The following is a 69,286-nucleotide window of genomic DNA, read 5'->3' as shown; positions in this document are numbered from 1 at the left end:
GCTTCGTGCGCTTGATGTAATAGGCCAGGGCCCGTCTCACGTCCAGCAAGTGCCATCTCCGCTCCTCCTCCGAATCATGTGGTTTAGGAAAAAACATGGGGAGGAAGATGTCCTGGTTATAGTGGAACTGAGACACCACCTTAGGCAGGAAGGCTGGGTGGGGGCTCAGTCGGACCTTATCTTTGTAAAAGACCGTGTAAGGGGGCTCTGAGGTCAAAGCTCTTATCTCGGAGACCCTCCCTAGCCGATGTAATGGCCACCAGGAAGGCTACCTTGCACAAGAGGATGAGCAGCGGGCATGTAGCCATGGGCTTGGAGGGGGGTCCTGTTAGCATGGCGAGGACCAGGTTGAGATCCCAGAGAGGCACCGGGTCACGGACCTGTGGATATAGCCCCTCCACCCCCTTGAGGAACTTAAGGGACATGGGGTACAAAAAGAGTGACCTCCCTTCCATCGGCTGGTGGAAGGCCAAGATGGCCACCAGGTGTACCCTCAGGGAGGCCAGTGCCAGGCCCTGCATCTTTAGGTGGAGCAGGTACTCCAGTATCACCTGTATGGGCGAACAGCTTGGCGGGATACCCCGGGACTCTGCCCAACAAGTGAAGCGCTTCCATTTAGCCCTGTACACCACCTGGGTGGACGGCTTCCTGCTTCCCAGCAGGACCTGCTGGACCTGCACCAAACAGGCTCTCTCCCCCTCCGTCAACCACAAAGCCTCCATGCTGTCAGGTGGAGGGAGTCCAGGTCCGGGTGCAGCAGGCGACCCTGGTCCTGGGAGAGCAGGTCGTAGTGCTTCAGAAGCGGTATTGGTGTGGCTATGGACAGGTCCAGCAGCATACTGAACCAATGCTGTTTCGGCCATGCCGGTGCGATCAGGATGACATCCGCTTTGTCCCTCTTGATTTTCAAGAGTACTTTGGGCAGCAGTGAAACAGGGGGAAACGCATACATTAGGGACCCCGTCCATTCTATGAGGAACGCGTCGGAGAGGGAGCCCGGCTCGCGACCCCGGAGTGAGCAAAACCTTGGGTACTTCTTGTTCCAGGCCGACGCGAAGAGGTCCAGTTGGGGAGAGCCCCACTTGCGGAAATGAAAAGTTACTATCTCCCAGTGTAGTGACCAGTTGTGGCGGGGTAAGAACGACTTGCTCAGGCGATCCGCCTCATCGTTCCTGACCCCGGGGAGGTGAGAGGCAGATAAGTGGAAGTCGTGCCTCACTGCAAGGTCCCAAAGTTGTATCGCCTCCTGGCAAAGCACCGAGGAGCATGCTCCCCCCTGCCTGTTTATATAAAACATGGCTGCCGTATTGTCCATCAGGACCTGAACCACCTTGCCCCTCAGGAACCTGAGGAACACCTTGTTTGCCAGACAGACTGCCCGGAGCTCCCTCACATTGATATGGAGGCGTTGCTCCTGTGTCGACCACAGCCCCCGTGTGCTGAGGTCGCTGCTTATGTGGGCCCCCCAACGCACATCCGAAGTGTCCGTGATCAGGGTTATGGAGGGTGTCAAGTCTGCAAAAGGGACACCTTGCAATACCTCCCTCGGATCTGTCCACCAGTTTAGGTACGCTAGTACCTGGGCTGGGACCCTGACCACCCTGCTCAACGAGTGTCTGGCCGGGGTGTAAACCAAAGCCAACCAACCTTGGAGGGGCCTGAGTTTGAGGTGAGCCAGCCTCACCACGTATGAACATGCCACCATGTGTCCCAACAGCTAAAGGCAGTGCCTGGCTGTTGTCATGGGGGACTTGTGCAAGTCGGCGATAATGGCAGCCACGGTTTGGAATCGAGGCTGCGGGAGGAAGGCTCTGGCCTGCACAGCATCCAGGGTGGCCCCAATGAAGTCTATACACTGCACTGGTGTGACAGTAGACTTCTGCTCATTGAGGAGCAGACCCAGCCTGGTGCATGTTGCACAAGTTAGTGCCAGGCTGTTCCAGACGTGCTCCGTGGATCTGCCCTGGATTAGCCAGTCGTCCAGATAGGGGAAGATCTGAACCCCTCTGCGGCGCAGGTGGACCGCCACCACCGCCATACATTTTGTGAAAACCCTTGGCGCTGAGGAAAGGCCAAAGGGTAGGGCCGAAAACTGGTAGTGGCCACCAGCTACCATGAAGCGTAGGAACCTTCTGTGGCCCGGGAGGATAGAAATATGGAAATACGCGTCCTTGAGGTTGAGGGTGGCGTACCAATCCCCTGGATCCAGAACGGGAATGATGGAGGCTAGGGAGACCATACGGAACTTGAGGCGCCTGATAAACCTGTTCAGACAACAAAGTTCCAGAATAGGCCTCAGGCCTCCCTTTGCCTTGGGGATAAGGAAGTACCGGGAGTAGAACCTCTGCCCCTTTCCGGAGGAGGAACCTCTTCCACTGCCCCGAGGAGGAGGAGTGTTTGTACCTCCTGAATGAGGAGCAGCTCGTGAGAGGGGTCCCTGAAGAGGGATGGGATAGGGGGAGAGTCCGGTGGGAAGGCCGAGAGTTGCAGGGCATAACTTCTTCGTACTACACTCAGCACCCATCAATCTGAGGTTATGCTCTGCCACTGCGGGAGGAATGGCCGCAGTCTGTGAGAGAAAGGTAAGGTGAGATCCAGGGGGATGGGGGAGGTGCCATCCTCGAGTGCACCATCAAAACGGCCACTTGTTTTTCTGCAGCCCTTGCTGGGAGCCCCTGGCAGGGCCTTGGTGGTCCCGACGGTTAGGCTGTCGGAACCTGTCGCGACCCCTCCTGGGTTGAGCGGGTCGGGCGGGTGGTCTGGGCAGATGTTGCTGTTGCCTCTGGGGGCACTGCCTGCCCTGTCGTCTTGTGGCCTGAGGGACATATAGGCCTAAGGACCTCAGGTGGCCCTGGAGTCCTTTAGTGCATGTAATTTGTTGTCCGTTTTATCGGAGAAGAGGGCAGCTCCATTGAAGGGCAGATCTTGAATGGCCTGCTGAACCTCAGTTGACAGGCCGGATGATTGCAGCCAAGCCAACCATTTCATTACGATGCCGGATGCCATGGCCCTTCCTGCTGCATCCGTCGCATCATTGACCGATTGGAGAGCCGCCCTAGCCATCGTAGCGCCCTCCTGGACTATGGCGTTCAAGTCTATTGCAAGGTCCTGGGGCAATGCCTGGGCAAATCTCTGGAGGGAGGACCACAGGTTCAGATTATAGCGACCAAGGAGTGCCTGGTGGTTGGCGATGCGGAGCTGTAAAGTCGCCGTCGAACAGACTTTCCTCCCAAAAAGGTTGAGTCTTTTATGCTCCTTGGATTTGAGAGTATTGGCCTGGCCCCCCTGCCTATCCCTCTGGTTGGCCGCGTCCACGACCAATGTACCCAGGGCAGGATGATTGTACAAGTATTCAAATCCTTGTGGAGGGACGTAATATTTGCGCTCCACCGTTTTAGAGGTGGGGGCCACCGAAGCTGGGGTTTCCCAGAGGGGCCTAACCAATATGAGGACCCTATCGTGTACCGAGAGAGCAACCCTGGATGCCTGGTGGATCCCAAAATTCCGAAGAGGGGGTCCTCCTCTTCCGAGAGCTCCTTAAGATCTAGCTTGAGATTGTCCGCTAGTCTCTTTAGGAGTTCTTGATGGGCCTTGAAATCTGGGAGGGGGGTTCTCTGGTCCCTGGCTGTCGTCTCAGCAGGGGACGAAGAGGACAACTGTGGGAGGGGACCCATAGAGGGGCCTCCAGGGGGTCAGACTCTTCCTCGGAAGTGTGCACTTTGTTTAGCTGGCTCGGTGGGGGTAGCGGTGGATGGGCCCCCACAGAGGGCGCTGACCCCATGCCCTGGGTGGTTTGCTGAGGCCAAGGTCCCCAATATGGCCATTATCATGGCCCTTGTGGCCATGTCGGTACCGGCCCCGGGGCCGGGTACTGCACATCTCCCTGGGGGGCAGTGCTGTCTGACCAGTGACGTCTGGCCTTACGATCCTTTCTCCTCTCTGTCGGAGATCTGCTCCTAACAGAAGTGGAGCAATCTTGGGGGTGTCTCCGGTGCCGGGGAGGGGGCGAGCGGCTAGAGGAGGTGGACGGCTGCCTCCTGGGTGCTGCGGACTTGTGGTGGCGTTTCCCCGCCGGAGATCTGGAGTAGCGCCGCTCGCAACTGCGCCCCCTGCTGACATTGCTGGAGCAGTCACAGTGGCGCGGTGCTGAAGGCTCGCTCGGTGCTGAGCGCTTCGGTGCCGGAGCCCACGCTGGGCTGTGCATCGGGGACCTGGAGCTGTAACTGTCCCGGCTATGTCCTCTAGGTGAGGAGTGAGACTGATGCTGCGGTGCCGTGGTCTCGACCGATGTCGGGGCCTTCGGTGCCGTGGCTCACACCGGGGTGGGTGACCACAAGCAGGACCAGTGTCTGCGGCTCTCAGCACCGTAGGATGTATAATGGTGCCAGCGGTCCTCTGGTGCCATAGCGGTCTCCCAGCCCGGGTGTTCGGGTCTCAGGTTCCTGGGGCTACAGGATCAGGAGCGGTGCCGGGTCCACGGTGAGATGTGCCGGGCTCGCGCCGGGCTACAGGCTGAGGATCTGGACCGGTGCCAAGGGGGCTGAGACTTCTCAGCCACCGGGATCCATGCCGGGCTATGCACCAGGGACCGAGAGTGGCATTCACGTCTCAGTGCCTGTTGCCGCGGCACCGGGGTTGATGGTTGTGACTGGTGCCGTGTGTTGCCTTCCCCGGACAAGTGGGAACGGTGCCCGGAGTGGTGGACTCGCGACTGTACCAGACTGCGCACCGGCAATCGGGAGCGACGCCGAGCCTCTCCCGTCTGCGTGGGCGCCGGGGTCCATGAATGGCGGGAAGGCGAGTGGTGCCGGGATCCTGACGACCTGGGTTCTCAAGACCGCCCTCAGTGCCGTGGTGCTCAACGACTCTTGGTCAGAGCTAGGAGGGGAGCTCTCGCTGTCCACCCTCCTCGACTGTCTGGGGGGAGCTATTGACTCCTGTCTCCTCCACCCACCAGGGCAACCCAGCACGGGCTTGCCCCGAGACACCGGTCCCGGGACCCTCGGCCGAGGGGGGGACGGAGGCAATGGCATGCCCATCAGGGCGCGTGCCGCTGCAAATGCCTTGGGTGTCGACAGCCCCTGCAGAGGCACTCCTACACCCCGCAGGGTCGGAAGAGGCTCCCTGCGTGGAGATGCCGGTGCCGGGATGGGGTCAATGGCATGTGGCTGGGGCATCTCCTGTGTCACCCCCTGCTGTACCGATCGCAGGGGGAGTCCATAGTCACGGTCTCAGACCACTTTTTCTTCGCCTTCGGCACCGTTGTCTTCAGTGACGATGGGGCGCTCCTCACTGAGGAGATGCTCGGTGCCATTGGGGATTTTGAAGGCTCGGAGACTGGCCGGAGTGCGGACTCCATTGCCATAGCCTTCAGCCGGGCGTCCCGGTCCTTTCTCGTCCGTGGCTTGAAGGCCTTGCAAATCTTACATCGGTCCTTCCGATGTTCTTCTCCCAGGCACCGGAGGCAACGGTCATGCGGGTCGCTGACCGGGAAAGCCTTGGAGCAGGCGGCACAGGATTTGAATCCTGTGGAGCCAGACATGGCTCCAAGTGAGCCCCTAAGGGCTAACTATCTACTAATGTACTATTCTAACTAACTACTACTTAACTATTAACTTGCAAAAACAACAAAGAACTATAGAAATGGAGATTGCTACTTGCTCAAGCGAAGCAAGGGGCTAACGTTCCAGTACCGTCACAGGCGGAAAGAAGGAACTGGGGGCCCGCAGGGTCGGCAGCGCCCTATGTACCGCGGCATGAGCGCGGCACTCCAGGGGGCGCTGAGGCCAGCCCTACAGGGGTTACTAGGGGCACAAAAGGTTCTGGGGACTCGTGCACGAGGCGCGCACTCACCTATACTGGAATGGATATGAGCAATCACTCGAAGAGAGAACTTACAGCCTTATGAGAATTAACAAATCCATCCAGCTTTTATTTGATTTGCCACACTGTTTATTGAAGCTGCATGTTCAAAGGAGGGTCAATGATCCAAACCACAAGGAGCAAACCCTAAGCTATTCCAAAGGAACACTTACCAGTGTCTGGGTCGCGCAGGGCTCCTGGATCGGAGAGCGAGCTTTTTCCTTTAGCATTTTGTGGCTGGAGGTGGGTGTGACAGACACCAAGAGAACCCCCAGATCCTGCCTTTCATGTCTTTAGAACCTTCCTATCCCAATCTTTCCATTGAGGCCAGGAAAGGTGGCAGTGGGGGTGTGGTGGATGGGTTGGTACGGGAAAGTGAAGTACAGCAAAGGTGCAGATTTGGACTGGACAACCCCCACTAGTGCCACTGCTTTTAGAAAGTCAGAGCATGCCTGATGCAAATCAAGCATGTGCTGTAAGCTCTGCTTTGATAGAAGCAAGTACCAATTAAATACCTGAAGAGATTTAAAACGCTTTGTGTCTCTCTAGCTATGGCATCTTATATGAGAAAATTGGTGCAGGAGATGGATTCCTGAAACACCTAAGCTTCAGGGCAAATAGAGAGATCAGATGGGGAAAAGGGTGTAGTAGGGAGGGCTTTACAAAGGGGTGGGTCCAGCTCTCTTACTGCTCTTGCAACTGGAAGTTGATGTTGTCAATAAACATTCCTGGATTTGGGGACGCTGGTAGCCTGGGAGAAAGGCAAGAATTCCATTTCCCTTCCCAGTTTTGTAGCTAGGATGCACCAGTTGGGTTGGTAAGATGGGGCAGAGCCAAGGTTCCCATTAAAAGATTCCTAGCGCTGTCTCCTCCTAAGACAGAATAGGCACTAAGCTTCCTTAACCTTCTCAAGCTTGTGTCTAATTTCTCGGAAGGAGAGGAAAAAATAGAGCAACTGAGCCCAAAGTTTCTTCTTCCCTTCAAATTCCCTCCCCCGGAGATGCCAAACTTAGTCAAAAGTCTAGGACAGATATAGCTAAGTTCAGGGAGCATTTCTACAAGTGTCAAATGCATGTTTTAAAAATGCATTCTTTACCTATGATTAGTAGTCTTGGCAGTCCTGCTTTGGAGAAGAGATGTAAATACAGGTATTTGGAAGGGGGGTTATTCCCTTGAAAATGTAACTCCTAATGCGCAGAGCTATGTAATACTGTCTGCATCACAGCTTTGTCCTGCCTTCTCTGCTTGTGCGTAAGGCCAGTCTTCTGACAAGGTCTTCTAAAGATAATGGTCAAAATTCACTCTCCACACATAAGGGAGGATGCAAGTGGGAGTCACATCTGTTTTCCTCAGGCCTATTGGGCTATAATGCTGAAATGAATGAAATTTCCCCAAAATAGGGTGACTTCACTCCAGAACCCAGCACAAGGTGTACTGCCAGAGAAAACATTCTTAGTCACTCATTTCACTCCCAATATTTGGGCCTGGACAAAACAATTACTCAGTGTACATTTTTTAATGGTGGCTATGGAGTAATGTCAAAGACAATTTGAAAAAATGTAATACAAATGTCATGTTTGCCAGAACACTGACAAATGGGCGTAATTTAGGACATGAATAGTAATTTAAAAGGTGGATTCTTTGTAGTGTTTAAACTGCTTGGCAAATGTTGCCACAACAGTGCAGTATGGAAAGGGCAAGGGAGTCATGGTATTGTTTCAATCTAGCGACATGGAAAACATGGCCACATTAAAGAAAAGAAGCCTTGAAAAATAGTTACTGAGCAGAGGTAAAGCATTATGCAGGGTAATGGGATATTAGAATTTTTTTTTCCTTCCTCCACTAAGGTCCTAACTACAAGCATTTGCACACAGAATGACACTCATTTGACCCAACTACAAAGACAGTTGTTTTCACAGCAGCATTTTTCACAACACTACCATGTCTACATCCACCATAGTACCTATTGGTGTTTTAGTTCATTCTAGGAAAACCCCAAAGTTCCTCAGCAGGGGGACAGAGTGCCTGGAGGACATACAGACGTAGCAGCACATAGGATAGTGCCCTCGGAGAAAGGCCAAACTTGCTTCATTCAGGGGCACTATTCTACATGCCACAAGGAGTCCAAGAAGAGAACTGTGCACCACTCAATGCTGGTGGCCAGCGTGAAATAATTAGCTGGCACCGTTTTATCAAGTATTAGTGTTAGCGTGTTTGTGTGGACTCAAGCCATGGTTAAAGCCAGCCATGTCATCAAAGCCATTTAAATCTGGGGGGTAAACAGGGCCCACCACTAAAAGGACATGCACTTATTTGAAACAGCTTCATATAGCAGTGTTCATATTTTAAAACATATCTACCCATACCTTACAAGTAGCACAATTCTTCACTTTATCAATTAAGACTGGAAGAGTATTTAGCACCCCGCCACTGAATGTCAAGTGTTATTTTTTTCCAAATTAAAATATTACTTTTGAAGGCTTTTGCTCGATGTCACTGACCAGTACTGTCCAGTGCACTCTAAAGTCAATGGGAGTTGAGAGCTCTTAGCACTTCACAGGTTTGGAGACCCAGTCACAGCACCTAGCGTTGCAAGCCTGCATTTTGAACTGAGATTAGGAGTCTTGACAAGATTCCCTTTCATTGACATGTTTCTTTTCTGCATAGGTATTTAAATCCTAGATCCAAGTATGGGGTGCTGGTGAATTTCTAAATGTGCCAGTGATCAATAGGGAGCTTGTTGTTTTGGGGGTCTCAAATTCTCTACAGTTAACAGTCCATAACATTTCCAATTTAAGAGGCTGATTACAGGAGAAAATATGACAGAACTGTGACTTCCCAAAGGAGATAAAGCAAACATGAGCTACTTTGAAAAATCTGATTTTATTTTTTAAATTGAAAAGACCTGTCAATTTGTTTAAGTGGATGTCTCTAACTTTGCTGTGTTTTAACATTGCTCAGAACAGTATAAAAAAGCCATTCATGTTAATAGCTACATAGATTAACACCCTAAAACACACTGTGTTTTCAAAGTAGGTATGTTTAAAAATAGGATGTTCACAGGAACTCTTACAATTGATCGTTGTAATTGAGGCATCCTGTATTTAACTTTAACAGGAGTCTAAACATAATTGTAAATTTATCTTGGTATTTGGTCTTAGAAAAGTTAAAACCAGATCACTTTCACAGCAACACGGAAGTTCTGAAGTGGGAGATCACACGCACACATTAGAGGGACCTGCACTGAGCACAAGAAGTACACCCATTCAACACACAAACATGCCATTGGGATTATGTCTAAATGCACAGACTCAAACCCAGGATAACAATAATTTAAAATGCTAGGGTTTAATATAAATACAGAGTCTTCATAGAAACTCCAGTTACTGCAAAACTGAGGGACACCTATTGATCATGGTGCTGTGAAGTATTCAAGCGTACGGGTCAGATCTTGCAACCCCTATTCACACAGGCACACCTAACTGAGGCCAGTATGAAAATAAACTTGAGTAAAGGGTTGTGCAGGATCAGTCTCTAAATCTGAATGTTCAAATGACAAGATTGTTATTTTAAAAATGTCATTCTTTGGTTTACTTCCATGGCTTTTGGAGACACAGAACGAAGAGACACACACCATGTGAGAAGCCAGTTATTCTAAAAGCAAGTTTTCTACTGCTGACTGTCTGTAGAGCATTTCTAAAGCATATCAGGTATTAAACTTACCGAAAACTACAGGAATTCAGAGTACCCCTTACAACCATATCCCCATAATCTAGTAACCATTGTAAGTGCATGCATTGAGGCATGACCGGCATGCCTATAAATTCATATTGTTCAAGTTAAGGGTAATCACAGCTGCAAAAAACTCTCCTGTAATTAAATGGTCACCATTAACAGTACTTCAGTAACTGTTTTGGTATTAAAGAAATGTAGACATTGTTATGCTTTCAGCCAAAAAGAAGGTCTCTCTGCATCAATTTAGGAATGAAAAAAGAAAGTTTCTGGAATCAAAGCAAGGTTTACATATTGCAATGTTCTATGAGGGCCCAATGTTCAAAGACAGATGTGTGTAATTGTCAGGTCTTAGCATATACATATCAACGAATGCAATGTCATGCACATCAAACTTGGAAAGTCTGTCCCTACTCCCAACCACAGATCCTGGCTATGCTGTTGTTAAATGTAGTAGTAAAGTTTTAGAAAAAATCAGGTCAGAAATGATCCAATTTAGTATTTTCAAATAATATAATAGTTTGACGGAAATGCATACGTGAGCAATTTTTGCTACTTTGCAGCAAGGCAGCAGATTTTATTCTGAGGATGGTACCTGTTTTTTCTGTTCATAAGAAAATCAGACTGATAACTATATTAAAAAATATAAGATGTCTGATAATTACCAGTAACTTCTATTCTTCAATGCAACTCAGCTTTTAATGCGTTTTTTTGGAAACAATATTCCCAACACTGGTTTTATTTCCTTCCCCATAAGTATCAAAATTGGACTGAGTGAATTGTGGATATTTACCAACTAGCAACAAGTCTCATATGTCAATGTTATTTTTAACTGCAACAAATATAGGTCATTCTTCATAACCTACTGCCAATGGTTGTTATAAATATCTACTTGCTTTATTTAAACAAACATTGGTCAGTTAAGATGAAAGATTCATTTGCAATAATTACTTGGCACTGGGTTAATGTACTTGCAAATTTTAATAGAAGCGCTTCTGATATACACAAAAGCACTTACAACAATAAGCTTTTACAACTCAATTTGTTGGATTTTTTTATTGTATCCAAATAGAATTATCACAAGCATTTCTGAAAATGTTTTTTCCCCAAGAGATTAAGATTTAGACTCCAGTCCCAGCTGCTCTAAAACTTCTTAGCCAAAGCCTCCAACCCAATGAAAGGGAATCGACAGGGTAACAGCTTTTGCTCTCTATTACATAGACACATCATGATACCAAAATTTAACTATAAAAAGAAGAGTATTTCTAAATAAAGTTGACCCCTCGTGTCCCCTAGCAGCAATGCTATACAATGCCAAGAAACTATAAGGCCAAGAATTTAAATCTGTCAGAACTCTGGAGGTTTCTGATAGTTGATTGGTTCGTGGCAATAACTGCTTAGACAGCCATGCAGAAGAAATGTACCATGAAAAGCCCATTTACTAAGACTTAAGTCATTCTGTTTAGGAATTCTGTCAAACAGTTCCAGAGATAAACTGTGTTAGAAGCCAGTTTAGGTGGCCAGTGCATATGGAGTCAAACTATGCTGGAACCACGTTAAAAGCCATTTGGGCTGGTTAAACCAGTTCCTAATTGTATTTAATCAGAATTCCTAATTGTAGTAAAAAAATGCCAATGAAAATGGAGGCCAAAGATGCAAAGGTAAACACCACAATAACATGATGGTAAAAGCTGCTGTTGAAAGGTTTTCTTATGCTAAGAAAGGCACAACACCCCTGGTGAGCTAGAGACAAAAGCTGGCAGCAATACAGCAATAAACCCAGAAGAAAAAGCCTACCAGAACTGCCTTACTGGGAAGGAACAATGCAGTAGACAGGCTGCTCTTGCTTTGTTTTGTTTGCAGGGAAGTGGTCAAATTAAGTAGTCAAATTTAGCCACATTAACAAACATTTAACAAAAGCTATCCCAAGATACCAGGACAAAACCTGACCTTTGGGTCAAAGGGCACAGACAGGCCTTTCCATGTCATGTAGCTGAATGAGTTCAAAGATTGGCAATGAAGGAATAAAAGCTTTAGACATGTGACAGGAACAAGGTCAGGAGTTTATCGAACAGTCACACCAAGCTTCTCCAGCACACGCACTCCCTTTTCTTGGTATTCTTGTCGGGTCATCCAGAAGTTGTCTTTGTCTTTCATGATGTCTGCTAGAACTGCACCACCCAGAAACACCATGTGCTTTCGACGTGGTGGATCTTCAATACGGATTTTAAATTTCTAAGGAGGAAAAGAGAGAGAATGTTGTTTGGATTCCTGGGACAAAAATCACCCTTTCTACCATAACAGTGAAATTGGAATTGTGTTTAATGGGAAGAAAGTGAATGAAATACTAGGAGAGGGCAAAATGGATGTGAGCTTTCTGCTTGTGCAATCAAAAATACAATAATTAAATAAATTACTTTGCATTGGAAATTAGAAACTGCATCGTGAGTGTACCTATAAAAAAGCCCAGATGTAGGAATCACTTTCAAATTATTTGTTCAGCTTTGATGGCTAAGATTATCAGGGAAGTTACCAGTTAATCAATTCACAAAACATTACACAGTTTATATAACCAGAATGATACTAAATCTTGGTTTCGAGTGGGAGGAGATTGAGAGGGGAGGAATGGAAAGGATTCCCCATCCTTCTTTAATTATTCTGTATTCCCCTACAGAGTAGACGATTGAACCCTACCATAGTGCACTATTTTGCATTTTAAATGTGTAACTATGAAATATATTAGCCACCGAACTAGGAATATTTTAAAATTATAAAAGAATGTTAAGTGTTTCGGTGAGTAACTACTACAGTTCAAATATTCTGGCTACCTATACAATTAGCTCAGTCCAATTATGATCCTGAAAACCTTTAAATAAGTCCTATTTGGGGATAATCTTTTAGAGAGCAAATGTTTTATTAAAATGTGTTTTGAAAAAAATCTGGATGTAATGCGAGACTGAAAAACACTTCATTCCAAAAAGCATTTCCTCTCTAAAGAGAGACATTCCTTCTACAAGGCATACAACAATACAATGCAATCTTAGTTCTGCAGTTCTCATGAGTGGTACTGTTGTCTGCCCACTACAATTATCAATGAATCAAAGGAAAGGAAAAAAAACAGATCCACACAGAATAATTGCAGAATGTGGTATTAAAAATAAAAAATTCAAGGATAGAGAGGCAGGTAAACCTCCAATCTCTAAAGCTAAAAATCAAAACTGACACATGGCAGTCACTGCTGCTGTTTAGAAAAGCCAAATACTTTTCTTGCAAATAGTAGCTGGTTTCCTAAAGTACAAAGTCAGGTCAGAGTGCAGGATTGGGCACCAAAGTTTAACAGTACATATTTACACAAACACTCTGCTTAACCTTCTGAAGTAACTTAGTACTGTGGCCTTGTTTCAAGTGTATTTAAACATGTCGCTAGCATGGCTATACAAAGTGTGTATTAGTCATTCTGAAACCTTGATGTTCCAGTTAGAGAGGATGGGATGTTAATACTTCACATATTTGGCAACTAGCTTGATCTATCCTATTGCTGACTATCTTGCTCCCTCTAGTGGTAGTTCAGGATATCTGATCTACTAACAAATGAAGCAATTAATTAACCAGTACTTACAGAAAGTTTTTCCACATCTCCTTTCAGAACCCGTTCCAGGTACAGCTGTTTAAGTTCACGTTCCAGTCGTGAAGGCAGCCCAGGGTACATAGTGGAACCTCCAGACAATACAATGTGCTTATAGAATTCAGATCTAATAGAGGAGAAAAAAAACATTCCTTCTAGTGGCAACAGTTTCTCCTCTGCACAACTAATATAGAAACCCCTATGTAGATAAGCAGGTAAGTAAACGTCCAAGAAATGCAGATAGCTGTCATTGAACAGACACAAAGCCTTTACAATGAACTCAAATAGCTATATATTCTCTTGCTCAATATAAACTCTCCATGCAATATGCGCAAAGATGTTAGGAAAGGAAGAACGCTGCATGTCCTCAACGTATATTAGTTATTGTTTAGTTCTAAGCACTACAAATTCCATTTCAAAAAGAGATTGTGTTAACTCTGCTCGTGAATACTAATTACACAAAGAAATACCTCGCTCACACTCATCACTACACCTGTATTTAGAAAATGTTTTTCACCTATTATCATGAAAGATCCATTTTTGCGATGAACTGCTTTTTCCTTGTCCACACTTGTGCCCTGACAGAAGTTTTAGAGAAGAAGATCTATAGCATTTTAGATGTTCTGCTCTTACCTGGTGTCAATGTCAGCAGCCTGGATGGTATTAAACAGCAGTTCAGCAACACCAACCCCCTCCACATTGATTAAGTGAGGCTGAAACAGAGCTTCTGGGGCCTCAAACCGCTCTCCACCAACTTTGATAATCCTGCCATCAGGGAGCTATAGAATATAAAGCACAAATTAAAGCTTATTCTAATATGACTTAGATATGAATACATAGTAGACCAAAAAAGCAAGATGTTTCACTATCAACAGTACATAATAGGGGGAAAAAATCTTTTTCCAAATTTATTAGTTTCAAGCCATTACAAAAAACATTGTTTAGTATTGTTGAAAGAAAATTCCAAGTCTTGCAGTCAATTTATAACTTAATCTGCAGCTATCTACAAAGACTAGGTATCTGTTACCTGAAATGGTGTTAACATATACTGGAAGATATTCCTCATCCTACGGGTTTAAAGTATCATTTGTTGTACAGTGTGATATTGTAAAAACAGAGGAGCATTTCCTGCAAATTTACATAACTAACTGCAGTAGGTCTCATAGAAACCACCTTCTATGCAGGATGATCACCACACTTTTCAACAGACAGAACCATACATCAATCTTACAGACTTCTCACATCTTGGCATATGAAACTAGAATATGTGGTGATAATCTGCTGTTCTAGTAATGTCTCTCAAGTCTACTTTCTCCCTTGGGTCATGTTTTTGGTAGCGTGGTTTTCTGGTTTAAATATTTGAGCTACTGATGAGGAAAAATAAAGATTAAAAAGTCTTATTGAAAAAATTAGAGTGTTTGTCAGAATTTTGCAGAATACCTCTCCTTTACAAATATTCTGAGGGCCAATTCTGTTGTGTATGATAGATATTTGGTACATAATTGAAAGAATCTATAAGCAACTCCTCTCATAAGCCACCCTGTCGAGATAAGATATAAAAAGATTATTCATCAGAAGGAAAACTGGTTTAAAAAATGAATGGGAGTAGTATACGTGCATTTGAGGGTAGAATTTTGACCCAAGTAGTGTTATTTCTATTGTCCCTGTCATCTAGGAAATTTATGTAAAATTTTAAGTGTGAACTCATAACAAAACCATACTTGAACCTAGATCTATAAGTTTTCAACTTCTAAATTAGTGTACATCTCGCATATACACTCACCGTGTAGGATTCAACTAGTACTGTGGTCTCTAAGGCCAGTTTCTGCTCCTGTTCAATGTTGTATCCCACATAACATAATTTTTCCTTGATCATACGAACAGTCTCAAAATCAGCAGAATGGTTGAAAGCATATCCTCGCAGCAACAGCAGCTGATGTGAAAAGAAATATTGAAGAGTGGCTCAGTTCTCGCTATTAGTGATTAAGTGTACATCATGTACATTTAATTGATTACTCTCCTTTTGTATTTCTCAGAAGAAAAGGAAATTTCTCTAAAGACAAATTAAATGAAAAATGTGACTGATGTGAAATGAATCAAGTTTATAGTTTAAGAAAATAAGGAAAGAGGGTCAAATTGCATTTCTTTCCATCAGTGTGAACATGATAGTAGAACTCTGAAAACTGGAAGATATGTTCTGGAGTACAGTTTTCACTATGATCTTTAGAAAAGAAAAACTGAAAGAAATATCTCTAGCAAATTGTTCCTTTTCTTGGGATTCAATTTCAAAATTTGGAGATTCACTGTGATTTCTCAATCCAGCTGATTTCTTTTAGACTTTTATAGGTTGTAGTAACAATACAATTGATTTTAATTTGACCGCTTTACTTATTGGATCAGATTCACTTTCACTGTAGAAAATCCACACACTCCTCATTGCCATATGAATATTGGGAAAGATTTTCCCACATACTTGAAAATCTTTAAAGAATTATTCTAGCTCTGAAGATTCACAAATGCAGAATGTATTCTCCATCAATTCGAATGGCTAAATTCCAGGCTACACTGAAAGTAAGGGGTTTGTTTTTGATATGCAGGTCAAAGATGTTATGAAATTGATTTACAGTTTTACCAAACATGAGATGTGAAATCTTCTCTAGTATGCAGTCAAAGTAACTATTAATTGCAAGTCACTACTGCAGCCTCTCCAAATGGATTCCCCGCACATCAGGTGGGGCCAAATTCAGAAATAATGTATTAGGGAGTGTAAGATAGCTGCACAGGAGTCTAAGTTGGTATATACTTACACCTTCTGGTTCATCAGTATGTAAGTTACACTTAATTGTAGCTCCCTTTTGAAGTCTGACGCTCACAGTATAACTTAGTCTAGTGTGAATGTTTTTGGAAGGAGATGAGGCAGAATTTTGTGCAGCACATCTCAAGCCCAGCATTTTGGAAAGGGAGGCATGACCAGAAAAGCCTGCTCTGAGTGGGTCCCCCAAATCTTTGGTTTCTGATTGATCCTTGCCTGCTTGATCAATGCCAGAGGACAGGAAGTGCCACCCACTATCCATACTGAGAAGCAACCTTCAAGAACTCAAAATAAATGTGATGAGGCCCCTCCATGCACTCTTTCCAGAACACCACTGCCAAAGCCCTGGGCTCTCTCCAGCACAGACATCCTGAATTTTAAAGAAAAGTCCCTGGATGCTGCAAGCAACTGAATTTAAAATTAAAAAAGGGAGATTTAACTAATTAAATATGAACATTTATGTAAGGGCTACTGTACTCTTGTGGTGTGTTTTGATATTTGATACCCCCACATTTGCCATTTTTAATATGCACCAGATAATCATAGGAGTTTGTGTTTCGGGGTGAGCTGATGGCTGTAACAGTGGCCGGCTTTTGGAATAGGGGAGTTTGTAACTGTGGAATAACCACTTCAGCTGAAAGTTTCAGCCTAAATTATGAACAGTGAAATAGACAATTTAAATGTTTCATAGGTATCATGGCACCTAGATGACTGGGCCAGTTCACACACCACAAAGTAACTGTTTGGAGAGACTGGTACCATCAGTGCACTGATTTACACTGTTCATAGTTGGAAGATTCTTCTTGCAACCCATAAGGATCAGAAACGTATTTTTTAAAATGGATTCTGAAGCCCCATTCTGCAGTAAGGGGTGGAGCCTACAGCAAATTCCATGCCAGTACAGGACCCTGCCTTAGGTCATCCTCGGAAAAAGCATACAAGAACTATTTCCCCCCATTATCCTCAAACAGAGGAAAAAGGACAGATTTCTCCACTGCTAGCAAGCTTTCCACTTTTTAAGGCTTTAACTGCTTTCCTGCTATAGATTTTAATTTAGATAGTGGACTATCACTAGGATAGAGAGTGCAACTCCAAGAAATTTTTTTTCAGCTTACCTTGATGAGGTATCTGGTAATATCCCTCCCAGCAATGTCAAGACGTCTGGTAAGATGGGGAAGAGAGAAACCTTCATAGACTGGGCAAATGTGAGTTACGCCATCTCCAGAGTCCACAACAACACCAGTCAATAAGCCTACGTAAGAACAGTAATATTACATCTAAAAGCAGATACGGAGAATGAGACATCACAGTACATTACGGCTCTTATAACTGGGCCAATCAGGTGGCCAGACTATTATCCTGATGAAGTAACTGTCTTAATTAAGAGAAACCTTTCCCTTTGTGAGGGACGTCTGATAACATGTTAAAATAAAATATAGTACTAAAATTAAGGGGTCCACTTCATTTCAACTATTTGTTGTAAGCTTCACTTGGAAAATTCTGTATGAACTGAGTTGAACTCCTCCACCTCCATCTTTAAAAAAAATTTATTAAAGCTAATGCTAAAGTTATCTAATACACAGGTTAAATAAAGTTTCTATACATCTGGGTATAGTGCTTAAATTATCCAAAAGTACAAAGTTTGGCTTAAAAGCCATAGAATACATAAAGTACATAATCTGCTATATTCCAAATTGCGGAACACCTCCACCCCCGTCTTTTAGAAATATTACTAACCCTTCTTAGCTGACTGCAGCACTACCATATGGAATTTTTTCTCATTTCCTAACAACCCAATGAATCATGTTCCAATTAAATGGAGAATATTTAAACTGGTTAAATGCTGGTTGGGGCATAAACTCCTCTGTTTTCTGCATTAGTGGGCAAATATATTAGTCTCATTTTCAAAGATGCTGAACACCTGGAGATCTCATTCATGTCACATGTAATTTACCTTGCTTGAATAACTGAGCAGAAACTGTGTGATTTTTTGGTTGGTTGGGACTGGAGTGCATGATCTGATGCTTCTGTAGTTTCATATTTTGTAGGATATAAATAAAAGCCACTTAAAATTACAGCAGAGCCTACAAACTGGCCATTCTAAATTTATTTTTCAAAGGAAAATCTCAGATTGATTTAGACCCATAATTTGGGTTTTGTAAAGGGGTTTTCCAAACCTCTAGGAAGTCTAATTCCAGTCAGAAGTTTTAATGGTTTTAATCAAGTTGAGAGAAACACAGCATTGTGGCAATTTATAACATCCAGAAAGTGAAACTCAGCCTCAAATTGGGCACGTGAGCAAAATGCAGAAAGCAACTAGTTAGAGTTAATGATGGAAAGTAAGGCTCAGTTTATACTTAAACATATATCAACACAACTATGTAGGTCAGGGGTGTGATAAAACTTACACCCTGACTGCCATATTATGTTGACAGTCCCCCACCCCCAGCATAGACACTGCTAACCCAACAGAGGAGTGTTTCTGTCAATACAGCTAATGTCATTTGGGGAGATGGTGTTCCTACAATGGCAGAAAAACTCTGTCTGTGCAGGCTGACTACACTAGGGAGTTATGCTAGCTAGCATAGGCTATGTCTGTTCTATACAGCTTAATCTTTAGTTTCTGATGTGTTACCACAAGCAAATAAATACATTTAAATGTAAGATTTTTAATCTGACAATGTCCCTTTAATAAGGTTTTAAAAGGGATTTTGGAATTTATGTCTGGAAACTGAATTTCATAATTCACTCTCTTAGTCCTTTAAATAGTGAATTTTCAAACTATTAATTCTTCATCAGGAATGAGGCTGAAGATATTTAATTGATTCGGTTACTTCAGGACATATACAACTTTCATAACAGAGCCTCATGTGTATTAGTGAATTGGAATATCTATCAACCAGTTTATAAATGGAAAGTTCATGCAGCGTAAAATAAGATGGAACAATGTTACCACCACAGCAAGGAAAGAATTAGTCATAATCACAGGAGACTAACTATAAAAGACTGTTGTGCAATGTTTAATTTTGATGCATAAAGATCTTCTGTCCTTTTAAAAATACAATAGCTATGCAAAAGTCCAGGTAAAAGCAGTAGTTAATTTCCAGGACATAGTTTTAACAGTAGCTACATACATAATGTGGTCAATAACACTTATTAATTTTGAATTTGAAGGCAAACATCTAGTTTGATTAGGTATTACAAAGATCTCTAAAACAATGACTAAAGTTGCATATCAGGTGCACTGCAATTCCTAGGAACACATGATGTATTAAAGGTAGCAGAAATGAAAATAATCTTATAATAGCATTCATGGGTATATGTCAACCAGACTTTGGAAATTGGATATATTAAATACTTAGAAGTCTCACACATCCTGTCCTAAGCATTCATGTGGCTGACAGTCTATAAATCAAAGTATTCTAAGGGCTAGAATTATTTTGTAGTTTACTTACTATTTACATAGGAATTGCCTGAAAAACAGCATGCCATGAAATGCAGGCACATATAGAATTAATTGGCCAAATTTTCAAATCCATTGACATCAGTGAGCATTGCAGGTGCTCAGCACCACTGAAAAAGAAATCAGGCCATGACATAGGAGAATGCCTTAAGCAGTGTCAATGGAGAGTCTCAGGCAGCCCTTGAAGTTGAGAGTGGAGAGGAAATCTGCTGCCCTCTGGAGTCCTTCCTGAGAGCCTGAAGTTAGGACAGCAATTTGGGATGAGGCCCTTGATAGGGAATAGAGAGGTTTAACACCTACACTGCAGTGGGAATGACGACACTTCCCCTCATGCGTAGAAGGAAAATAAATTATCAAAAGAAATATCCTTCCCAGTGAGAATGTGTGTGTGCCAAAACTCAGCCTGGGAAAAAAAATTATTGTTCAGTTATGAACACAATAAAAGAGGGGATTTAAGAGAAGTTTTGGCATTATCTTAACTCAAATGTCATAAATGTGACAGCTGAATTTTAGTATCAGCTTTTTTTCTCCTTCTATAAGTTCTGAATGTTGCAGATGGTTTGTTTTTTCCCTTTTTTAAGGAAAAATTCACAGCTGGCACTGAATAAAATTGTTTCAACTGTTTTCCAGAAGCACTTAAATCTGTAAGTATAGCCATGTTGTGGTCAATATCTTGCTCTTAACATGTAGTGTGGCAGAGCAAATTTATATCATGACATAAAAGCTGTGATGACAGATGTTATTGCAAAAAACTGTGCACATCCTACCATTTAAAGATAAATTCAACATGTCACTAATAAAAGGTGTAATGAGTCACGTTATCATACGCATATGCTTGAAATTAACTATCTTTCAAGTCCTAGGGTGAAATCCAAGCCCCACTGCAGTCAATGGCAAAATTCCCATAGGTTTCAATAGGACCAGGATTTCACTTCCAGTCTCTCAACTCTCAAAGTCCAATTGTGATTTGTTCCAACTTGTCTATAGCAGAGAAGTCTACTTCCTTCTCTTGCCCCAGAAATAAAGCAGTCATCTTAATGGCTTAACAATTTTCAGAAATTGTGAAGGCAATGTAATTGTGTCCATAAAATGAAATAAAAGTTTAAAGGGCTTGTTGTGGAAGCGTTTTCCTGAAAACATGCTAAAGACTCTCTTAAAATGACACTTTAAACATTTGAGATAAAAGGGCAAGTTACATTACATATTACCAGGTTTTAGCATTTACAAGCAAGAATCCACAGTATTATTTTTATGGGAAAAGGAGGAAAATAAGCTACAGACCATGAGAAGTGCTACTCGTGTTGATGCTCATCAACCCAAAATCCATGATGAAGATACAATCAGCTAGGCTCAGTTATGCTAATGGTGAATTGGGAACAAGGTCTCTTCTTTATTAATACCATATGAAGACTTCAGCCAAGTTATGCATTTAGATATTAAACTAAGTGCTAAGTTATAACCTTTACCTACCTTGGGCATACAAAGTAAGAACAGCTTGAATGGCTACATATACCCCAGAAAACTGGTATGTCTCAAACATTACCTGAAAAAACAACAATAAAAATTAGTGTCCAAATAATAGAAAATTCTTTAAAGGGTTACAGAACCTTAAAAGAAAAGTTTACATCTACTGTGATTATTAGGTGATCACATTAATACACCTTTGCTACCTTTATTGGACAAATATTTTGTAGCATTATGTTATTGCACCTTGGAGCAACAATTATGTGCTTTGATTCTTTTTACCCACCAGTCTTTAGTAGCTTCTTGCAATAACTGGATTTTACACAACCATTTAGGTTGTTTTTTTTTATAAACTTCAGAAAGTGATTTATTTTACTCCAACAAACAACACCTATGCTGTTACATAACAGCTGCCCATTCATGCAAATAAGAGGAACTCTGAGTATGCAGTGTTGTTGTAGCCATGTCGGTCCCATGATATTAGAAAGACAAGACAGAGGAGTAACATCTTTTATTGGACCAACTTCTGTTGGTGAGAGAGACAAGCTTTCGAGCCAACACAGAGCTCTTCTTCAGGTCTGGGAAACGTACTCAATTGTCACAACTAAATACAAGGTGGAAGAGATTGTTTAGCGTAAGTAGTTAACATATTTCAAGGGACCAGTCAAGGTGAAGTGGCCTGTTAATACACCTCCAGTCAGAGGGGGAAAAGGAAAGGGAGAGGCAGCTGGGCAGGAAGTTGTTAGTGGGTTGCAGATTGTTGTAATAAGCCATAAATCCAGTATCTCTATTCAGTCCATGATTTTTAGTGTCTAGCAAAGTTATGAATGTAAGCTCCCAGGCTCATCTTTTGACAGTGTTGTGCAGGTTTCCTTTGAGGGTCAGGACTGATAGGTCAAAAAGTGATTGCTTTGTGAAAAGTCACCACAAGTGACGTGGTGTTTGTGTTTTTTAGTATTTTCCTCTGTGAGATCAATCAAAAGCATAGTGATTGCCTGGTTCCACCAATAGTTGCTATTGGGGCATTGCGTGCATTGGATGAGGAATGCCACATGTTGTGATAGGACCTATAGATCTTGAAAAGTGTGTTATGGGGATGTTGATCATTGTAGCAATGGAGATGTGAGTGCAGGTTTTGCATTTCTTGTTCTAGCTGGGTCTAGTGCTGCTTTGAGTTGGTGTGTCAGTCTGTGGGGAGCTTGCATCTGCTGAGCAGCTTGGGGAGCTTGGGCTGCTTTGTAAGACCACAAGAGGGGGTTCAGGAAAGATTTGATACTCCAACAGAGAAGTAGATCGCATCATAGAACCGGCCACCCAAACACCCCAAGAGAACCTGCTTCAGTACAGAAATAAAACCCTGTCCAATTGCACAACCCTACTTGTCACCTACCACCCCACACTGGAACCCATAACAAGGTATCATCAAACAACTGCAACCCATACTCAATGAGGGACCCCTCCTGAAAGAAATCTGGTAGCTTAAATTCATAACTTTGCTAGACACTAAAAATCACAGACTGGACACACTGGATTTATGGCTTATTACAACCTGTAACCCACTAAGAACCCTCTTCTCCCTTCCCCACTTCAGTGGTTAACAGGCCTTCACCTTGAATGGTCCCTTGAAATATGTGTTTGCTAAACAATCTGTTCCATCTTGTATTTATCACACACAGAGTATGTTTCCCAAACCTGAAGAAGAGGCCTGTGTAAGCTCAAAAGCTTGTCTCTCTCACCAACCAACAGAAGTTCATCCAATAAAAGATATTATCTCGCCCTCCTTGTCTCTCTAGGAACTATCAGTGTAAGTTAATAAAGACATTCCACATTAATTTAATGGGGGGGGGGGGGGGATTTAAAGTTTTTAAAAAAAATTGCACACCACTTTTTTCCATAGCTTTAGTAAACTGTTTTTCAAAGAACCTAATCGATGAGTGGGAAGCAGCACTTCTAGAGCAGCCACATACTTTATTACTGCAATTTGACTTTGGAATGAAGTTAGAGAGAGAAGGTGGGTGAGGTAATATCTTTAATTGAATCAATTTCTGTTGGTGAAAGAGACAAGCTTTCGAACTTACACAGAACTCTTCTTCAGGTCATGGAATGTACTGTTTGTTAAAGATGCGTATTCCTGTCACTTTCTGAAACTAACCTAAAAATTTTTCTGTTGCAAAGGATTTGACTCATTCCTTCAACTGTTTTTTATGCCATACACAGAAATAAGACCATACAGCTGATTGAAAGAAATAGGGCTAGCCCCTTACAATAAATCCATACACAGCACCAATTGTGGGCATCCAGAGCCATTATCGCAAGCTATTTTCTACAACTCTGCCTTCCTGTTCTCTGTTTTCAGTGAAGATAGAATGGACTACAGTGTGGCCAACTCAGGATTTTATCAGAGGTATCTGAACATTTGGTGTTTTTGTTAAAACACCAGCTGTTGGAAAAGATGGTTACTAACCATCCGTAACTGTTGTTCTTAGAGATGTGTTGCTCATGTCCATTCCATGCTACGTGTGTGGGCGCGCCACACGTACCAGTGCCAAAGATTTTTCCCTCAGTGGTATCTGTAGGGCCAGCTTTAGCGCCCTCGGCAGTAGCGCACATATGCGCTGGAATAAGGGTGCCACCGGTGCCCCCTCCTTCTCAGTTCCTTCTTGCCAGAACTCCGACAGAGGGAAAGGATAGTGGGTCATGGAATGGACATGAACAACACATCTCAAAAGAACAACAGTTACAGAAGGCTAGTAACCATCTTTTCTTCTTTGAGTGCTTGCTCATGTCCATTCCATGCGAGGTGACTCACAAACAGTACCTCTGGAGGTGGACCAGAAGTTCACAGATGTGCCGATTACAATACCACTCTGCCAAAGCCTGCATCGTCCCAGGCCTGTTGTGTGATGACATAAGTGTGACATGAAGGGGTGAACTGAAGACCAAGTCGCAGCCCTGCAAATGTCCTGTATTGGAACCTAGGGTTGGAAAGCCACCGCCGAAGCCTGCGCTTTTGTCAATGGGCTGTCAGAGTGGCAGGAGATATGACCTGTGCCTAATCATAGCAAGTAAAAATGCAGGAGATGATCCAAAAAGAAATCCTCTGTGATGAGACTGGCAGACCTTGAATTCGCTCGGCCACCGCTATGAAGAGCTGCATGGATTTCCAGAAGGGCTTAGTTCTTTCAATGTAGAAGGCCAGCATTCACTTGACGTCCAGGGTGTGCAGGCATTTCTCATCACTAGAGCTGTGCAGCTTTGGAAAGAGGACTGGCAGGAAGATGTCTTGATTAACATGAAACTGTGACACCACCTTTGGTACAAATGAAAAGTGAGGTCGCAGCTAAACCTTATCCTTGTAATATACAGTATAGGGAGGCTCCAACATTAGGGCCTTGATTTCCATGGGATGGACACGAGCAAGCACTTGAAGAAGGATTAAGAGATTGCATGACATTCTCAGGTTTCATTATAGAAAAAGCAAGTTATACGGTTGTGAAGAAAATATTGAAAATGTAGGCGAATGTATCCTAAAGCTTCAGAAACCAGATGGCAAATAAAAGAACACAAAATGTACTATTTAAAAATAATAATGTGAATTTCTGGGGCCTTACTAAAGATTTTTGAATGCTTCGGGTTGGCAATTATACAACACTTTATGAAACAAATGTATACTGCATGTAATACAAAGTAAAGGTAACTTTTCTTTCAAACACATTACATTCTGCTGCAATACGCAAATATTTAAGTATAAATGACAGACTTCCTGGACTTAAAAAAACCCAATATTTTAAAGTCAGCCACAGTTGAAATAGTACCAATAAATAATCATAATATTTAATTACACCTTGCAAACATGTAATGTTCTGAGAAACATCACTCAGCAAAACGTATACAAGTTAAAATATCAAAGAGTTCTTATCTTGTGCTTTAGCTCTCCTTAACCATTAAATACAATTATGCTGCTAATTCGCCATTAGCTTATCATTTTAAATACAATCTGTCTATTTAAAGAAACAGACTCCATGGACCGGAGAACAGTGGTTCAGCGTATTCCTCAGACAAGTTTATAGGCAAGAAAGTCTGAGTGAACAAAAACTCAGTTTACTGCAGCCATGAGTCAGAAGTGATTGACCACTTTCCCTTGTCTCAATATGCTTTTACCAGAGTAGAAAAAACTGATGAGATTTCAGTAGCTTTTAGAACTAGACCTTTGAAGGAAAGGAATCCTGAAACAGACATTCTTGGGCTGTGTCCACCAGACCCAGAGAGTCCTTGATCCTCATCGGTATGGATAAGAGTTTGTGAAGGCCGTGTCTGTGAGGCACATATACTGTACATAGCCACGTCTGAAGACATCGCACGTGTAACCATGAATGTGGCCACTGCCATGTGGCAGAATAGCTGAAGACACGTCCTAGCAAAAATCTGGGGGCAGGCTCATTCCTTGGATACAAGATCCACTACAGTCGAAAATCTGTGAGGTGAAAGGAAGGCTCTGGCTTGTATGGCATCCAATTGTGCCCTCAATGAATTCCAGGTGTTACACCAGTATTAAAATAGAATTTTCCAAGTTCACACAAAGACCTAGGTTCGTGAAAAGGTCTGGATGGTGCAAAGAGCGTCAATTTCGGACAGGGGTTTGAGGAGACAGTTGTCTAAGTATGGAAAGATGACAACGCCCTGTTTGCGTAGGCAGGCAGTGACTACTGCAAGGACCTTCAAGAATACATGAGGGGCTGTCAACAGTCCAAAAGGACTGTACGGATAGTGGTCGGTACCCATGGTGAACCAGAGAAAACATTTATGGGAAGGATGTACTGTGATATGGAAAAACATGTCTTGGAAGTCGAGGGCCAAGAACCAGACCCCCTGTTCCAGTACTGGGATAACGGTGGAGATGAGTAACCATCTTGCAGCATTGTAGTTTGACGAACTTGTTTAGGTTTCAAAGGTCCAAGATCAGCTGCCACCCACTGGATTTCTTCTGGATCAGAAAATAATGGAAACCCTTTCCTCTGTGTTGGGAAGGAACAAGTTCTATGGTTCCCAGTTGCATAAGATGATTTATTTCTTCTCATAGAATGGGTTCATGAGAGGGGTCCCTGAAGAGGGACGGTGGCAGGGCAGGATAGATAGGAAAGGGATGGAGTATCATTCCCTGATTATCTCTAGAACCCACTTATCTGAGGTGATTAGCCTCCACGATGGAAAGAATGGTGCTAATCAGTCACCAAACCAGTGGGATGTTGAAGATGGTTGGTATGAATGGAACAGAGGAAGGCTTCTCGAGACCTTGACCACACCTTCAAAATTGTGTTTAGCTGTAGGCATGTGAGAGGTAGCCCCTAAAGGAGCTGCCTGTCTGCATTTGATAGGGGGCTTTTGTTGTCAGCGGTGAGTGTCATAGTGCCGCTGGAGAGTGTACTGCAGTGGTTGGGATTGCAGTGGGAGATAATTCCCTGGGCATCTCTTTGGTGCTGGTGTATAAATGCTGAGAGCGCAGAGAGTAGTTTGGGAGTCTTTAAGGGAGTGCAGTGAATCATCGGTACACTCTTAGAATAATTTGGAGCCCTCAAAGGGTAGGTCCTCCACAGTGGTTTGTACCTCCTTAGGAATGCCGGAGAGGTGCAGCCATGATGCCTCCTCATGACTATGGCAACTGTGATGGAACCAGGAGACTTACCCACAGAATCTAAAGAGGCTTGTATGGATGTACGGGCCAAGAGATGTCCCTCAGTTATAAGCACGTGGAATTGTTTTTTCTTGACATCAGGAAGGTCTTGGCAGAGTTCCTCTATTTTGGAGTAGTTGAAGTAGTTTTACCTAGCCATAAGAGCCTTGTAATTAGATATGCAAAATGGGAGTGTTGCAGATGAATAAGCCTTGCATCCAAATAAATCTAATAGTTTCCATTCTTTGTCCTGATGGACAGGTCAAGGTTCATACTGGTCTCCTTTTTCTTGCACTGCATTAAATATTAAGGAATTCTGAGTGGGGCGAGAGAAAAGAAATTCCATATTTTTAGTGGGAACATACTATTTTTTTGTCTGCCAGTTTGCACGTCAGAGGGATGGATGCCAGGGTCTGCCAGAGCACTTTAGCGGGAATTGAGAAGAGCCTCGCTGATAGGTAAGGCTGTTCCAAATGAGGAAGATGTGTGCAGGATATCAAGTAATTTGTGTTGCTGATCTTTCATTTCCTCCAAAGGAATCTAAAGGGAGTCTGCAATTCTGTGAAATAATTCTTGAAAGTGTTTGAAATTGTCAGCAGCATAGGAGATGAAGGCATGACAGGAGAAGAAGAGGAGAAATGTAGTGTTGGTGGAGCTTCTTCCTCCTGCTCTTCCTCCTCATCCTGTACAGGGGCAGGCTCAGTCTCTGGTGGGCAAGAGACCGATGGAGAAGGCAAAGGTGTAGGTCTCTAGCTTTGCTCCAGGGGAGGCTTCCCAAACTGTGCTCTAAACATAGCCCAGGGCTCTTAATATGGGCCATGTGGAGGGATTGGAACATGGGGTTGCATCCCTAGTCACCCATTACAAGTTTCTAGTCCGGGTGGGGATTGTGAACAGTGAGGACATGTAGAGGAAGTCATTTGCACCTGTCTCAAGTAAGAGAGTGTGATGTAGCACTCCTCCTCCTCTTCGTCGCTGGGGAAAGAGGTGTCGTCCTCGAAGGAGAAAGAGAAGAATGTCATGAGTCCGGAGAGGAGAGTGGAAGTCAGGGGAGGTTGTGTCTAGGGAGTAGTGACTCAGGCATGTCAGATACATGCAGGTCTTTTGGGTATCTGAATTCGTGGGGAGGAGGAAGGAGCAACATCAGTACCAGTAGATAACTTGGTGCCAAGGATGCCTTCTCCTGAGCAGCCAGCAGGTGTAGCTGAAGATTTGCTGGGTGCCGGTGGCTTTAGTGGTGCTGAGGACTTGCTTGGAGTCAACGGTTTTGTTGGTGTCGTGGTTCCTGAAGTTGGTCTGCTTTGGTCTCCAGAGCTGAGAGATGGTGCCAAGGGCTGTAGGGTCTGCCCAGTTAGGGTCTTTAGACAGTTGTTTTGTTCCAATATTGGACATACTCAGATGGGCCCTGGAGCTATGTCCCCTGTTCGAAGATGTTGAGGTGGCTGACCTTGCAGGGGATGGTGTTCTGGCGGGCTGTGCCTTAGAGACTGAAGAGGGAGCCCATTTCTTCTCGTCAGAGCGAAAAGGAGACGACTTTATTTTAGATGGAAGTGAAGAATGAGGATTGGCGGATAACCTCACAGAGCATGAAAGTCGCATGGGAGAGAGTCCGGAACCACATCCGATGCTAGACACAGCTTTCTCCATAAGAAGTCATAACTGAATATCCCAATATTTTCTGACCCTGGCAGTCAAGTCACGGTGGTGGGAACATTTTTGTAGGATTTTGTCCCTCTCCCAGACAGCGTTACCAGGAAGGCGACCTAGCAAGAGACGCACCTCTTAAACCCGGGAGATCCGGGCATAAGGATGAGGTAAAACGCTTCCCAGTTGGGTAGGGCGGGAAGTGGGGAAATGAAAACCTAAGCTATGAAGTAACAACTAAGGGAAAGTGAAAACAAAAAAAATGTTTGTTTTTTTTCGATAGAAGAGAGGGTTATTCACATTGTGCAATAACTGAAGTTCTTTGAGATGTGTGTCCCCATAGGTGCTCCACTGTAGGTGCGGCCATGCCTTTGCGTCTGGAGTTGAAGATCTTCAATAGCAGTGCCTGTCGAACTGCACATGTGCATCTCCCCACCTCATGTGGTGCACGGGAAGTATATATGGCGCTGTGCAGTCCAGCTGTCCTCAGTTCCTTCTCTGCCACAGAGCCCACATGCTATGCTCCAAAGCAGAGGGAAGGAGGGCGGGTGGTGGAGCACCCATGGGGACATACATCTTGAAGAACCTCAGTTACTGCACAAAGTGAGTAACCCTCTCTTCTTCCTCAAGTGATGTCCCCATGGATGCTCCACTGTAGGTGACTACAAAACAGTGCCCCTAGTGGGAAGGTTGGGCTACAGAGTGGCTTGAATAGCCAAGGACAGGACTGTGCCTCCAAGGATAGTACCTGCAGAGGAATGCTGCATAATGGCATAGTGTTGGGCGAAATATCTGAGGACACCCATGTGGCCACCTTACATATGTCAGTAACTGGAACATTGTTCAGGAACGCAATGGAGGTAGACAGTGCTTGTGTAGAGTGTGTCCTTATTGGACGTAGGAACTTGTTCATATGAGAGACCTATGCATTGTGAGATCTATTTAGAAAGATGGTTTCAATATAGCATCACCCTTGGACCTCTCAGTGGTGGATATGAACAGATGTGGTGATTTTCTGAATGCTCTTGTTCTATCGAGGTAGAAGGATAATGCATGCCTTACATCAAGTGCATGGAGTTGATTATATGTGGTTTGGGAAAAAAGATAGGGAGGTGTATGAGTTGGTTAAAAAAAGATGTTATGACTTTGGGTAGAAATTTGGGATGTGGACAAACGGTAAATGGTGGGTGAACCATGAGGGCTGAGATTTCTCCCATCCATCGGGCCAAGGTGATGGGAATGAGAAAGGCAATTTTCATAGCTAGATATAAATGTGAGCATGTCGCCACTGGTTCAAAAGGGGATCTCACTAAAGATTGTAGGACTAGATTTGGGTCCCAGCTGGAGGTGGGGTTTGAATCTGTGGGTAGAGATTTTGAATGCACTTCATGAAATGTTTAATGGGAGGGGGGGTACGTGAATGTGGAGCATCCTTCAATAGGATGGTGAAAGAGGGTGATAGCGGCCAAGTGTTCTCTAATTGAGCTATTAGCTGGTCAATTCTGTTTGAGCTGGAGAAGGTAATCCAGAATGAATGGTACTGGTGCATGAGCTGCCTCTGTATGCTTTGGGGCACACCAGTGTTGGAATCTATTCCATTTCTGAGTGTACGTGTGTCTAGTAGTGTCATGTCTGCTATGTAGCAAGATGTGTTTGACTTGGTCAGAGCAAGAAGGAGCCATGTTTTCAGGTAGAGTGTTTCTGGATTGGGGTGAGGAACATGGCCAGTGTTCTGTGAAAGGAGTCAGAATGCCAGAGGAAGGTTGATGGGTCAGGCATAGTGACATCTGAAGCAAGTAGATGTACCATACTTGTCAAGACCAAGATAGGGCTATTAATATGATGTGGGATTGGTCCTCCTGTATCTTGCATATGACTCAGAACAGAAGGGGGGAATGCATACAGTAATGGTCCGTTCCAAGTAATGAAAAAAGCGCCCCCCATTGATCCCCATCCCAGTCCTGCTCTGTAGCAAAACTGGGGGCAACGGGTATTCTGTTGGGTGGGAAATAGGTCTATTGTAAGATGGTCCCAGTAGTGGAACATGGGTTGTAGTGCTCTCGTGTCCAGTTCCCATTCATGTTCTCAAGAAAAGATCCTGCTCAATGTGTCTGCCGTGATATTTCAATGCCAGGGGAGGTATGCAACAAAAACCGAGATGCTGTTTCAGATACCAAAGTTCCAGAGCTTGATTGCTTCTGAACATAGACAATGGCATCTCGCTCCTTCCTGCCTGTTGATATAATACATGCAGGCGAGATTGTCATCATTCTTACCCTCTGATGTTTGAGGAGTGTTGAGAAGTGTCAGCAGGCATTGCGAACTGCTCTTAGTTTTAAAAGGTTGATATGAAGAGTGGATTCGGGGGGTGTCCATCTGCCCTGTATCCTGTGTTCCAGCAGATGCACTCCCCAGCCAATGAGGGAGACCTCGGTGCTTAAAATCATGGTATGAGAGGATTGGAGGAAGGGGACCCAGCACAAATGTTGTTGGCATGCATCCATCAGAGCAGAGGATCCTTGATTTGTCTCAGCATGGACAATAGTTTCTGGATGCTATGTTTGTGTGGAAGATACACAGTGCAGAGCCAGCCCTGAAGCCATCACATATGTAACCTCATATGTGACAATGAAAGTGTCTGCTGCCATATGTCCCAGGAGTTGGAGGCATATGTGGGCTGAAATCTGGGGGCACACCTATGCATTTGAGATTAGCTCTGTTATGGCTGTGAACCTATGGGGTGGCAGAAATGCTCTTGCTTGTATGTCATCAAGTTGAATGCCAAAGAATACCAATGTTTGCATCGATCTCAAGGTGGATTTTCTAGGTCAATGTGGACACCTAAGCTGTTGAGCACATTCATAATTGTATGGACTACTTGGAGTGCCTCATACTTGGTTGGAGCTTTGAGGAGGCAGTTGTCCAAGTACAGAAAGACTGATTCCTCTCTTTTTTAAGTGGGCTGCAACAACTGCGAGGACCTTGGAAAAAACTCAGAGCTGTTGAAAGGCTGAAAGGGAGTACTATGCACTGAAGGTGGTCAACACCCACTGCGAATCGTAGGAAGTGTCTGTCAGAGGGATGTATGGTGATGTAGAAGTATGCATCCTGTAGGCTGAGGACCAAGAACCAGTCCCTCTGCTGGTATGAAGTTGGACAGGGTGACCATCTTGAATTGTTAAGTTTGACAAACTTGTTTAGATTGCGAAGTCTAGAATGGGATGTCAACTGCTGGATTTCTTCTGAACCAGGAGGTAGTGGGAATAGAATCCTCATCCTCTATGTTGTACGGGGACAGGTTCTATGGCTCCCAGTTGCAGAAGATGGACAGGGAGAGGGTGGCGGGATGCCATAGTCGGGAAGAGAATGGAGTATCCTTCCTTGATTATGTCCAGGACCCATTTGTCCAAAGTGATAAGTATCCAAGATGGTAGGAATGGAGCTAACCAGCTGCCAAACTGGTGGTCTCTTCGTGATGTCATAGATGATGGGGGCAGGTAGAACAGGCCCTCGACCACACCTTCAAAATTGTTGTTTGCTGGAAGGTGCGCAAGACGTTACCCCTTGTGCAGCAGCCTTGCTGCGATTATTGGGAGGGCGTTAATGACGACGTTGGTTGTCAAAGTACTGCTGTGGAGGTTGAGGCCAGGATCGTGAGGGAAGCTGGTATTTCCCTGATCTCCTCTTTGGCTGTGGGATGTATATACCCAGTGACCTCAGTGTAGCTCTGGAGTCTTTTAAGGAGCATAGCAAGTAATCGGTATGTTCTGAGAAAAGTTTTTGTCTGTCAAACGGTAGATATTCAACCATCATTTGTACCTCTTTGGGGAATCCCAAAAGGGGTAACCAGGATGCCCACTGTATTACCATCGCAGTAGCAATGGATCAGGCTTCAGTATTGGCTAAGTCCAATGAGGCTTGGAGAGCTGTGTGGGCTATGAGATGGCCTTCTGCTATTAAAGATAAAAATTGTTCCTTTTTAGCCTTTGGGAGGTCATAGAATCATAGAATCATAGAGATGGCCTTCTGCTATTAAAGATAAAATCATTGTTTGTCAAGCCCTTTTAAGGATGGAGATTCCACCACCTCCCTAGGTAACCCATTCCAGTGCTTCACCACCCTCCTAGTAAAAAACTTTTTCTTGTCCAACCTAGACCTCCCTCCCTGCAACTTGAGACCGTTGCTCCTTGTTCTGTCATCTGCCACCACCGAGAACAGCCTCCCCATCCTGAACCCCCTTTCAGGTAGTTAAAGGCCGCTATCAAATCCCCCCTCACTCTCTCTTTTGCAGACTAAACAAGCCCAGTTCCCTCAGCCTCTCCTCATAAGTCCTGTGCTCCAGCCCCCTAATCATTTTTGTTGCCCTCCGCTACTCTCTCCAACTTGTCCAATCCTTTTTGTATTGGAAAACTGGACACAATATTCTAAATGCGGCCTCACCAATGCCGAATAGAGGGGAATAATCACTTCCCGTGACCTGCTAGCAAGCCCCTCCTAAATATGGCATTGGCCTTCTTGCCAACCTGGTCCTGGCATAACTCCTCTGATTTGGAGTAGTTAATGTAATTATATTTCGCCATGAGTGCCTCGTAGTTAGAAATTCTAAACTGAAGGGTGGAGGAGGATTTCCTACCAAACAAGTCTAATAGTTTCCAGTCCTGGTCAGGGTAGGCAGATTAGGATTGGTATGGTCTGTTCTTCTCTTGCACTACATTAACAACAAGGGAGTTGGGGGCAGGCTATGAGAATAGGAACTCCATGTTCTTTGCTGGTACATAATATTTTCTATCTGTGTGTTTGCATGTAGGCAGGATAGAAGATGGGGTCTACCATAAAAGGTTGGCCGGCTCGAGTATTGCACTGTTAATCAGTAATGCAATTTTTGTCGCTGAGGAGGTATGGAGAATGTCAGTCAGCTCATGTTGTTGTTCTTTAACCTCCTCCCATCATATATGTAGCTCATCAGCCACTCTGCGGAACAAGTCCTGAAAATGACAAAAGTCATCAGCTGCAGTAGGGGTAGCATGATGGCCTCATTAGGAGAGGATGATGAGAAGTGCAGGGCCGGTGGTGCCTCTTACTGCTGGTTGTCCTCACATTCCTCTTCATACTTGTACACTGGTTCTTGCTGCTGTGCTTGTGGAGGATGTTCATCTGGAGGTCATGAGATCATTGAGGATGGGATAGAGGGAGGACATTGTATTTGTCGTGCAGGTGGGTTACCAAATGAAGCCCTATACATGGACGAAGGGTCACACTATGGCCAGTTAGGTGGAAGCGGAATGTGTGGTTGCATCCAAGGAGGACCTTGGGATTGGGTACCATGAGGTGTTGAAGGGTATGTTTGCAAGGTAGGCGCTATTTGAGTGTATTCCTCCTCCTTTCCTCTGCATCACTGGGGAAGGGGGCCGCTGTTCCTGTGGGAGAGAGTGAAGCGCGGCTTGACACAAGTGACCGTAAAAATTGAGGTAAGTCTCCTTTGAGAAGTAGAGATCCACAGAATCAGATACTCTTAGTTCTGATATGCATCTGAACTCCCGTTCTGCATATGGAATCAATGATGCCACTGCAGCATTCGGTGCTGTGGTGTGTTTTTCAGCAGGTGGCGCCAGAGCAGTGGTTGAGATCGGTGCCAAGGTCTTGATTGGACCGATGGCTTCCTCAGTGTAGTCAGTGCAGTCAGCTGTTTCAGAGCTACAAAGGGTCACAGAATCATGGATGAGGTAGACTTCGGTCACCGCAAACAGAAGGTGGTGCAGATAGCTGATGGTGTGCCCTAGCAGGTAGGGTCTTTCAAGCTTGCCTTAGGGACTGTGGAACTCAGTCTCTTTGAGGAGCTGTGACCCTTATCAGAAGCCATTGACACCACGGATCTGGCCAGGGACGGCTTTCTTGGGCTTTGTGCCTCAGTGGTTGATGAGGGGGCTGCTCTCTTCTTACCCTCGGCCCAGAGAATGGAGTGCAGAATGAGGGTCAATAGTCGATCTTGATGATCGTGAGATCTCTCTAGAAAAGAGGGAGAGCTGGGATCGGAAGCTGGGCGAAGGGACTTCTCTATCAGGAGCAATTTAAGTCTGATATCCTTGTCCTTCCTTGCTCTCGGTTTCAGATCCTGGCAATGGGAGTACTTCTGAGGAACATGTTCCTCTCCCAGACAGCAAATACCACTGTTATTGGGAAGACGGTCCTGCAGAGACACACCTCTTAAACCCAGGAGAACCAGGCATAAGGGTCAGGTAACCGCTTCACGGCCAGGAAGGGGAGGAAGCGAGGAAAACAGAATCCTACACTAAACTAAAGACTGTAGGGTGGTACAGTTTAAAATAAAGTGGTTGGAAAATAAATACAAATGATAGTGATAAAATATGTATTATTATTAATTGGCGGGAGGGGGAGAGGAAGAAACAGGGAGTGAAGTAACTAGCCATCTACAGGAGAATTTATTACAGAACTATCCAAAGAGAAGGTGGAAAAGAAACGGGCTCAGCTGAGGGTTCCATTCCAGACCACAGGCAGTAGAGAAGGAGCTGAGGGCGGACAGACTGCACAGTGTTACATATACTTTCCATGCACTGTGTGAGGCAGGGGAAGTGTGCATGTGTGGTTTGATGGGCACTGCTATTTAAGATCTCTGACTCCAGAAGCAAAGGTGCTGCAGCACCTACAGTGGCGCAGCCATGGGGACATCACTCGAAGAACCAAGGCATTCTATGCCACATTTGAAACTATACTGACAATTTACATTAACAGATGTCTATGATGCTAGAGTATAAAGTGACAGAAAGCTAATAAATGTTATGCTATTCTCACAATACTTCCTTTCAAAATTGTGAGCCTTTTTGAGATAATTGTCAAAAATAGGAACTGTATAAAGACATTTCTTTTATACGAGGCACTTGCCCATCTAAATCAATGCTGGATTGGGGATGTAGCCTAAAGGTATGTCTATGTTGTAATTAAAAACCCACAACTGGCCGGTGCCAGCTGACTTGGGCTCATGTGACTTGGGCTAGGGGGCTGTTTAACTGCAACATAGATGTCCGGGTTCAGGCTATAGCCCAGGCTCTAGGATCCTGTGAGATAGGAAGGTCCCAGAGCTCAGGCTTTAGCAATTAAACCGTCATGCACCTTGAGCCCGAGTCAGCTGGCATAGACTGTGTTAAACTGTACTGTAGACATACCCTCTAAGACCTCACCCACTTGAGACAGCACTGCGGCACACAATAGCTAGTTGCAGGATCTCCTTCCTAGAAAGGCTGCTACTGGATAGTCCCCAGCACCTATTACAGATCTGAGGGGAGGGGAAGAGATTAGCTGAGGGATTATCTTAAATTTTTTTTAAAGCAGTGACTCCTAGACACAGTTTAGTGTCTGCCATCATCAGTTCCTGCTCTCCACAAATATGTTTTCCTTACTCAAGTCAAGAAACATACCTCTACAATCTTCTCCCTGTTTTTTGTTGGGTTCATGGGTGGTTCTGTGAGTAGTATTTTACAGTTTTTCGTGTCGATGTTAAGTTTTTCTGGTCCAAATGTGTAGTCCCAGAGGTGCTTCATATCATCCCAGTTCCGGACTATGCCATTCTCCATTGGGTAGTTAACTTCCAGCATTGAGCGTAATTCACTTGCTTCATCACCAACCATAAGATCCTATAAAGTCACAATATAGAAGTTTGTATGTCAGTTTGCAAATATTTTCATTATTCTTTAGCAGTTTTTGTTGTTAAGAATAAAAGATATTCCAACTTGCATTTGATTATATGTACTTAACGGCCCATACTCTGAAATTAGTTTTTATATACTTGAGTGAAAAAGCAGGCTTTACTGCACAAAATATTTAATCTGTCTGAGACTCATACTAGATATCTTAAGACAAACCATATTTGGAAAACTCAATCTTAAATCAAGCTTACCTTAAATCAGAAGCTACCCTGTATTGTGTCACAGTGAAACACCAAGGAAGCCTTAGTTTGTAAAAACTGGTATTCATTGTGATCTCCAATATTACCTTATTCAATACTTACTTGAATAGGTTGAGGTGTGAAAAAGCATATAAAAGGTAGTAGAATGGGGCTGGCAGAATAATTTTCCATGCATGCTGTAAGTTTCTGTGCACATTACCAAAACAGGAATAATGAGTGCTGCATAAGCAGACAGAATAAGTAGCAAAAGCAAATAAGGAACTGGAAGTTCCACACCAAACATTAAAATAAAAAGTGGTTTAACTAAACCTATGCCAGTAGAGTTTTAAGAAGACAGATAACTGAAATATATCCCATTTATTCCACATAAAGAGAACCCAACCCCAGTATGATAGTTTATACAAAATACACATATTACACAGTTGTGATTCATTTAGTCTATTTCTAAACTGATTACATGGCCCTTTTATTTATTCGGAAGTTAGTTATGACAAATATAGCACATCCAAATAAGTGATATAAGAAAACCCTTTCCTCTTCCACAGGTATTTCCTGAGGGAAGTATGTGCAATGAAATGTCATCTTTGCTTTCCAGAGAAGCTTTAATGCCTGACCTACCACCATATTTAAATAAATAAATTAAAATATATCCTTTTTTTAAAGAGCATGTTTCTACAAAATCTAGAAAAATAATAGAAGTGTTTCCATTATTATATTACATATAATATTTAAGTACAATTAAATGGTTGCTTTTGACCAAATAAATAAATAGTCTACTGCAGAGTTTGCAACCCAATGTCACTGAGAGGTGAAGGTGACTCAGATTCTTTGCTTAAGCTAAGAAACCGGGGGGGGGGGGGGGGGAGGAGGAGGAGGAGGAGGAAAGCATAATGAAAAGCAAATTGGAACTTTTAAATTATTTTTAGATTTAATAATCTAAAAAGTTACTAGTAACAGGTAAAGAAATAATTTTATTATGTGATTTTTAAGTTGAGTGCCCCCTCTAAGTCCCCTAATCAATTTTCTTGGTTTTATAAAACAGTTTTGATAGAATAGAACACACTATGTAAAAATTAGAAACCTAAACTTTAGAAAGATCATAATTTGCTAAACTTACTCCAACAAACATACCACTAAGTCACCATGTGACTACATCAGTTCTATCACAACAAATTCATAAAATTTTGATTTTACTTAATCGCTAGTTAAAGAACCTCACTGAAATCTATTCTGTCCATGGTGCTTTTTAAGTTATATACCTCAGATGATCTTGTCCTATCTTCATTATTTTGTTGTTAGATAAAGCATTTTCTTATGTTAACATTAAGTTCATGTTGATCTATAGAAAAATGAATTATTCTTGCATCTACACATAACTACAGGTCACGTCACATTCAGAAGCAATATATAAAATTCTCATGAAATTAGCTGCTATTAAATCAACACAATAAGCAAAATTTCAAGTAAGTATTCAAACATAAAATGTGGAACAAGACAATACATTTAAAAGCATCAAAATAATGCAACGGCTGCTACGTCTCAAAGCAAAAAATGGGAAACAAACAGCACAGGGGCACCTCACTTACCATCTTTTTGTTATTCTACTTCAACAGGTCAAGAAAGGTAAAGAAAGAAGGTAGAAGCAAGTGAGTCAGAAAAGGCCTAAAGGAAATCCTCATTCAAATTATTTTAAGTACACAGTAGGTATAAAGCAGAAAAGAGATGCATGTATAGCTGCAAGTGTTCTGAGTTAGTGTAGTTAGGGCCAAGCTAACATCATCAGTGACATTGCTGTTCTTCCCAGAAGCCATTTCTGTCTGGGATGAACTTGTGTCCGCTAGTTTAATGGCTGAATCTCATTTTTATTCACAATATGCTATTGATATATTAGCATCTTTGCTTCTTTTCTGAGAAGCCAGATCTTTTCTATGCCAATATCCAATTAAAATGGAATTTTATGCAAGGTGAGTGGTAGATTCGGAGTGTGGTGGATTTGGAAGTAACTAATGCCAACAGATTGCTACTAGGATCCCTGCTTTCCTCCGTTTCTCTTTTTTTCATAAAATATTCATTCTTCCAACTCTTTGGAGTTGAATTTTTACTATAAGAGTTATAAAAATATTAAGCTAAAATACAAACTTGTGAGCTCCTTTGCAGTACTGAATTATGGAATAGCTAAATGGAGTCAAACCGATAAATAAGGGAATAGAATAAACAAACAACATTTAAGTTTAACTGAATTAAGTGCTCATGAAGTGATGCAGCAACAGCAGTGACCTGAAAAAGGTATAGTGCAGACAGATTTGAGCAAATTTCCCTACACAGCTCAGCATCTGAGTTCTGCCCTGCAGCATCTGTTGTGCTAGAGAGGGGCTAGGAAAATTAACAGCCACTGTGATACACTGCAGGATATGTACTTTTGTGGACAAGGATGACCCCAAAGTCATTTTTTACTTTTGAGCTAATCCAAGATCAAAACCCAGGTCTCCTCAGTCACCAACACTTCCAATAGCATATTAATAGGAAAAATATCAGCTCCGCTAAGGTGTGTTTACTTGCTCTGCTTACACTTGAGAACAACATCAGGGCAAGAACCTTGCACAGGCAGCTGCCAGAAAATCCACATCCAGCAGCAGGAGGAACAACCACATCCAATAGCAGGGTGAAAGCTAACCATAGGCATGTGCACCCAGGGAACTTTCCTTAGGGTGTGCGCCCAGGGAATCTTTATCAGAGGTGTCAAACTCAATTCCGCTGGTGGGCAACATTTGAATTGCCCACCAGCGGAATTCTCGCTGCGTCATCGTCTCTGCCGAGAAATGAAGTGAGAGAGGGTATTTTGGCGGCAGATCGCAGCTCTGTCCGCTGAAAGATCACGTGCCCTCCAGTCTTTTGGTGGCAGCTATAAACGCAGCGAGACGGCGCCGCGGGCCACGTCAAAAAGGTTTGCGGGCCGGATAAAAAATGTATGTATAACGCCCCTTTATTAGGGTGTGCCTGGGCACACCCAGTACACCCCGTGCACAAGCCTATGAAGCTGACTATATTCTCCACCCATTCAAAGCCCACAGAGGCACCACTTTACGGTTTTCTGTGATAGGAACTCAGGAAGACAATTGTGGTGCATGGACAAGGAATAAAAATGGGGTGAACTGCATAGTTTGGTTGGTCTACTCCAAGGAAATTTCCCTAAAGATTCTAATTAGATCTGAAACTAATCCATCAAAATCTATTTTAAAACAAGTTGGAAGCAGAGCATAGTACAGGCTCTCTAAGCCAAGCATTTTTACCAACCCAGTTTCAAAACCTGCTGAAGATACTTTAGAAACTAGTTCAGTAAAACTAGTTCAAGCCACCAGGAGCCTGATCTACACTACAGCTTCATGCAGTTTTAAAATCAGCTTAGCTCAACAGGTTTTAAAACTGGTTGGAATTTTTGGGGAAACTGCTCCAGTGAAAACCACACCTTTGTATGCATGCATTTGGGATATAGTTGTGTCTCTGTATCCACAGTCCCCATTTGCTCTCCTGACAGGAATAATGGGCAAGAAAGAGTTAGGCTGCTTTTATAAAAACCTATTTTAGGGCTCATTTCACTCAGTTCCTGAATTTGGCTCATAGAAATGCTAGTTTCTCTGAAAATTTTTGAAGAGCTAAACTGATAATATTCTTGTTAATTTCCTTTGCTCACTTAGTCTTCTGAATGAGCCAGAATGCTCTTTACTGTGTAACTGGAATTAATCCATTCAAATTTTAGTACAATTAATCTGCCAAAAATATCTTTTTTAGGAAAGCAGCAAAAATGTAATGACATTCAGAGGGAAAAAAATGGTCCTCAAACAGTTTCACTGTGCTTTCTTACTGAATTTATCCTACATATGCACCAGGAAGGAAGATCTGAGACATATCTGCAGGATGGTGGTTTGCTTCTCCCAACTTTTTTTTTTTTTTTTTTTTTTTTTTTTTTTTTGGGGGGGCGCATGTTTTATAGCAACTACAATAGACAGGTGCTGTAAAGTAGCTAGGAAATAAATCTGGAGTCCAAGTCTCATTCTTCATTAAAATATCCATAAGTGATTCCATCTTTGGAATCGGAGACCTGATAAGAGGTTACATGCAAAAAGCACCAATACATCAGAGATGACACTCCCTCCGCTCCATTCCAGAGCCTCAACTCATACTAAACCAAATTCTCAGATGATCCAAGGCCATCCAAAACTTGGTTAGCAGCATTGACCATATCAGGACTTACAAATGCATCAGACCTATTACCCATAACACTATAGCTTCTATTCTAAGACAGAAACAAAGGAGAAAGAAGTTAGGGCCATATCAACAACCTCCAGGGGAAATTCCTTGGTGAGACTAGCTCTCTGTAGGGTAATAGGATTACTGCAAGGATTGTACTTGGACTCAGCTTGTGGAATCTATCTTTAACTTCAGCTTTTGGCAAGCTGATGTCTGAAAAATGCGAACCTTCAAACTTCCCCCTTCGGGCTTCTAGAAATGAGGAGGTGCTTTCTCTTTCTCCTTCCATGTCCTCCCAGCTACTGTAAACGTGACAAGTCCTCTACTACCCAACCTCTTGGTTGCTGAGGGATGCAGGGGAGGAAATGAAAGATCTCTGCTACTCTACACCTTTCCAGTCTAGACCTTTACTTTGCATTTTTATGTCATTCTTCCCCTTGAATAATTCTAATGCTTCCTTTTGCTAATGCTCATAACTGCCCCTAAGCACCAGCAGGAAACTGTTTCAGTGCTGCCTATCAGGAGTAAAACTGACCAGGGTTCTGTTGATTTCACTCTGCTGCTCATACCTTTGCCAAGTAGCAGCAGCAAAAGATACAAACTTTATCTGCAAACTCAGGAAGTCAGCACTGCAGCTACTTAAATCTGAAATACTATCTTTGCAATCAGAAGGATTTAAGGCCCTTCAGATGCCTCAAGAAGGTTTTCAACTCAATGCTAGTGATTAGATTTTTTTCAAACCTGGAATATAATAATATTTTCAGACTGTAAGCTCCTCAGAACAGGAACTCTCTCTCTCTCTCTATTTTGTGTAAAGCACTGTGTCTATCATCAGTACTTAACACATAATGAAAAATAAATACAAGCAAAATTAGGCATCTGATACAAGTTCACAGATGGTCTTGCTTACAACTAATTGTATATTGAATAGTAAAAATTATAGGTTATAGCCATTACTCATCATTGTCTCAGAATCTTGCACTAAGACTAGATGGCAAGGATGAGCCATGCAACCAATTTCTGCCTTGTTTCCCCAAATCCCTTCTCAAGATCTAAAAGCCCCAACCCCTGTGCACATCGGCACGCTGACAGTCTGGTTTCAGTGACATTAATTTACTCTTCTGCCCAACACATGGCCTCAAAGGAGTGCAGATGCTAAAACTCATTACTTGAGCAGTGAATCACAGGAGAGACTGCCAAGAGGGGGCATGATCAAAGAAGGAGAAAGTACTTCCAAGTATTATACAACTGAAAGGCTACCCTGAATGCTTCCATCTGTTATAGAAAAAAACATTACCTTGATTTCAATGTTTCCCACTTTGGCAGTTGATCTTATAATTGGTCTTCCAACCAAAGCTGGAAAGATGTGCTCTGGAAAATTTGAGCCTGCATACCCACACTTCACAAACTGAAAAGGAAAATAGTTGAATAATTTGATTAGATAATATATGCATCACATTTGTTTATTACTATTAAAAATATTTTACAGTCTTGAGGGGAAAATTTTCAAATGCAGGTAAGGAATTTAAGAAAACAAGTCCTGTTGTATTAATTTAGATGGAAAAAAGGGGCCCAAAGAGCTAATTCAAGGTGTTAATGTGACCCTGATTGTCCAACATAAAACAGTTGTAAACAAGATTCAGGATTTGGAATATGGTGTCCTCAGCCTTAGTTCCATGACAAATACACCATTACAAATCATTTTAATTAAAGATACAGAGAAGAAGTAAAAACAGTTTTAATGCATTTGAAATGTAAAGTATTAAATAGGGCTCTCATTTTAACATCTCTGTTCCTTCTAAAAACTCTTTCCAGCTAAAGAGAAAGGGAAAAGACCAGCCTCTTCGATGGTATTAAAGGTGGTAACTACTGTCCTTTTGGGGAAAAGAGAAGAAACTAGTTGAGATGGGCAGGAGCTGTTGTTGTTAAAGCCCAATCCCATTTCCTAAGATGACAAAACAAAAAACAAAAACAAAAGGGGGAGAGAAAAGAACAGCAAATATAAAAAATGCAGCTTCTGTCTCTGGTGTTGACTCTCACATGCATCCTCATTGCTGAAAAAACAGACAGCACACAGACTTATTACCCACTCCAAGACCTGGCAAACTTATACAAGCAGAGGCCTGTTTCAGGCATTGCTTTTAGCTGCCTCTTTCTGGTTACAAGCTCACTGCAAATATTGCTGTCTTTGCCAGCTAAGCAAGACTCTTATTAGACAGGGGGAGAAAGAGGCGAGAGATAGGAAAGTGAAGAAAAAAGGTAAGGAAGTAAAAAGACATATTGGAGGGAGGGGAGAGAAGAGAGTCTCACATTCCAGGTGGTGTTTGGGATGAGAGACTGGTGAGGGTGGCGATGTCATCTGTTTGGTCAGGATATCTTTCAAGATCAGAATAAAAAAGATCTGAGCTCCCAGAGGACAGTGGCGGTGGTACCCATGATGGTGAAGCTCACTCCACTGGCCAATTTTTCTCCCCAAGGTCTTTTTCTTTAAGGACCCCCAAAGCGAGTGATAGATGGAATAGCTGATCCCATTATTTTGTCCATCAATTAGGCCTAGTTTCCAACACACCAATTTTGGTTTACTGATTTCCGCTTCCACGCTTTTCTTGTTTACCAAGCATGATCTTAACACAGTTCTTGAGTAATATCAGTAGGCCTAATTCAGTCTGACTCACTTTTGCACCTTTTCCCACCAAGATGTGTTGTCACGTTATTGTGACATCTTATCAACTTACACTCACTTTTAACAGTTGAGCTTACAATTAGGGTAAATTTGTAGGCCCGGATGTACTTCGGTACATTTACAAGTCTCTGTCTAGAACTTCAATACCCATTTTAAATGGTTTTAGAAACTTTTTTTTTAAGCAAATGTCAAAAATGTTGAAGACTTCTTTTGATAAGCATATAGAAGAACAGCAGCACATATCATCAACTCATTTGGTCCCAAACCAAAAGCTATGCATTCTCAATTCCTGTGATGTCTCTGAACTTGATAGATATATTAATGGTAACATGCATGATTTAAGTGATTAGGAATAGTGTCCCCAGGAACTGGTGGGGGGAAGGTCTTTTTTCAAGTTTTCCACTGCCTGTTGGCCAAACTTGGCTCTGAAGATCATCACTAAAATAAACAGAGCTCAACTGGTTGATGCTTATTTAGAATTCCATTATCCTGTATCTATTGAGGCTTCCTAAACAGATCATGAGACAGATTCTTTATGCTCCACTCTATTGGAGAAAATCATGCATCTGGTTAAACAAGGCTATCAAACTAGTTATATGGAGACAGCCAAATGGTATTTTTAATTAAGGTCCTTGGGTTAGGGCTACAAAGCTAGAGACACACAGGATATAATCTACAGTGCAAAAAATTTATATCCAGTAGCAGCGAGTCTCTGAGCCCAGGTCATCTGCCCTGAGCTCATGCTATGAGGCTAAAACTAGCAGTGTAGATGTTCCTGCTTGGTCTGGAGCCTGGGTTCTAAAACTAAGCAAGGGGGAGGGTCTCAGAGCCTGAACTCCAGCTCAAGCGGGAACATCTACACTGCTATTTTGAGACCCAGAGCATGAGCCAGAGTAGGTTGACCCAGGCTCTGAGCCTTGCTGTAGAGGGTTTTTTTGTTTTTTTTAAGTGCAGATGTAGACAGAGAAATCCAGTACTGGTTCAAATGTGCTAGCCGAGCTTTTGGTCATCTGAGAAAGAGGGTGTTTGAAGATTGCGACATAAGAATTAAAACCAAACTTATGGTTTACAAAGCTGTTGTTATCCCCACCCTGTGGTATGGGCCTGAAAAGTGGACAACATATAGGAGATAACTTAAGGTGCTGGAGATGTATCATCAATGCATCAATGCATAAGATTCTTCTAATTAAATGGGCTGACAGACGCACTACCATCAGCATCCTCTCGCAAGCTGATATCACCACCATTGAGGCGATGATTATCTATCATTGTAGGAAGGTGCAGTGGCCTTCCTCAGAGCCTGGGCCCAAGGAAGGGCTGCTGCAACCCGAGCGTACAGTGAAAGGGCCCGCAGCCCAGTCTGGCAAGTAACCAGGGCACTGGACAGAGATAGGTCCAACAGACCAGCCAATCCGGCAAAAGAGGGGTGGAGCTTCCGCCAGGGCAGGAGGTATAAAAGGCAGGCCCTGCAGCTCAGATGGAAACAGACTGCCGCTGGAGGCAGACGTGCCATCCCGCCGGCTGCGACGTAGGCCTGACGCCAGCCGGGCCGCTGCCCTGAGCGAGCACCTCCCAGAGCAGAGGCACCGGGAATGGCCCAAGCAACCAGACCCCAGGGACTGGACTGGGCCACCAGGCCCCAAGGAATGGATAGGGCCACCAGGCCCCAAGGAATGGATAGGGCCTCTGGGCCGCAGCGGCTGGACCGAGGCCCCTGAGTCTGAGGGCTGGGAGATACCCTCGGAGGCCAGCCCTGACCTGGAGGAGCTGCCTGACACTGAAACCCCGGAGCCCTGTGACCTGGAGGAGTTGCCCTCTGCTGAGGAACCCCAGGATCCCTGTGACCTAGAGGAGCTGCTCTTCACAGAGGAGTTCCCCACCTTGCTGCCGGTGGACGAAGAGGGACTGGTGAGCCTGCTGCAGGCCGTGTACCCCAGCAACCCCGAGGACCCTGGTGATACAGGTACCTGGGGATATGGGGAGGAAGTGGCCCAGGGACAGCCATAGCTAGTGGCTGAGACAGGGGCGAAACCCCACTGTTAGCGCGTTGTGGCGGGAGACCCACTGATAGGGCCCTGGTCTGGGACGCAGTGGAGATGGGTGGGCCTGCGTCCCCCTCCCCCCTTCCCTAGCCATCCCGGGAGAACGTGCTCTCCCCTGCTGCTACCAATAGCAGACCCACTGCCTGCTTGCTTGCCCGCCTGGCCCAAGGGCCGGAACTAAACCATGTATGGAGAGGCTAATATTCCCCTTTTTGGAAAGTGCAATGGCCTTCCTCAGAGCCTGGGCCTGAGGAAGGGCTGCTGGGACCAGGCCGGATAGGACCCCATCCTACAATCATCAACTTCGCTGGGCAGATCATGTTGTTCAGATGTCTGATTCCAGACTGCCAAAACAAGTTTTTTATTCTCCGCTCAGTCAAGGCAAACACGTTAGAGGAGGGCAGATAAAAACACTACAGAAACATCCTTAAGGTTAATATGAGGAAATGCAATATTGACATCAACTTGTGGAAAGGAAAGTGTTGTCAGTCCTGGGCTATAATGCAGGAACTACTCGTGGCAGAGAACACGGCACTTTGATAACCAGATGCGACTACATGTAACAGAAAAATGGGAGCAACAGAAAGAGCACACCATGGCTCAAACCAACATCCCAGGTTCACTCACCCTGCTGCGAAATACATGTCTGCAATGTGGCAGAGTGCGTAGCTTTAGAACAGGTCTCATCACCCATCAGTGGACTCATAGATAATTTGTAATGGACACTCCATGAAAGACAATCATCCTTGACATCAAGGGATCACTGATGATGACCCTAGGGGAGCATCTGGGAGCAAGTCACTCAGCGTGGGTCCACACATGCATCCTAGTGGGGTTTGTGCTAGTGCTAGAACTGTGTAGATGGTGCTTCAACACTATGGCTCAGGCTGGAGTTTGGGCTCCAAGCCCGGCTTCAGAGCCCAAGCTCCAGCCCTAGCAATGGCATCCACACAGTGCCAGCATAGGCCTCACTAACAATGGTCTCTGGACCCAAGCTGGGAGGCACGCTCCTTGACGCAATGTAGTCATGTCAATACAGGCCTCTCTCCAGAGCAGAGCTCCTATTAATGCAAATGAGTTCTGCATGAAGTTAGAATGTAGAATATGGCTCTTTAACTAGTAGCTGCTGCACTTTTAGTTAGCAAAATTAATTTGCATTCAGTATCAATGGAAAAACATGATGCAGGGCAAAACTTTTGTCTTTTGTTGCCCTCACTTTTCTTCTTGTACATCATCTCAGTTTTTAATTTGTTCTCTCTGATGGTGGAGCCGACTTGAAATTTTTGAGGGTTAGCAAGAGTGTACTTGAGCTTATCAACTCCCCTCCACAAATCCCAACTCCTTTCCAAAGATGAAAAGTTTCCTTCAGCAACATGGTATGAACTGGAAAGGCAAGTGCTTGTCAGCCCTTCTGCTTATTTTGAGGCTATAAATATCTAGGACTTATACAGATCTTATCTACATATACAAGACAGTGCTGTTCTTATTTATGGCACCAATTAATGGCCAACAGTATTTGGAACAGGCTGGAGCCCAAAATCTTTTTGCTCATGTATTTATTTCCACACAAGTATCAGAGTCTGAAAAGCTATGAAGCCAGTCTGATTAATGGGGGATAGAGCCTCACAAGCCTATTACCCCAACTTGATCAAACTTGCACTTTAATACAAAAGTGCAAGAGACCTCATATGCTTTTATATCAATTTACATGAACACATCAATACCTCTGACTGTCACCACATTTAAAGCATTTGGGAAGTTAATTTACCTCAACACGGCTGAGATCATTGCTAAGGCTTTGCATTAGAGTGCAAGTTTGATCAAGTAGGGGCACATTATTTTTGGGAATCTGTTGGTGATGGAAGTAAAGCATTATGGACCAATGAAGCGCATTATCAATGGTGCTGTCTGCAATGTGCAGGTAGAAAAGAGTGCTTTCCTCATAACTTATTTCCATGCTTCTAAAGTTTTGGGTGGCTAAGGTGTGCCCTGTTGCAATCTTAAATGCCACTAAATGTAATTTTTGTTCACAAATTTTTAGCTTTTTATACAGGTGAAGCTGCTCCTGAAGACTGTGCAAGGCTGATATGCCTCAGGAAACTGCGTCTATAACACTTTATTCACAATCCTCCAAATTTAGCAATGATGACACACTGGTCAGCTGGAGGGAACTTCTGTGAAGGAGTCTATGTGAACACTCACTTCCCAAAACACTCCATCAGAACCTCTCATGGACTCCAGAAAGTGCATATAGACACAAACAGTACTACACCAGCAAATCTGCCGATTGCTCTCCCTCGTCCCTGCCAGTATTAAGCATACTTATCAACCTTCAAACATGCCAACACGAGAGACCAGCAAGTGGGAGGGACGTCATGTTGGTTAACACTATGGATTGAAACAATAATCTCCAAAATCAAAAGCATGAGTCTTTACAGCTTGTGTGGGGTACAGGGCCAAAGTCTCAAGTTGAGAGCTGTGAAAGACACTCATCCTCTGCCAGTGGATGACAAAAGTAAAATGTGAGATAAATGAGTGAAAGGTAAAATGTGTTTTGGTGATTCACACAATTACAACCTACAGTCTATCATAGTTTAAATTCTACAACACTGTTTTAAAAAGTGGTCTTTTCACAGTGCAAATCACATACAGCCATACCTCCACACAGATCAGCAGCAGCCTTCACCTTGAGATCCCCAGCTTAGGCCCTTACTATTTGAACTACAGGACTGACTGCCAGTCCCTTTCTAGATCACCCTGGAGAAGGACTTGACATACACTATCCCAGAGGGTTATACAACTATTTACTAGTCAGCAGCAGAATACTGGTGATCAGGAATCCTGGATTCTATCCCTGGGCCTCGAAAAAGAGAGGGGTTTATAGTGGATGGAAATACTACTGTAAAGCAAAATGGCTTTAGTCACTTTGAAAGGCAGTGTGGTACAGTGGATAAGAGCAGGGCTTGTCACATTAGAAACCTGGGTTCCGGGGGTACAGTGCCCTTGTATAAGTCTTCTATTTAAAAAGCAGGAGAAAGGGAATTTTCAGCAGCTTATCCTTGTCTTCTGGATTAGGGTTCATGGCCTTGGTCAATAAGTTTAGCAAGTCTCATAGGAATTTAAATAGCATTTAGAAGGTGAGATCTGAACTCCTGGTCTCCTCTTTCCCAGCTCAGGGAACACTTCTTTCCCTAGGCTACAGGAGTTTCTGGTGAGATAGGGAAATCAGTCTTTTTATTTAAAAAAAAAAAAAAGGGGATTTCTAGAAGTAAATGATGGGATTCATATCGCAGCACACTTTTCCATCGTCAAATTAAAATTCAACAGCTTCAGAGAACTGCACATATTTGACACCATGCCTACGAAGTTATAACACTTTATGAACATTACTGATATATAGCTGATATTCTAGGAATCAGCAGGAGGAGGAGTAACAATGTTGCCAAAGGACAGGTCCCAGAGAGTTTTTGATTTCTTGTTGAAGGAGTAAAAAAAGAAAAGTGAGACACTCCCCAGAAAAAAAATCACAAACACACCTATTCTGCAGAATCCTTTTCCCAAACTTTCAGAAGTTCAAACTATGCAACCAATATACCCAAAAATCTCTAATTAGTCAAAGATAATCCATTTTTCTGAAAAGCTTAAAGACCCCAAATATTCACCATTCTTTCCACTGTCAAACAAACTCCCTAATGCAATATAAATTGAAGTGTATGCTCCTTGTGGCAATTATCAAATTCCAAGTTCAGCACAGCGTTAAGCATACTGTAAATGTTTAACAGCAGCAACATTTAAATAAAACACTGCATCTTTGCAAAGTAGTGAAAAACCGCGCACAGAAAAACATCTTTGCAAGATGTACACATTGTACATTATAATATACAGAACAAATGTCTATTGTACATATAATTACACGTGTTTTAAAAATAGTTACTCAGTTTGTCTGGTGCGTGCAAGAAACCTGTGTATAAGAAATTATTTTACCATATATAGTTTCCTCCTCTTAGCATTGTGGTTTAAATTGGCTCTCTCACTTCCCACTGAGTCATCAAGTGGTAAGAACATGCAGTGTATAAATAAATATTCTTTCAAATAAAAATAAGTACACCGGCTACATCTGCTCACTAACCTGTCTTGTGACCAATTTTATACTGCATAATCTTATATTTCATCAAGTCTCAATGTTAAGGTATTTTTAACTAGTATAACTCAGACAAAAGAATTTTAATTATAATTAGGACAGCACTCCAGACAAAGTAGTAACTCACTATTTGTTCTAAAAAAATCATAAAATCTAGAAGATTTGAGGTGGATGTTAAAATCCTGTTGCTGACCTTATTAAAGATCCTCCCTATATTACATGTGTTGTGAAAACACATTTTTAATTTACTTTTTCTTAAAGACAGATTGAAATAAGATGCACAATAATCATGTATTACATTAAGCATTACAAGAACTGCAGGTTTCCAATCAATTTATACAAGATTTTTAAAGAAGAAAATTAAAGCATTCTTGACTACAATTGTTAAGGCAGTTTATATACACATTTTATGTTATATTTCCTGGGTTTAACTGGAGGGGTTTTTTTATGCTAATCATGGGTAATCATTCACCTTATCACTAAAATATTTTATGAAAAAATAATTCTAAAATAAAGCAGCTTTATCTATCATAATACAACATTTTCTATTATAATATTGACTTGATAATGAAACTGTATGGCTTTGATTAATTCAATTTGCGACTCAATTTATTGTTCTCAAAAACTGGATTTTTCTTATGTCAAAAATAATTTTTCTAACTGACATAATTTAGGTTACAGATAAGTACATCAAGTAATTATGCCCCTAACCTGCTAACATTAAGCATGTTTGTCTCCCCATGAGAGTACTTGTATGGTTAAAATTAAGAATTTGCCCAACAGACTGTCCACACAAAAATTATACCACTTTAGCTATACCAGTATAAAGTTGTTTTATACCAGTATATCTGTTCCCAAATAGGAAGGGGAATAAGCAGCACCTGTAGTAATGAGTCCACACTAGGGATTGTACAGGTACAGTTACTTCAGTTTACCAAAAATCAATCAATCACATCCCTAACCAAAAATAGTTACACTGGTACAAAAGCTTTGTGTAGACCAGGGCTAAGTGTTGATGGCTTGGAGCCAAGACAAAAGCAGTTCTTATACTGCATACTTGAGATGAACTATAGTAAGTAATGGTCATTGTCTCCATAATTAGCACATTCCAACAAATTTACAAATAATCATACCTACACCACAGTAAGGAGCCAGATCCTGAGAGCATCTGAAATTCCCATTGAAATTAACCTCTCAGGTCCTCAAGTAAGAGTTTTAAAGACTTATAAAGATAACCTGCAAAACATTCTTTTGCCATTTTTGTATGATGTATAAAGATGACCTAAAGTTTCTAGGCCCTGCCATTCCAAAAACAATTGATTTTTTTAAACCTATAAAATATTGGAATTGTCAGATCTGGTCTCTTTCCCTAATTTTCCTGGAGCACTTCCTTGGAGGTCGCAGATGTTTATTGTGAGAGCTCATGTTTTAATTTACATGACAGGGATATTGAAACTTTATCAAAGAGATCCTTTGTCTCAAATACTCATTAGTCTTTGGTGTTAAATAGGAGTTTAAGACTTTCTTTTTTAACTTCCTTCTTAAGTTCTTCTTAAGACTTCCTTCTTAACTGCTAGACTCAAAGGCTTGTCTCTTGCTCATGTCAGTTTCACTACTTCTTTTACTGGGGAAAGCCTGCAGTAGGTTACAATATCATAAGCTAACATAGTGGTAAAGGTGCTAAAATGTATTTATATTAGGTGTTAAGATAGTTTCAAGTTATGTTAGCTCACCTGAAGTACCTTATCTGTTTTTAAAGAGCACCTATTTTCCTACACTTAGTATGCAGCTGTTGCACTTAGTGAAAATGCTACCAACAGGACAGCTTCTCCTGTCAGCATAAGTACTCTACTTCCCTGAGAGGCTGTAGCTATGTGGATGGGAGAAGCCTTCATGTCAACACAGCGCTGTCTACACCATGAGTTAGGTCGGTATAACTGCACTGCTCAGCGGTGTGGATTTTCCATACATTTGTAATGTAGACCAGGACCTCATCTTGACAGGTTCATAAAGCCCTCCCAGGTAGACAAAAACTGAATTTATAATGGTAGGAAAAAAGTCAAAGCCTCACAAGCTTTCAGGTCTTCCTTATCAAAAAAAAGGGAAAAGTGGAGAAACAAACTAAGTTTTGGCACTCTGCAGGTCACAGCTTTAAGTATGGAACTACAAGTTTTTAAAAGTTACTCTTTATTTTCTAGTGATCTAGAGAGACAAGGTGAGTGAGGTAATATCTTTTATTGGACCAACTTCTGTTGGTGACAAACTTTTGAGCTCCATAGAGCTCTTCTTCTGGTCTGGGAAACTTACTAAGGGCTTGCTTACACTTACAGCACTGCAGCGGTGCAGCTTCTCCATTGTCGCTTTAACGCCTAGGCCATGTCTACATGTACAATGCTGCAGCAGCACAGCTGTACAGAAAAGATCTTTTATTAGTTTCCAATACCTCACTCTGCCTGTAAAAGCCAGATTCACAACTTGCCATAAGAAAATCTTTCAACTCTAAATATTTTCACTCTCTCTTATGCTCACATTATACAGTATATTTAATATTATACACACATCCATACCATCACACCAATAAATGCCAACAGCAATAAACTTTAGCTTGAGAGAAACAGGGCCCCCACATGGGGGAGAAGGGAAGGGTATACTTTACCAGGGCCCAGAGGCCCTGGGGGACCGGGCCCAGACTGCAATCCCCATTACCATGAGGAAAAAATTAATCGTGGCTCATGAGATTATATGTATGGGATGAGGGATTGTGGTATATGTGTGGGAGGGGGCCTGTCTTACAAGTTTGTACTGGACCTGAAAAAATTATGCTTGGGCCCTGGAGAGAAGTGAGCTACTGGTCTTAGTGGACGAGCAGCCCCCACATTTTCTCAAACCAGAACAATTAGCACTCATCATGTGACTCTACACTGGTAAAAACTAATCAGGCAGGTAATTGGCCCCCAGCGAACCCCAGCTCATGACGGCAGCGGCAGAAACGGCAGCACAGGCGGGGACCGACGCCTTTTCCCCACCCCCCACAGCAGGACGAGCCGTGCTCAGCCCTGTTCAACCGCGGGGCTGATGGTAGCCGGGGGAGCGGCGGGGGAGCGGCGCCAGCCGCACACGCACTGCGGGGCCCCTCTGTGCCATGCTGGGCGACGCCATGGCGGGCGGCGAGCCGGTCCCGAGAGGGGGGGGGCGGCTCGGGGGTTTCTCTCAAGCGGCCCCTTCCCGCGCGCAGCGCCGAGTGACGGGCGCGGCTGGCGGCAGGACAGGGCCCCGCTCCCTGTGCCCGGCCCCGCTGCCGGCAGCCCGAAGGACTGGGCCGGTCGCTGCCCCCCCCCCTTAGAGCCCACGGGTGGGGGCGGGGCCCCAGGCCTGCGCGAGGCCGGACGCGGCCGCTCACCCCGGTGCCGTTGTCGCACACCACCACCTTCCTGCCCAGCCCGTCCATGCTCCGCTCCGCTCCGCGAGCCGCCGAGCCTGCGCTCCTGCGCATGCGCCTCACACCCCGGCACCCGCAGCCGGCCCGGCCCGGCCCGGCCCCCTGCGCTGACTGACACGCCGCCGCTTCCAATCAGCGGCTGCCGTGGCGCGGCCCGGCCGACTGCCGGTTCCCGCTGCAGTCCGACCCCTGGCGGCGCGCCGCCCCCTTCTCCGGCTGTCTTCTCTCTGGTCCGCTCGCCGCTGCGGCTAACTTCCGGGATTTTTTTGGGCAGTCAGCGCCCCCTCCCCCCGCAGAGAGAGCCCCTGCCCCCACGGGCACCCCCTGCCCGAACCCCACAGCTCCGCCCCTTGCCCCCAAGGCAGCCCCCACAGTGCCTCAACCCCCTCCCCCCGCACAGAGCTCCACCCCCTGCCCCCACGGGCATCCCTCTAACCCAGACACATTGCTCCTGCCCCCACGGGCACTCCTCCGCCCCACCCCCTTCCACATACAGCCCCAACACTCCCGTAGTCCCGCCACAGACAGCTGCCACCCCCATGCATGCACACAGCTCCAATACTGGTCCCACCCCCTGTCCTTATGGTCACCCCACCTGCCCCCAGAGATACTCTCACTGCCCCAGCCTGACACAACCCCCGTCCCCATGGACATCCTGCCCCTTGGGCACCCTGCACTGCCGGCACCCCATGGTCACCCCTCTACCCCCATAGATTCTCCCACTGCCCCTGCCTGACCCTATCCCCATGGACATCCCCTCTCTGCCCCATATCTCCACAATCCCTCCCACGTACACATACTGACCCAGAGCTTCACAACCCCACTCTTCGACTGCCCCTATAGATACACCCTCCTAGTGCCCTAGAGTTCTACATCCCACTGCCATAGAGAGCCACAATCCATCCATATGGCAATCCCCCATTGTCCCAGAGCTCTACAATGTCTCACCCCTGTGCACTGCTCTCTCCCCACTGCCTGAGAGCTCCTCAGCCCCATGGACAACCCAGAGCTCCAAATATTCCTGCTACAACATCCCTCCCCCATGAATCAAATACCTACAAAAATGACTAGGCCCTCTGAGTTAGTTATGTATCTGCAAACATAAAAGATCCACTTCCGCTCTTTAAAAAATATGGAATGATGTCATCAGGCATGTTCTAACAAGGAGGTAGGTGAGGCAAGGCACTTTTGTATCATCAGAAATAGTTGGTGTTATCAGAGTATTAAATCCAGAGTCTTTAGCTGAGCTCAAAGGGAGGGGTAAATGATCCGTTTTCTGTACACATTTCCCTCACAGTTTCTTTTTCTGTTGATTTACATATAATGAACTTATTAGACCATTCATTTTTGTTGTTTTATAAATATAAAACGACACAATGGCCACTTTTAAATAACTATATATAGTTGAAAGGACTTCATCAAGTACTCTTACCCTTTTGGTACGATTTTTACTATCTCTTATTTACAATATCCTCTTAGAAGTCTATAAATAGAATGTCCTTCCCTACCAGTTTTGCACTTTTCTGCTTGGCAAACATTTTGCATTTTTCAGTGGGTTCCAAATAAAGAATGAAATAAACATGTTTTCTTACTTTGCTTCTTTTAACATCCAATACTGCTTTTCTTGCACACCCAAAATTCTCTTTGACTTCAATGAAATTTTTGGATATACAAGAAATGTGGGATCAGATCCTCAATTTTTACTCTTGTATCACTGGAAATGTCAGACCAACATTGGAAGTAGTGTTTTCTGATTAAACATAGTGGAAGGCACATGAGCACAATTTTGGTTTTTTTGTGCGGGTCCTAGTGGCCATTGTGTTGTTTTTTGAAGCCCTTTTAAAATATTTAACTTTTAGAAAATATCAAAACATGCAATTTTCTGGGATTTTTTGTGTGTGAATGGGGTTGGGGGAGAAGGGTTGATCAAAACAAGTGGGTGAATTTGACGTGAATTTGCAAAATGTTTCAGCTGACCTGTATGTGCAATTTTTGGAGAAAAAAGTTTTGACTGAAAAATTTCACCCAGCTCTACTTACGGAAATGGTTTAGAGCTGTTTGCTATGGAAACCTGCTAATGCATGTCAAGCCTGAAATATTAACTAACTATGGAGGCTGGTACTACTCAAATTATTTACCCAGAAGATAGAGTGGTTCAGTAGATAGGGGACTGGCCTGAGAATCAGGACACCTGGGTTCTGTTCCTTGTTTTGCCACTGACTCACTCTATAGCCCTGGTCAAGTCACTTAATATCTCTTTATCTCAGTTTTCCCATCTGTCAATTGGGGATAGTAATACTTATCCACATTCGAAAGGTGCTTGAGATATGTGGATGAAAAGTGCTATGTAAATTGTTATTCATTGGATCATATCCTGCACTGCAACTGATTTTCATGCACAGCTCCTTGTGACTACAATGAGTGTTCTATAGGTGGACAGATGGCAAAACATGGTCTTAGGTAAGCAGGGATTTGAACCTCATGTGCCTGAAGTGAAAGACTAGTACATTAATTAATCTCCCATGCATTATATATGGAATTAGGCCCTATATCTGCCTGATGGTGATATTCTGTTTGTCTAGATAACCTATTGCTCTAATCATTGTAGTAAATAGGTGCTTTTCTAGTATCTGAACTACTAATTAAGAACATTATTTTTGGAGAAAAAAATGGGTAAAAAGATGCAGTAAGAGTTATATTGTAATTGAAAAAAAATATTTTATGCATTTCAGAGATAGTACTGTTGAAACCCATCATATAATCTACCAGTAACTGGATCAGAAATGATTAAATTGGTGAATCTACTGCCACAACCAGGATTACATATCAAAGGGATGCAAGTTCTGTAATGAAAATAAGCCTGTTAAAGAAGATCTTATTTTCAGTACAGCATTGTCATTAAAATCTATGCTGTATTTGGCGGTAGGCACTGCTGACAGTTATTGGGTGGCCTTAGAAGTTTTTCTTGTTTTATTATATGTGAGGTACAATGCAGGGAAGGAAATGTAATGAGTTCTGAACTGAATGCTATTTTATAGATTATTTTTAATTTACTTGGGATGCTACACATTCATAGGTTTATTTTTTTCGAAAACATATGTAATAGAAAAATTGGGACCTGTAATTTACCCTCCAGTGCAACTCTTTCGGCAGCAGTAATGATGGAGTCAGAAATCAGATGCTTTTTAACTGTATTTTAATTTTGCTCTGAGTAGGGTTAGACAACACAATGGGAAAAGGGTCTGTGCCTTGTCAACTCTACAGCCTCCATTGTTATCATCATCAGTGGAGAATGATGGGTACCAGTCCTAGACACAACCTAGAAACTGCATAGAAATCCAAACAGAACTCCTCTGTTGAGAATAATCACTTGTCAGGTGCTTGAACTCTGCTAAAAATACAATACAATTACTTCTGAATCATACTAGAAGATGGATTAATTTAACACCTCACGAGATATAAAATATATATGATATACCTCTTTTGAGGTCAAAGGTCCCGGGGCAGAAAAAAGGAGAAAACGTAGGAATGGATAAAGTTAGGGAGAAATATTCAGAGTGCAGTGTAAATTTGGTCTGTATCTACTCTGTGTTTGTTCTGTTCAGGTCAAGATAGAAACTCCAGTTGCTTTGAGGGTCATTTAAAAACAATCAAGAATATATTTATAAAAATAATACCCTTCCTGTTCTTGGAACCTAATATTTTCATATGTTCATATATTGTTGCACTGAGTTGGTAAAATAACCATTGCATAAAAATTGTGTAAAAATGTAACTTTTTCATTCTGAAAAAGAATTGGAACACCACTTGCTGTAGCTCGTAAAGTCATTGAGAGAACCACTCACAGCCTGCTGGTTGGAAATGGCACTATGGCTTTTGCAAGAGAGCAGGATTTCACAATAGAAGATAATAAAAACGGATGACTAAGCAGAGAGCTGAAGCTTATCAGGCAATGTACTACACCTGACCTGTATTGATATGAAAGAATTTTCATGGACTTTCATATTAAGAGGTCTGTCTAAGATATCTCGATGTGCATACATACAGAAACCATACTAATGTAAATGGGAGTTGCCCGCACACATAAACCGGAGAATAAACTCTAAAGGCCAGATTCTCTGCTGTCCCAGAGTTCTCTGCTGTACTAAGCAGAAACGGGGTGCAGGCAGCTCCCTTAATGTTTTGGTCATCCCCAACCTAGTTAAGAGCAGCCTGAGAGTTGTTCTAAACTCTGCCATTTGGTAATGGTTACTGAACTGACTGCCAGCTGGAAGTTAATGGAGCACAGTGTCCTGCAGCTGCATCACTCCCAGTCTTGCCCCCACTCCCCACCATGTCCTTTACACCTATGGGTATGGGGGTGCATCGAAGTGGCATACACTTACTCTTTGCCAGCTGTGGAGTTGAGGGCAGTTTCTGCCCAGTTTGAGCAGAGTCAGGGGAGAAAATCTGCACCTGAAGTGTTAACCGGAAATGTTTCCTTCTTATCAAACTAGTCTTCATTGCTTTGATCTATTTTTTTTTACTGTGTTGTATTATTCTGCTATGAAGATTAACATATTAATACAAAAGAACCTCATTAATCTAAAGTTCATTAAACAATACATTTTATAGTCCACAAAAAACTACCCCTAAAATTGACTAAATGTTATATAGGATTTGGTGGATTGTAAAATACTATATAAAACACATCAGAAATGTTCAGCAAGTGTGACTATTTATAATCTTCATGGACCATTTGACAGAAGGGATGGTTCCTCTTGCCCTAGCAGATTATGACCACCTCATTACAATAAAGCATCTCTGAGTTTCCCAAATCTAAAAAATCCAAATCACCATGTTAACAAACACTTGTGAGTGACCCCAAAACCAAAATTTGTGTTGAAACCAAAATATGAAATCCTGATTTTGCTGAAGGTTCTGAATATCTTGTGAGATTGTTGTAAAATTGGGGGTATATCTCTATTGTATTTTGCCAATATAGTTTTATATTTGCTTGCAAAATGATATTTTTATGATAGGTGAAAATGTATTTTCTTTGTAATGAACTTACGTATGACTATTAATAGAAAAATAAAAAGGGAAGGATTTTAATCAGAATTCTAAAGCTAACTGTCATTTTTCTCTCTCAGTTACACCCATTCTGGTTGGATATGCTGGAAAGAGCTTAAATACTCAAAACCTCTTGTGGAAATTGCAGTGTTCTTTTGTAGATCAAGCCCTGTGATTCTAGATATAGAAACTTTGACATCTAATAAAATATATTTGGTGAGGGTATATAACATTTCTTTGTGGGGTGAGAAAAGCTTTCTTTTCTAGCCCTCAAGCACTCTGGGGCTGACTCTCCACTGCTTTGTACACTGTGTAGTTATTTAGATCTGTGCAAAGTGGGTGCAAAATGCTACCAAATCAGATTTCTCCACTCACTTTTGCCAGCGGTAGCATTTTATACTCACTTTGCACAGGGATAAACTGCATGGTTCACAGGAGTGGAGAATGAGGCCCCTTAGCGTCTGATTTGAAGGGGGCGGTGAGCACCCATAACTCAGCTGAAGTCAGTGGGACCTATGGGTATTTATGACCTTTGAAAATCAGGTCCTAGATGTCTAAAGTTCATCAACCAAAAATTGAGGTACCGAAAATTAGATACCTCTTTTGAAAATGTAGTCCTACATGACTGCGGTCATAGAGGAAGTCTGCAGCAAAGCCAGAATAGAATCTGGATCATCTGACTCCCAGTCCTGTGCTTTAACCACAAAACCAACCTCCTCTCCAGATGACAGCAGATATTTTTCCACTATAAATGGAGGTTTCAAATTCATCCACACCATATAAAGAATATTTTAACATGATACACTGTTAATCAAGTCCTAGTAATTGAACTGCAGTCTCTCCTCAAATAAAAAAAGGTGGGTTTGGTTTTTTAAATCAATTTACACTTTGCTGCTGTGAAATCCATTCTGAGGATTAAACATCATATTTAACAGCTCCATTCTTTCTACTACACTGCTTCATTTTTTCAGCATGTAAGAATAACTTTAAAATTCCATTTCTATAAACGCTTTACCCGACTAAAAATGTAACTGTGTTAAATACTCCTATTCAAAAGAAAAGACATTGTTATAAGATCTCTGATTCTGAGATTATCCCTTATTTTATTCTAAATTTTTTTCTGTAGAAATATTTAGAAAAATTAAAAAGTTCCAAAGGACATACCTTAGGTGCTAGTAATTTTAATGCATTATTTAATTACTCTGTATTACAAATATGATAAGTATACTATATTATAATGTGCACTAGAGTTAATTAGGTCATTAAGAATCAAATTGGTTTCTGTTTATGGTTCCTAGAAATTGGTTTCTATGTATGTGATGTTAGAGGATAAAAGTTTCTATCAGCAGCAGCAAGGATATTATGGTGAAGTGATAATTGTATACTGACTAGCATTCCAAAATACTTCACAGAGGTAAGTGATACAAGAGCTGGTATAAATTTTAGTGAAGATAATCAAGGACAAATTCTGCCCTTACAATTGCAAGTGCAGAGGGCCCCTGGGCAGTGGAATTCATATGGTTCTTCTGGTCAAGGACATGCCACATGTACCACATGGAGTCTAGCTCAATGTGCAGAGACAGGTTCAGGGTAGTGGAACTACTGGAAGGTTTTGAGGCTGAGATATGTTATTTGTGTACCTAGGAGAAGAAAGGCATTTTGTACATATTGTAGTCTGGAAAGTGGGAGTTGCAATAATCAGAACAAGAGGAGATGAAGATATGGATAGGGATTTCAGAACAGATTGATTCAAGAGAGTAGATCACTTAGGCAGTTGCCAAAATGGTGATAGGCAGACTTGCAGGTACACAGTAAGTAGGCTGTGTGCAGAAGCTTGGGCGGGGTAGAATCCTGCTTCCTCCCTCAACCTGGGACTAAGTTACAAAAGGGTTATAAGCCCCTACACGTGAGTTTTTGCTGGTGGATCCATCTACCTGTGTGCTCGCATCCTCAAGGGGCTTCATGGCAGGCTGTCCTGAAGGTCCCTAATCTCCTTGCACAATGGAACTGTTCTGGTTCTGTTGTTTTGGAAAGTTCCATGTGGCCTTTCCAAGTCTGGGCAGGTTTTATCCAGTGTAACTAAAATGAAAACTGTTAAATAATGAACCATGAAATCTTATTAATCTTAGTTCCTCTTTTATTGAAGATTAAACTAGCTTTTCCAGAAAATAGTAAGATATGTTTTATTGCTCATGCTGCCAAGGCCCAATAGAAATAATGCATTCACTCTTCAAGAGAGAATTAGTGTATGATGCTCTTGGATTTCCTCCTCCTGGTCTTTGCAGGATACCATGGCTCATTAAAGCCGAAAGCACACAATAGTTTAGTGCTTATAAGGGGGAAATGGAGGCCCAAAATAAAGGGATGTGTTGCTGGCTTGAAATAATGAGAGTCTCTGGGCATATTTTCCTATCTTGGAAAGAGAGTGCTAAACAATTCCTGGAACCTCCCATTACAAGTTGAGATATAGATATGCATTGTCTTGTATTTCAAAGGAAATATATAATAATTTTATCGGGAATCTTGTTTAAAGGGCTTAAAAATTATTGCCTATGGACAAACACTAGACTTTTCACAGGCTGCACATTACATGGTACAAATTAAACATCAGTGTCTTGATGACACTTGAATTGTCTAGATGCCATGGTGGGTAAATACATAGATTCCTGAACACGTTATGCTTGCTATTGACATGAAATATAGTAGCCACTTAATTTTAAGAAATTGTTGGTTTGAGTTTGATATACGCCAAAAATAAACTGGTGCCAGTTGCAGTAGTTTTGAACAGAGCTTACATCTGTTAAATGTAAATGTTACCTAGAAGGCAAAACCTCTAACAGTTATGCCATGTATAAAGTAAAAAAAAAAATTAATTAATTTTATTTTTAAAATGTAAATGTCTATATTAGTAAAATTCAGACACCTAGCATATTTGAATTGAATTAATGTGTAATGGTTTTATTTGTTAGCTAGCAGATATATCCTTCTAAACAAGCTTTTATTTGATATTTAGAATATTCACTTTTTAGATAGTTAATGACTCACTTATTCATAAATTTAGGTTTTTAACGCACAATTCTGTTAAACAGAAATTCCAGCAATCACTTTATACCCATTACAATAACAACAGTTTAATAACGTGTCTGTTCTAGTAGTCCTGTCTCAGGCAAATCTCCTGTTGAAATTGGCAACATAGGTATTGCCATACTGAATCAGACCCATCATTCACATAGTCCAGCGGGAATTTGGTCTAATGGTTTCTCTACATGCAGTTTTTACACTGATTTAATTACATTAAAATCCAATATAATTAAATTTGTGCAATCCCCTAGGGTGAACATAGTTATACCAGTATAGCTTATTTCTTTAAACTGGACCAGTAGTGTATAAACCAAAACAAACACTGTGTAGATCAGCCCAAAGTAAGGACTTTAGGATTTGATCCAAAGGTTTTAACCAAGACCTAATTGTCTCCTGCACCTTGCCTAGCTCTAGTAAACAACGTTCTAGTATCTGAATCTGTCCCCAACCTGAATTAATTGGGCACCCAAAACTCTCCCTTCACTGGAAGTTTTGCTTGAATAAGGACTGCAGGATCACACATCTCAAGAATTTTTGCAAAAACCATACCCATTTCTTGCTTCATCTGTTGAATTCCTTCATTTGATTTGTTAATTTTCAAGTATCTCTTGCATTTTAACTACTCATGCTGCACATTCTTCTAAATGGATTCATTAATTCTCATTCAGCAACTAAATCAGCTATTCTCTTTGCAGCAAGCCTTCCAAAGATAACATTTGATCATAGTTTTATGTGATTATTTGTTCATCTGTAAAATTTTCTTCCTCTAAATCAAGAATTCCATAATCTTAATTGTGTTGTGCAGAATTTTCATTAACTGCTTTTGCAAAATAGAGTTAATATTAGTGTCTGAGAAGGAGCAAGAAAGGAGAGCTTAGTGCTAATCACATATGAAATTAAATACTAATTACATTAGGGCTTGATCCTACTCCTTTTGAAGTCAATGACCCCACACTGGCATGCAAGGGGTTAATAGAGCACCTAGGAGGCTGTGTAGGAAGCAGCCAATAGGAGAGGGGCTGCAAGGAACAGCCAATTAGGACCCAGCAGGCCCATATAAAGGGGAGCTGCAGGGAGTCCAAGGAGTAAGGACTGCATCCCTGGAGGGCTGAGAAAATGTTAAGCACTTTGGACAGAGCAATGGCTGACTCCTGGGACTGAGTAGCTGAGTGCCCTGAGGCGAGTGTGAAGAAGGTGCTGGGACCATGGACAAGTGGCCTAGGGAAATAGAGCAACATTGATAGAGATTACAGAGGAGCAGCAGGGGACTGCTATTTACAGGGTCCCTGCATTGGGGCCCAGAGTAGTGGGTAGGCCTGGGTCCACCCCTCCACTTGCCACTGGCAAATGGCTGGACTGTTGGACAGAGACACACACACCTGGAAGGGGGAAACACAGATGTCAATTTTAGCCAGAAGGATGAGTTGAGAAAAGACCATTAGGGTCCTGGGAGCTGAGAGAGGAGCTGTAAGTGGGAGCAGAGACAGAGGGATGATCTGCCTTCAGCTAATTCCCAGTGTAACCAGAAGGAGGCGCCAGTCTGGTGATGAGGGCAGCATCCGATGACAAGATGGTGGAGAATGTGGGTCTTTGGTCACCCCTGAGGTAAAGGGATGGTGCAGAGGACTGGATACTGAGTGAAGGATTGTTTGGGACAGCTGACCCTGAGGAAAGGGAACTAAAAGAGACTAAATAGCATGGTCAACCCTGATACAAGGGAGGAGTGTGGCACAGTGCAGGACAGACTCCCCGAAGCAAGGGGTGGGGAGAAAAAAGACTGTGGTGTTGCCACTCCCAACAAAGGGGAGAGACAAGCAGCAAGGGTGGATCCAGGCCCTGCTGATGCAGGTGCTGGAAAATTAGCAAAGACTGTGGGAGGCGAACTGGTACCTGCAGGAGTATTTGCTCAAGATTATGGTGCAGCCACAGTACTTATTTAGGTGCCAAAGGTAGAAAAATAGGCAAAGCTGTAAGGTCTGGAAATGGGAAGAGCCAAGGCCAGGAGACCAGAGCCCAGCCAAAATTATGTTAGGTATGTGGCCAGAGGGGATGCCTAAAAAGGCACTACCCTTATGGAGATTGTAATGAGGAAGCTCCCCAGGAAGTGTGAGCGGCAAAAGCACCCAAAAGAGGCCCACCTTCTGAGAAAATAGGTGGGGGTGGGCGTATTTTCTGTGTGGGGAATTGGGGCACATAGAAAGGAAGTGCCCCCATAGGAAGAAAAGAATTGGAACAGTGAGGGCCCAGAAAGAGATAGGGGTGAACCCAGTGATGCAGCATGCTACCTACTGTGGGGACCCAGGGACTGGGGGATCCCGAGAGGCATCCCCCCCTACTCTGGGGGAAAAGGGACTGAGGGATCCTGAGAGGCAGGGGAAATTGGCAGCTGCTGAGGAGGCCCTGCAAATAGCGGAGGGGAACTTAGAGTTCCAGAGAAACCAGGTCCCGTATGCCAAAGAGAAGAAAGAAAATGCATGTTTCCTATTGAAAGGAGTAAGGCAGGAGAGGGATGCCCTGTGTGCTCAGATGCATGGGAAACAGGGGAGGTAATGCAGGGGAGGGCAGCTGGTCTTGAAGAGGAGGGTGTGTGATGGGATGTCTGCCCCACATTGGTATGCAATGGGTTAATAGAGCACTAGGGCGGCTGTGTGAGAAACAGCCAATAGGAGAGGGGCTTGGAGGAACAGCCAATAAGGACTCAGCAGGTCCATATAAAATGGAGCTGCAGGGCAGGTAGGTCAGTTGCAACAGGGAACCCAGGAAGTAAGGAGGGCTGAGAGATCGGCAAGCATCTTGGACTGAGCAGCTGAGTGCCCTAGGGTGAAGGTAAAGAAGGTGCTGGGGTCATGGAGAAGTGGCCTAGGGAAATAGAGCAACATTGACAGATTACAGAGGACCAGTAGGAGACTGCTATTTACAGGTCCCTGGGCTGGGGCCCAGAGTAGTGCGTGAGCCTGGGGACCTCCCCCCACCCACTCATCACTGGGGAAGTGGCTGGACTATTGGACAGACACACACACATGGAAGGGGGAAATGCAGATGATGATCTAGCTGGAAGGCTGAGTCAAGAAGAGACCGTTATGGTCCTGGGAGCTGAGAGAGGAGCCGTAGGTGAGAGCAGAAACAGAGGGATGGTGTGCAGACCGACGTCTATGACCTCGAGCTAATCCCCAGCATGACCAGGAGGAGGTGCCAATCTGGCAATGAGGGCTGCACCCTGTGACACAAGTCTTTTGAGATGTTTCCTATAAAATGGTCGTATCTAAAAGGACATTAACAGCTTGCATTTTTAATGAGTATTGTTTTACAAAATCCAGTTTATAGTAGATCCTCCTTTACATAATGTCCTGATCTTTTTTAATCAAAACATTTTATAAGAGTTTTTCTGCTTCCCTGCAAGGAGAAAACTAAGGCTCTGATCCTGCAAACACATATCTGCATTACTTCACTCCGACTTGAGTAGGATTGCTCATCAGAGTAAACTTACACACATGAACAAATATATACAGGATCTTAGTCTAACTGACTAAATGCAGGGAAAACAATTAAATTGGCTGTGCATAAAGGGCTGTCAAATGCACAGAGGGGTGTCAAAAACACAAAGTGAAAAAATAGCAAAAGATATTTCTCTAACTTTTCAGTTATAGTAATCATAGGTACTGCTTGTAACTGAATTTGGTACAAAATCTCCAGAGAAATGTGTTTTTTTTTCAAGTTGTCCTTTTAATTAATATTTTTCATATTCAACAACATGCTTCAGATACCTGAAATGTATAATTACTTTGGGACTAACTAATCTGCATAATAAAAAAATGACCTTTCTTTTGAAACAAAATTCAGTGTCTTAAGAGGTAAATCTGTTCTTTCTGCATATTCATTAGATCTAATTTCTTTGGATATTCATGGAAATATAAGAGAAATATATTGTAATTTGTTTAATTTCACATTTTTCTTATTTCATATGATTGCTGCCATCTGAATATTTGTGTCTGATCAGTTTTTGTGGGAATATGCTTCCTGTGTGCAGTTAACTCTGGACGTGAAGGGGAAAAGGGAAATTGGTCAGGATATGTGAATAGGTGATGTGAACAGTAGGTGGCAGCTCTGAGCAACCGCTTATTGTTCTCATTAGTTGTTGCATGGCACTTAAACACCAGATTGACAGGCATCTTAGGTACTAGAGGTGGACCCAGCTTGCTATAACTTTTTTCACTGATAGATAATACTCTGATTTGAAAAATCTAGGAATATAGCAAAACTAACAGTGGAGATGAGGGGCTCTGCCAGTTTTCTTACCTTATATGTGCAGGGAAAAAATAATATGCAGTGTAGTTGTGTCTTTTAGTCCAGGATATTAGAGAGACAAGGTGAGTGAGGTAATATCTTTTATTGGACCAACTTCTGTTGGTGTCACCAGGCCACTGTCCCTTGAATGGGCCCTTACAATATGTGCTAATTACGCCACATTGAATTTTTGCTGTGACGCTGGGAGTACATTTACCAGACCTGAAGAAGAGCTTGGTGTGGCTCGAAAGCTTGTCTCTATCACCAACAGAAGTTGGTCCAATAAAAGGTATTGTCTCACCCACCTTGTTTCTCTTAGGGAAAAAAAATTGTAACTCAGGTAACAAGCAGACCTAGACCAGCTATGGCATCTGTTCTTTCCACAGTACTATGTTTTTTCTCAGAAGTAAATATCAAACAGGGAAAAGGAGCTACTTCTAATAACTTTGTTTATTACTACTATGAATAGGCATATTTATCTCTGGAGTTCCCCTTAAATATCCTAGAAGGGTGGGTGACTGAAGGAGCTAATCAGGTACTTAAAAATTCTCCATGAACTATATCATACTTCATGTGTTTGCCATTATTTTTGTTCTACTAAAAGTGCCACTAACTGAAATTGTGTAATCCAACATAACCATGCAAAACATGCAGTAGTCCTGCGCTGGCAGAGAGGTGGGCTAGAAGATATTATTGTTATTTCCCGTCTCTGATTTCTACGATAAACCCTAACTCAGGGGAAAAACAAAAATAACATTACAAGTAGGTTCATGCAAATCTTGCTTTTAATCTCTTTGAAGAATTTTGGCATTACCATTCATATGGGTGATGAAAGTGTCGCTGACTAACTTCTGCAATGTGGCTTATTTGCACCTCATCTTTATAGTGTTGCGCATCCTTGTGATTTTTTTTATCACGAATATTGTGATATTTGTTTTTCTTAAAGCCCCGTCTCTTGAATGCATGTGATTAGGAGAGAATCTCAGCTTTCATTTAAAAAAAAAAAAGTTTCTAGTCCTCGTGGCTGTGGAGAAAAGCTTGAAAATGTTACCCAAGTGGGTTTGTCTACACAGCCCATGTCAGCAATTCTTACACAGTTTAGTGCACTAGCCCCACTTATGCAAGTCTGTCGACACAGGTTGCAAGGCTTCCTGATGCAGGCTATGTAGAAATACCCAAAGGACTGGAAAGGCTCAGAAACCAGAAAACAAATTACCCCTCTTCCTTCTTCCCCCTTCCGAATTTAATTTGAAAAAATCTCATTAATTTTTAAGACACTTATAGTTTGGGGGAGGAGGGCCTTGACTCATGATATTTGGAGTTGGCAATTACTCTCTTTAATACAAATTTGTGGCCTGCAGAGACTACAGATCCTAGCAAACTTTGTTCCTTCTTATCTGAGCAGGCAGGGCATTTGAAAGTATAAGCAAGGAAAGCATAAGCAGCATTGATCCACAATAAAAGAACTCATCTACTCTCCCCTCTGAACAGAATCATTGTGACTGTGCCCTACCAAAAACGTATATAAGCCTTGATCCAACATTAACAAAAACACATTTCACTAAGCAAGACTTTCTTCCAAAGCTGTTGTGTATGAAACACAGTATTTTTTATTGTCTCCTGCTGTCTCAATCCTTCAATTAGATTGTATGGGTGTGATGTGCCCACGTGGACCAGGTAGCCTGGGTCTACCTGTTTGGATCAGAATGTGGGATCAGAGACTATATTTGTAAAACTGGCATCCTGCATAGCAGGAATTGTTTTGGGAACCTTTATTGATCTTTTCATTAAATTAATGCTTTCTTAAACAGTGTGTGCATAAATAGAGGCTACACAGGACTTCAGCTTAGCCCATTAATAACTGGATGTGGTGGGGGGGTTTTGTTTTGTTTTTTTTCTCCTCTTATGACCTAGAATGCCTGATTGGGCCATCAGTCTCCTGATTTGTTCCTCCATCCACTTCATCTGCTGGAGATATATTCAGAGTTAACCGTTTTCTCCATTGCAAAAATGTTTGGTGTTTGGGGTATTTTTTGTTTTGTTTTTTACATTGAGATAGTGTTGATGTAAAAAAAACACCACCCTTTGCAGTGAAGACCTAGCCAATGTCTTGCCTGGTGGTATGCAGCCAGGGTCTCTGCACATTGTAGTCTTTTAGATAAATGAATCTTTCACATGACTACATCTTTCTGAAGTGAAAAAAATGAAGATACGAGATGTGCTTGGTGCGTTATTAAAACATCTGAGACTTTTATTTCAAAATTAGAGCCATAACGAAGGCATTAGTACTCATGCAGAAAACACACATGCCAGGTTTCAAGATTTAAAAGAAAGCTGTTTTGCGGTTATCTGAGGTCAGAGTGAACATCTGTTTTGTTTGGGTTTTTTAAAGATCTGTGAAAGAAAATGTGAACCTTGCCTCCCTTGCTAGCCTAGCAGACATACTACAATGCAAGTTTAAATTATTTTTTATTTTAACTCCTGCAAAGTCATATTTCTGAGTTTACTGTGGATGAACCAAAATTTATCCTGGTCTAAGAAAAATGCAATGGAGCTGGGCCCTATAATGTTTTTGTAACAGGGGTGGGGTCTCCACTAATGCCCGGAAATTTTTGGTCAGAGAAAAAGGCACAGATTCTCTCTCCTCTCCTTTTCTGGTTTTCTGTGGGCTGCTAAGGCCACTTCAGCAGTAGCTGCTGCCCCAGCTAGCCTAGATACTTATAATGTAAAAGCCTACCTGAGCACAAAGCAGGACTGTTTATCTGCAAAAGAAAAGTATTAAAAGGTAAGGATAATTTGAAGCCCTAAATATCCAAGCTGAACAAACAGAAACAAAAAAGCGAGACTAGCTATATGCTTATGAAAAGTGATGTCAATAAGTGAAATTGCATGTTAGACTCCTGTTTAAAAATGGATTTGTACTGTACCAAAGGAACTGGTTAAAGGGCAGACTACATGGGTCATGCTGAAAGGTAAGTTGTCAGGTTGGAGGGAGACTGTTAGTGGAGTCCCTCAAGGATCAGTCTTGAGACCAATTAACATTTTCATTAATGACCTTGACACACAAAGTGGGAGTGTGCTAACAAAATTTGAGAATGACGCAAAGTTGGGAGGCAATGCCAATCCAGGGGAGGATCAGAATATCCTACCAAAAGATTTGGATAACCTTGAAAACTGGAGTAATAAAAACGGGATGGAATTTAATAGTGCAGAGGGCAAGGTCATACACATGGGGACTAACAACAATAGTTTTTGCTATAAGCTGGAGATATATCATCTGGAAGCGACAGGAGGAAAAAGACATGGGTGTATTGATCAAACACTGGATGACTATGTGATGCGGTCTTGAAAAAGGCTAATGCAATCTTAGGATGCACCGGGCATAGACATAGTGTTATTACCATTATACAAAGCATTGGTGAGACCTCATCTGGAATACTGTGTGCAGTTCTGGTCTCCCAGTTTGAATTCATCTTTTCTAAACATGGAACAGGTGCAGAGAAGGGCTACTAGGATGTCAAGGAATGGAGACCTACCTTATGAAAGGAGACTTCAGAAGTTTGGCTTATTTAACCCAACAAAACGAAGCCTTTTTGTTAAACTAAACAAGCCAAACTTCTTAAGTCTCCTCTCGTAAAGAAGGAGCAATAAACACCAGAGAGAGACAAAGGGGAGTTTTATTTGAGTTAAGAGCCAATGTTGGGACAAGAACAAATGGATATAAACTGGCCATCAGACTTGACATTAGACAAGGGCTTCTAACCATCAGAGACACGAAGTTCTGGAACAGCCTTACATGCAGCATGGGGCATGGGTCACTTGCTGTTTGATCTAGAGTAAATGGTGGATTCTTTGTAACTTGAAGTCCTTAGATCAGGACTTGAGTAACTCAGCCAGAGGTTATGGGCTGTAGCCTGTAGAACTAGGCTGCTTGCTTGCATACATATATATCTTTCCTTATAGATTTTAGTATTTTATTATAATAGAGTCATAGATTCATATTAAAGTATTATAGCTGTAATGCAAAGTACCTTACAGGCCACATCCTGTATAAAAGCTAAGGCAGTTAGCATACATATGTTTGGGACCTTTGACCCAGATAAGGAATGATGAGTTAAAGGA

General features: G+C 42.8%; 1 protein-coding gene across 1 annotated transcript; it reads right to left on the bottom strand.

Moving 5' to 3' along the window:
• Positions 1-8,726: 8,726 nt before the first annotated feature.
• ACTR2 (actin related protein 2) lies at positions 8,727-52,951 on the bottom strand. Its single transcript, XM_067565262.1, has 9 exons — positions 52,709-52,951; positions 41,740-41,850; positions 35,707-35,922; positions 20,965-21,037; positions 17,147-17,283; positions 15,003-15,152; positions 13,853-13,998; positions 13,214-13,346; positions 8,727-11,829 (listed from the first exon to the last, which is right to left on the bottom strand). Exons 1-9 carry the CDS (start codon positions 52,799-52,801, stop codon positions 11,659-11,661), a joined length of 1,230 nt encoding a protein of 409 aa, XP_067421363.1. The 5' UTR covers positions 52,802-52,951; the 3' UTR covers positions 8,727-11,658.
• Between the last annotated feature and the right edge of the window lie 16,335 nt (positions 52,952-69,286).

This window comes from Emydura macquarii, unplaced genomic scaffold, assembly GCF_026122565.2.
Source record: "Emydura macquarii macquarii isolate MOO-44397 ecotype Brisbane River unplaced genomic scaffold, CSIRO-AGI_Emac_v2 contig_2676, whole genome shotgun sequence".
NCBI classification, from domain to species: Eukaryota; Metazoa; Chordata; order Testudines; family Chelidae; genus Emydura; species Emydura macquarii.
Note: the sequence above shows the minus strand (reverse complement) of the source record. Positions and strands in the feature narration are given on the sequence as shown.

Bases quoted from the DNA above. Each gene is read 5' to 3' on its own strand.
- ACTR2 (XM_067565262.1), bottom strand. From the start codon at position 52,801: ATGCGCAGGAGCGCAGGCTCGGCGGCTCGCGGAGCGGAGCGGAGCATG. The intron at 21,038-35,706 runs GTATGTTTCTTG...TTGTTTTTTCAG, and splicing joins ACAGGGAGAAGATTGTAGAG to GTAATGTTTGAGACATACCA. The intron at 11,830-13,213 runs GTAAGTACTGGT...TTTCCTCCTTAG, and splicing joins GAGATGTGGAAAAACTTTCT to AAATTTAAAATCCGTATTGA.